This window comes from Neolamprologus multifasciatus, chromosome 3 (assembly GCF_963576455.1).
Source record: "Neolamprologus multifasciatus chromosome 3, fNeoMul1.2, whole genome shotgun sequence".
Taxonomy (NCBI): domain Eukaryota; kingdom Metazoa; phylum Chordata; class Actinopteri; order Cichliformes; family Cichlidae; genus Neolamprologus; species Neolamprologus multifasciatus.
Window position 1 is genome coordinate 15,195,676 of NC_140441.1, and position 71,062 is coordinate 15,266,737.

Sequence of the window (71,062 nt, forward strand, 5' to 3'; positions counted from 1 at the left end):
CTGCAGAATATAATGGTGAGATTTTAGTGCTGGTTAGATTGCATACAGACTGCACATTATCAGGTTTTACACTTTTGGATCTGTGACCATTCAAACACCAGACAGTACTGAATGTTTCTTCTTTCTTTGTGCAACTTTACAATCATAATGTCTGTTTTGGGGGTTTTAGGGAAAGAAGGGAAGTTTTATTTTTAATGATCAGTGTCAGGGATTAATCACTACAGTGACACAAATAAACTTGAATTATATCCATAATCCTGATTATCAGTCAACACAAAACACATTCAGAAGTCATGTTTTCACAGATTTATTTTGACACTACATCATATTTTTAAGAGGAACATTCATTAGGCTTAAACAAAATCATACAAAAGAATTGTAACGCTTGCATATTGTTAACCTAGAATCACTTTTAGTCTTTGTTAGGTTTATCTAAAAGAATTTGGCAAACACCCTTTTTTGAATGTCATGCTCTTGCAGGCTGCAGTAACATTTGAGTTTTGTAAGTGCAAAGGTCCATTCAAACAGGTGGTGACATTACAATCCTTGGTTTATGTACATTTGGAGCTTGTCAACATTCAGCATTTCCAAAAGCAGAATAAAAATTTGAAAAAAAATTCAGTAAGCTTGAAGATATATTTACATGTACATTTATTTTCCTTCCTTGTGGTCATACAAATTTGGCCTCTGATGCTTCTGACTTCAGATCTTAGTAGAAAAAATATTGTTAATTGGGAAAAACTGTTTTTTTAAACATATCAGGAAGTTTATTTTCCCTGACATCATCTAAATACAGGTCAAACAAAAGACCCCAGTGTTGATAAGGCAAGGTACTGTATGTTACCACAGGGTATGAGGATACAGGTAGGTGGCAAAATCATTCAATCCATCATCAGTCACCACAAATCAGAATAAATTTGTTACGTTCATTCAGGTCCTGATGTATTTTTAGCTGCATAAAACTACTGAGAGAAAGATATTAAACAAAAAAAAAAGAGAAATCCAAATAGATTCAATTAAAGGTCTCTTTTTTTAACCCGTCATGAACTTCAGTGGTATTTTTAAGAGAATAGAAGTAGTTATGAAAGGGTAGTAGTTCAGAAAGTCTGAGGATCCATGTCACGATACATCTTGACCCCGCTCTACTTTGTGAGTGAAAACTATGAAGGTGTGGATATTTAACAGTTTATAAGGTCCTTTCTCTTTTGTTTCCTTCTTGAATTTGTCTTTCAAGTGGAAGACATTTGATTTCAGAAGGGACAATAAGGCACAGCCCCTCACAAGCTCAGGTCGATGATGATGTGCTCAAAGATCTGCGTGTTTCAAATCAAATCAAATCACTTTTATTGTAACATCACATGTGCAGGTACACTGGTAGAGTACTTGTGAGTGAGCTTCACAAGCAACAGAGTTGTGCAAAAATACAATAACATAAAACAATCAAAATATAAGAATGGCTAAATCTGAGACTAATAAATATATGTACAATATATAATAGTATATGCATTACTGGATGTGTATCCGGTCGTTAAGTGATGACGTGAGTGAATCCTACTTCCGGGCCTAAAGTAGCCTGCGTTTAATATGGCTTTTGTGTTGTTAACATGTTTAATGGTTTGTATTTTCTTCTATTTAATCTCAAAAAGCTCCTAAAACAGTCAGTGATCACTGTTGACCTCCCTCGGCTTTTATTACCGCTAATCATTTATTTAAGCTCAGTTTTTAAAACTTTAGGATGTAACTACAGCCCAGCCCATGCAGCAGTATATGAATGACTAACCTCGTATTGTGGATGGATTATCTCAGTCGGTCTCCTGTTGGTCCTTTTACAGCATCCTGCCATGCGATTACATTTGTTCCTGACCACCGAGAACACTCACGTTAACTTTTATCGAGTGGAAAAAAAGTTAGCTTGTTTATATTATGCTAACATAGCCTTGTCGCTAGCGGTCACGTAGCACATCATTATATACCAGCTAGCCAAACTTCAGTAACCCTACAAACGTCACTGCTGTTTAGTTTTCTGTCTTCATTTATGTTGGAAGTGATAACAGAGCTGTACGTTTTAATTTGTTTCCAAAACCCCGCAGTCAGGACATGCTATATTGTATTTAGATAAAAGCTAGCGAGCTAACTTCCTGCTAACTTCTAACTCCGTTAAATGTCATAAATTCCGTTTTCATGGATGCCTGGATTTTAAACTCAATTGTTACACCTGGTAGAGCAGAACGCTGATCATTTTATTAAAGATGAAAGACTTTAGACAGTTTTTCAACTCTCAGTAATGCCATAGTGATCGTTTGATATATGAACCTGCAGCGGAGTTTAGGCCCAGACACGGCTAGTGACGTCAGACTTAACGACCGGATACTAAATATGTTTTTCTACGTGTGTGTGTGTGTATACATATTTTACAAATTAGATAGAGTAAACAATAAAATAAAATTTATAAAAATATACAGAGTTGGTTGAGACATGTGCAAAACAGTGGCATTAATGTACAGTATGTAGTGCATAATGTTGAAGTTCCAGTAATAAGGGTGAGGTGTCTATGACGTGTTCAGCAGTCTGATGGCCTGATGGAAAAAGCTTCTCTCAGTCTGCTGGTTCGGGACCGGATACTGCAGAACCTCCTTCCTGATGGAAGTAATCTGAACAGTTTATGGCTGGGGTGACTGGAGTCCTTGATGATCCTCCCCGCTTTCCTCAGGCACCGCTTCCTGTAGATGTCTTGGAGGGAGGGAAGCTCACCTCCAATTATCCGTTCAGAACATCGCACTACTCTCTGGAGAGCTTTGCGGTTGTAAGCGGTGCTGTTGCCATACCAGGTGGTGATGCATCCAGTGAGGATGCTCTCAAGGCACAGCGATAGAAGGTCCTGAGGATGCGGGGGCTCATGCCAAATCTTTTCAGTCTCCTGAGAAAGAAGAGGCGCTGCTGCGCCTTCTTCACTGTTTTGTTTATGTGTACTGACCACGTCAGCAAACTGTTTGGTGCCCCAACACAGAACTTTGGAATCACCGATATACACAGCATTTCAGTCAGGTTGAGGTCTGGACGTCCATGCTGTAGATTTGCTGCTGAGCTTGGGGTCATTATCCTGTTGCATGGCCTAATTTAGAAGAAGCTTTATCTGTCGGACAGACAGCCTCACATTTGACTCTAAAAAACTTTGGCATACAGAGGAGTTCGTTGACTGCAAGGTGCTTTATTGCTTGTGTCTGCAGAAGAAGCTAAAATCACCACACTTGAACCAGCATATTTGACAGTGGGTTTGAGGTGTTTAAGTGTTTGAGTGTCTGAAATACTGACATGTGAACGGCAGAATATAATGGTGAGATTTTAGTGCTGGTTAGATTGCATACAGACTGCACATTATCAGGTTTTACACTTTTGGATCTGTGACCATTCAAACACCAGACAGTACTGAATGTTTCTTCTTTCTTTGTGCAACTTTACAATCATAATGTCTGTTTTGGGGGTTTTAGGGAAAGAAGGGAAGTTTTATTTTTAATGATCAGTGTCAGGGATTAATCACTACAATGACACAAATAAACTTGAATTATAACCATAATCCTGATTATCAGTCAACACAAAACACATTCAGAAGTCGTGTTTTCACAGATTTATTTTAACATTACATCTTATTTCTAAGAGGAACATTCATTAGGCTTAAAGCAAAATCATACAAAAGAATTGTAACGCTTGCATATTGTTAACCTAGAAGCACTTTTAGTCTTTGTTAGGTTTATCGAAAAAGAATTTGGCAAACACCCTTTTTTGAATGTCATGCTCTTGCAGGCTGCAGTAACATTTGAGTTTTGTAAGTGCAAAGGTCCATTCAAATAGGTGGTGACATTACAATCCTTGGTTTATGTACATTTGGAGCTTGTCAACATTCAGCATTTCCAAAAGCAGAATAAAAATTTGAAAAAAAATTCAGTAAGCTTGAAGATATATTTACATGTACATTTATTTTCCTTCCTTGTGGTCATACAAATTTGGCCTCTGATGCTTCTGACTTCAGATCTTAGTAGAAAAAATATTGTTAATTGGGAAAAACTGTTTTTTTAAACATATCAGGAAGTTTATTTTCCCTGACATCATCTAAATACAGGTCAAACAAAAGACCCCAGTGTTGATAAGGCAAGGTACTGTATGTTACCACAGGGTATGAGGATACAGGTAGGTGGCAAAATCATTCAATCCATCATCAGTCACCACAAATCAGAATAAATTTGTTACGTTCATTCAGGTCCTGATGTATTTTTAGCTGCATAAAACTACTGAGAGAAAGATATTAAACAAAAAAAAAAGAGAAATCCAAATAGATTCAATTAAAGGTCTCTTTTTTTAACCCTTCATGAACTTCAGTGGTATTTTTAAGAGAATAGAAGTAGTTATGAAAGGGTAGTAGTTCAGAAAGTCTGAGGATCCATGTCACGATACATCTTGACCCCGCTCTACTTTGTGAGTGAAAACTATGAAGGTGTGGATATTTAACAGTTTATAAGGTCCTTTCTCTTTTGTTTCCTTCTTGAATTTGTCTTTCAAGTGGAAGACATTTGATTTCAGAAGGGACAATAAGGCACAGCCCCTCACAAGCTCAGGTCGATGATGATGTGCTCAAAGATCTGCGTGTTTCAAATCAAATCAAATCACTTTTATTGTAACATCACATGTGCAGGTACACTGGTAGAGTACTTGTGAGTGAGCTTCACAAGCAACAGAGTTGTGCAAAAATACAATAACATAAAACAATCAAAATATAAGAATGGCTAAATCTGAGACTAATAAATATATGTACAATATATAATAGTATATGCATTACTGGATGTGTATCCGGTCGTTAAGTGATGACGTGAGTGAATCCTACTTCCGGGCCTAAAGTAGCCTGCGTTTAATATGGCTTTTGTGTTGTTAACATGTTTAATGGTTTGTATTTTCTTCTATTTAATCTCAAAAAGCTCCTAAAACAGTCAGTGATCACTGTTGACCTCCCTCGGCTTTTATTACCGCTAATCATTTATTTAAGCTCAGTTTTTAAAACTTTAGGATGTAACTACAGCCCAGCCCATGCAGCAGTATATGAATGACTAACCTCGTATTGTGGATGGATTATCTCAGTCGGTCTCCTGTTGGTCCTTTTACAGCATCCTGCCATGCGATTACATTTGTTCCTGACCACCGAGAACACTCACGTTAACTTTTATCGAGTGGAAAAAAAGTTAGCTTGTTTATATTATGCTAACATAGCCTTGTCGCTAGCGGTCACGTAGCACATCATTATATACCAGCTAGCCAAACTTCAGTAACCCTACAAACGTCACTGCTGTTTAGTTTTCTGTCTTCATTTATGTTGGAAGTGATAACAGAGCTGTACGTTTTAATTTGTTTCCAAAACCCCGCAGTCAGGACATGCTATATTGTATTTAGATAAAAGCTAGCGAGCTAACTTCCTGCTAACTTCTAACTCCGTGAAATGTCATGAATTCCGTTTTCATGGATGCCTGGATTTTAAACTCAATTGTTACACCTGGTAGAGCAGAACGCTGATCATTTTATTAAAGATGAAAGACTTTAGACAGTTTTTCAACTCTCAGTAATGCCATAGTGATCGTTTGATATATGAACCTGCAGCGGAGTTTAGGCCCAGACACGGCTAGTGACGTCAGACTTAACGACCGGATACTAAATATGTTTTTCTACATGTGTGTGTGTGTATACATATTTTACAAATTAAATAGAGTAAACAATAAAATAAAATATATAAAAATATACAGAGTTGGTTGAGACATGTGCAAAACAGTGGCATTAATGTACAGTATGTAGTGCATAATGTTGAAGTTCCAGTAATAAGGGTGAGGTGTCTATGACGTGTTCAGCAGTCTGATGGCCTGATGGAAAAAGCTTCTCTCAGTCTGCTGGTTCGGGACCGGATACTGCAGAACCTCCTTCCTGATGGTAGTAATCTAAACAGTTTATGGCTGGGGTGACTGGAGTCCTTGATGATCCTCCCCGCTTTCCTCAGGCACCGCTTCCTGTAGATGTCTTGGAGGGAGGGAAGCTCACCTCCAATTATCCGTTCAGAACATCGCACTACTCTCTGGAGAGCTTTGCGGTTGTAAGCGGTGCTGTTGCCATACCAGGTGGTGATGCATCCAGTGAGGATGCTCTCAAGGCACAGCGATAGAAGGTCCTGAGGATGCGGGGGCTCATGCCAAATCTTTTCAGTCTCCTGAGAAAGAAGAGGCGCTGCTGCGCCTTCTTCACTGTTTTGTTTATGTGTACTGACCACGTCAGCAAACTGTTTGGTGCCCCAACACAGAACTTTGGAATCACCGATATACCACGTCATAGCCAGGTAGAGCTCCTCCTTGATCCGGAAGTGTTTCACAACCACTACATCCTCCATGTTGGGGATCTCACCCTGCAGGATGAACTTCTGGTTGCTCCGGCTCCACTGGTAGATCACTGGAACCTGTGAGCGGCTCGCTAAAATAAGGTGAGCTTTCCCATCCAAGTCGAGAGACTCTACATCCGTGTCGCGGTACCACTCGTGCAGTGACTGGTACGAATAAAAGCCATTATCATTCCACTTGTAGAGGGTGGAGAGGCCGGCTTTTGAGCTGTCAGCAATCACAAAGAACCAATCAGAGCCATTTGGGGCGCCTGAGGATGGATCAGATGAGTTTGCCACCTGTTGCCACCATGTACAGCATGTTGCCTCATCAGCACTGGGGTCTTCTGTTTGATGGTTCCACAGTGCCTCTCTCTGGCCATGATGAAGTATCACACCCCTCTGCTATTTCGATTACAGGGAATTTCTAGAAAGCACAAACCTTTAATAATCACAGCTGAGATCATAAACTGTAGTTATCCTTCCTTCCTTTCTTATCCTTCCTTCCTTTCCTTCTTCCTTCCTCTTAAGCACTTAAAGGTTGCTGAAGATGGCTTGAAGACTATCCCAGCTTTTACAAGGTAAAACTCAGGGTACACACTTTACAGTTCACCACTCGTGATCACATTCCCAATAGATGATTGTAATTCCCAAAAGGATCGACAATTAACCTAAAAAAGCAAGTTGTTGGACTGTGAGAGGGAGCCGGAGCACCCTCAGAGAACACAACATGAGAACAGCAGCCAGCAGATTCACATGCACGACCTTCTTGCTGTGAGGCAACAGTACCAACCACTGCACCACCGTGCTGACCTTGGAGTGCAGTCGTATGGTGGAAAATGTTACTGTGGATGCTTTAGATTATATTACATACAGAAAAAAGTACTGATTTATTATTTTAGTGGGCAAAAGAGTCACGATTGGATCTAAAGGATGTAAATGGAGAAGCACAGTGCATTTCTACTCAGTCTGAACACTCGAAACAGCCTCATTCACCCAGCTGCACACACATGATTAGGGGAAACTCAACGTTCAGTATCTTCTTTTTTTCATCAAAAGACTTTCTCTGTATCTCTGCTCTGTTTGTTTTTGACTTGAAACACTAAATAAAAGTTTTACTACACATCTGTCTCTATTGTTTAATCAGCAGCTGTAATACTAAACTGTCCAAAATTTAAAAGTCTACATTTAGTAGATTTAGAGATATTTATTTAACTATTTTTAGTTAATGATACTTTATAAACCTATTCTGCTGTTTAACAAAGACTGTTGTAACTTTATTGCAATTTATTGTTTGATAACAGCATTTTGGTTATTTTGTAAGTGATCTAAGTGTTAGTCACATGTTTAGTGAGAGCTGTTAATTATAGATTTAATTTTCTGCTAAAGGGGAGCATTTAACAGGTATTTTCATCAGAAAACTGCGTTTCCCAGAATCCTTTGTGGTAGACGAAAGTTACTCTGGGGGTTTTAGCTAGCAAAGAAAGTTTCGGGAAGCCATTATATGTTGCTCTGATGTCGAGCAGTTTATTTGTTGTACATTCCCCTTTTTGAAGCCTTATATAAAGACTATCGTTTCTACAACTGATGTCCGATCCATTTTTTGGCTAAGTGGATTCGCCACAACAAAGACAGTATCATCATGTTTAAAGCACTTTTAAATCTGACAGCAGCACTCAGTTCTCCTGCACATGTGTGATCTTGGAGTGAACTGAAGGTTTAGATGCATCTCTCAGGTCCTGTGTGGCGACTTTGCTGGACTTTGTCTGGCTGTTAAAGATGTGATTTTCAGATGCTATTCAGCTGGTGTAGATAGTGGGGGGTTTAGGTCTGAAACATCTTCTTTTGTCCTCCATTCATCCAGTTTCATGAGATAACTTTTTGGTACAAAGACTGGACTGAAAAAGACTGAAAAGAGAAACTTTGAAAGAGTTTTAGAAAGCCTGGAGGAAAAGCAGTGCTTGTTTAATCAAATGTAATAATACAAATTGCTTAAATGTCCCAAAGTAAAGAGATCTCTCTGTGAACCTTTAATTCGTCACCCTCTTGTGGCAGCAGCTGGCTACTGTTATTTGCACATGTGCATTGTGGTTTTTTATTCCGTTATAATTTAATACAAAACCCTTTAATTAAATTAGTGAGTTGAAGTAATATATGAAATATTAGTGTTAGGTAAGTCCCAGAGTTCAGTTTATTGGACATTAGCTACATTTAATGAGAAGATATGAGATCCAAATATATGCTTATGTCAACACGTGTTCATTTGATAAAGTTTACTGAACAAATTTGAATCATCACAACAACCAAACTGTTAGCAACACATCACAAGTCATGTGGGGAGGGGGGGGGGAGGGGGTTGTCATGTGACAACCTCTTTGGCTTCCATAATCGTGACATCACACCCATTTAGAATCTTACCACCACTTTGATCCTTTGATCCTAAAACCCTTAAGTAGAGGTGAGAAGCAACAACTTTTAGTTCGTTGTTCGCAGCATTTATGTTCGCAGCATTGAAACGTTCGAGAGAGAAACCTTTCAAAACAATTGGATCCTTTTCAGAGCGACTTTTTACACTTTCCAACATGTCTCTGAAAAAACACACAAGAAAAGAAAAAGTAAAGCCCAGCTCTTCTCTTCTGGCTCAAGAAGACAATATTCAAGTTCAGAAGATGTGCTTGGAAGAAATGCATGAGGAAAATCTCATGAACAAGCACAACAAGCAACACCCGGCCCAGGCAGAGAGTTTTTTAAAACAACAAAAGGAGATTATCTTCCTCAGAGAAGAAAATGAGAGAAAGACTGCTGAAGTAGATAAATTGTTCAGACAGCTTCTTGAAAAGGAAGATATTCAGAAGGAGAAAGAAATGGAACTCCTAGACGTGCGTGGAAGGAACTTTGAGCTCAAAGCAAAGCTTGATAAAGCAATAGAAAAACTCAAAGAAATCCTCCAGCAGAAGAAAAATGAGAAAGACAAGGACAAAAAGGATCGAGAGCTGCAATTAAAGCTTGATGAAGCTCTGCAAAAAAATACAGAAATCCTCCAAGAGAACAAACGACAGGAAATAGAACTCCAAAACTTGGGGATAAAATACAAAGCATTGCTTCAAGAGAGAAAGCAACAACCGATCAAACAGAAAGAAAGCAAGCTTGAAAGCGAGCTGAAAACAAAGCTTGATGAAGCACTGCAAAGAAATGTCCAGATTCTTCAAGAAAAAGAACAACTGGAAATAAACCAGAGAGACATGCGGTGCCAACTCCAAAGCATGGAGGAAAAATGCAGAGTCCTGGAAGTAAAACTTGATAAAACTGCAGTGCACAAGCAGAAATATCAAGAGCTACTTCAAGAGAAAGAACAACAGGACATAAAGCAGAAAGAAGACAAACGTTTACTCCTGGACTTTGAGAGAGAAAACCAAAAGCTGCAAGAACTTTACAAGAAAATGAACAACAAAGCAACTGAGATGGAAGGAGAGAAGGAGAAACTGCAAAAACAGTGCTCAGTGATGCAGAGTCAGCTCAATGACATGCTGACAAAAAACACCGAACTCGAGGAACTTTCAAACACCTTGAAGTGCAAAAACACTGAGGTGCAGCTGCTAAAGCAGCAACTCAAGATAACAAATGAAGACCTGCAGTGCAAACTTCAAGAAACCAAGAGGAAAAGTCAGCAGTTAGAAGACACTCACAACAAATTACAAGAGCGTTATACAGAGATGCAGGAGGCAAAGATAATGCAGGACGAAACATCTAAAGAGTTGAAAGGAAAGCTTGAAGACAAACAAGCCGAATTAGAAGAAGTGAAGAAAACATGCAGGAGACTTGAGAAGGAGAATACCGAAACAATCGATCAGCTGAGAACCCTGATCCTAGAGAAAAAGGTTCTCGTGGAAAAGCTCCTGGAAAAGAAGAAGAAACGCTTCCGCTTCTTCTGGAGGAAGGACACTCCTGCTTTTTCTTCTCTTTCTACTTTTTCCACTGCTGATGTCACCTCGTCTTCCTCCACCTCTGTTCCATCGTAATTTTGACCTCCCCTCTCCTGCCCTCTCCCTCTCTCCTGACACCTTGACACCTCTCCCTCCCCTAGCTCCCATGAACTCGTAACACCTGTCCCATCTCCCTCCCCCCTCTCCCTCTCCCTCTCTTTTCACCCTCACCCCCCAACCAGTCCCAACAGTTGACTGCCCCCTCTAGAGCCTGGTTCTGTCATAGGTTTCTTCCTTTAAAGGGAGTTTTTCCTATCCACTGTCGCACCTGGTGCTTGCTCAGAGGGGATTGTTGGGGTTTTCTCTCCTCTATCTCTTTCCTCCTTTCTATCCCTTTCTTTTACCCTCTACTTTACCCCCCCTCCCCCCCTTCTATTTCCCCAAAAATGTAATAATAAACCCAATTGGCTGCATTTTAAATGTGTCTGATCAATGTCTTCATTCAAGAATGAATTGTCTTTGTCACAGAGTCATGCGTATTTGGTGTTTTCCTCGGGCTGGTGATCCTCACGGTCGTTCAGCCCAGGAGTCCAGATTAGCAGCAATAACTTCAAATCAATGACATTTGCAAGCATTCCTTTATACACAGCATTTCTGTCAGGTTGAGGTCTGGCCTTTCCAAACAAGCCATACTTGTTTGGTCTTTTTCTAATTAAACTGTCATGAACGTTAACATTTAACATGCTGTCTGAGGCCTGTAGAGGCTCATTGCCTCATTGGCTAATGCACAAGTTTAATTCAAGGTAAGCAGAGTTTTATTGTCAACCCAACGACATGCACTCAAGTATACAGTGCGACGAAATATCATCGTCCTGGATCAAAGGTGCAAACTGTAAAAATAAAATGGGAAAATTCAAATATACATACATACTTACAACTATACAGAAATAAGATAATCTAAGAGTAAGTACAACAGTATTGTACTTGAATACAGAGAGAGTAAGAATAGAAAACAATGACAATAAATAAATACAATAGTACACAGAATAAATACAATAGACAGAGTCGACACCAGTTGAATGTTTCATTGTATAACAATGTTTGTAATCAGAGTATGTTTCTGACCTCACTTTCACATCTTTAGGTTTTCAATGAAATATTCAAAGCAGTCAATAATACAAGCACATCTGCAAAGAACATCTCAATAACAAACAGGAAAGAAAGGGAAATACAGCAAAAATACTAAATTCTAAATTCATTGAACTAAGATTAAGTGATAGATAGATAGATAGATAGCTCTTCTCTATACAGTGATATTTGTTCCTGTGTAAGGGACACTCCAAGCTTTGACCTGCCAGCATCTTTGCTTTAGTGAGAAAAAGAACCCATGTTGTTCATCAAAGGGAGTGAAGCAGCCAGCACATTTGATTTCTAGTAATTAGACGTTGTAAACTAAAACTTGAGAGAACAACAGAAGCTCATATAACCCATCGTAAATAAGTAAAAATTCCAAAAGTTAATGAGCTCCTAATTACTGACATTGTTTACATGTATGTGCAAATAATCCTATTGTTATTATTATATAAAGAGATTTTATCAAAGATGAATTCACCAGCTGTCCAGCTTGTAATGTAAATAAGGAACAGGAAAGATAAGATGAACAGAACAAGCTCGCTCTCTTGTTCTGGGAGCTGCTTCTGTCATCACTGTTAGAATTAAAACAATCTATCAAGTTTAAACAACAACATGTCAGGGAAATAAATAAGGAACTCACACATACACACACACACACACACACACACACAATTTTTAATCTTTACAACCATCATACTTTACTCGTCTTACCTGTTTTGTTTACAGAGGAAGAACCGTTGTGCTGTACTGATGAAGAATGACAACATGATGAGGTGGTGTGTTTGAAATGCTCTCTATACTCTGTTGTCCTTTCACTTTCTTTCAGCTTTCATTTTCACTAAAGTCTTTTTCTAGATCACTTTATAGGAATAGGGGCCCACTGGTTACTTTTGTGAGTGAAAGCACTCAATAAACCACAAAAAATCATATTGTAAGGTTTCTTAATATCACTTTAGTAAGACTTCCCAATAACCATCATAAATTAATTGTAAATTATAGCACACTGTTGAAAAGAAATAGGAACACCTAATTGTTGCTCCGGGGATATGAATCTGAGGAGCACTGCTTACAAAAGTACCACCAGTGAGCATGTTTGATGTTCACGTCTCTGACAAAACTATAAGAAAAGTATTCTATGAGGATGACATGAAGTCCATCAGTGTGTTCACAGACCAGTGACCAGCTCATTTGGCATTTGTGTGAGAACACCTGAACCTGCTGTTATCTTTGAAGAGAATGGCACAAAAAGCAGGTCTGACAAGTTTTGGATCCCATCTTTGATGCAACCATCTGTTTGGTATCATATTTGTGAAAGTAATTAGGAGGAACTGAGTGATTGCGCTACAAAAATTTGCACGCTACTCTTATCTGAATCTTATTCTACTAACTTCTTCAAGTATGTTTTAAAACAAACAAAGATAACAAAATGAATGTGTACAAACATAGTACTATTGTATTGTGCACATTAAATTATGCATCTAATGTCAGTGTCACTTATTATTTATATAATATGAAAGGGAGCAAATAATATACACAGTGTTTTTATAGCATGTCATGCAGAATTACACATTATTTTTTTACTCTTTGTAGTTTTGCCTCACTGCACCACAACAGTTAACTTTAAACTAAACAATCAAGATCTGAAGTGCAGAATATTACTTTAATTCAGCTCAAGTATTGCAGTAACTGTTAATTACAGCAGTCTTTACACACAGTCAACCAGTTTCAGCAGCTCACTAACAATAAGTTTTGTTGACTCTTAGTTGAAGTACATAATGTTTGTGCATTATTGTATATTTTATGTCTACTTATATGAGTTTTTGTAGCAGCAAAATTAATCATTTTTACATCATATATATTTATAATGGTAAATGGCCTGTATTTGTATAGCGTTTTACTTAGTCCCTAAGGACCCCAATGTGCTTTAAACTACATCCAGTCATCCACCCATTCACACACTGGTGATGGCAAGCTACATTGTAGCCACAGCCAGCCTGGGGCGTACGGACAGAGGCGAGACTGCCGGACACTGGCACCACCGGGCCCTCTGACCACCACCAGTAGGCAACAGGTGAAGTGTCTTGCCCAAGGACACAACGACCGAGACTGTCGGAGCCCGGGCTCGAACCAGCAACCTTCCGATTACAAGAAAGAAACTGCCAACTCTTGAGCCACGATCGCCCCGTAATAACAGAGCAGCTAATAGAACTATAACAATTATTATTATAATCATATGAAATTTTATGTATTGGTAAATATTTGTTTATGAATTTTTCTAGTTCTCTTTTCCAGGATTTTCCAGGATTTACAAGTCAAATACGATGTGGTGTTTTTTTGTGGTCTGTAATGTGATTGAGTATAACACTGCACTAAACTCACCTTTTAACACCAGTTTAAAGCATCCACACACAAACACAAACGCACACACACACACACACACACACACTAGAGAACAATCAGCAACTGCTTCTGTCTTTAATTACAAATGTCACAATTTGTAGAAACACCCAATAATGCCAGTTTTCTCATTAACAACTGTCAGATTTAATATGATTTCTAAATAGGCAAAAATCTCAGTTTAGTGTTTTGTGCTTGCATTAAACCTGATATAACAAACACAATGAAAAAGTGTGACAAAACGATTCTTGTCAGAGTTTACAAGTCAAGTGTTCAGTTAGCTTTGATTTAGAAGCAGCACAGTATGAAAGAGAAGTTTTACACATACAGAACATTTAATACCAGAGACAGACGCTGACTAACATGCTACAGTTCATCTTTATTATTTTCTAGTTGTGTTAGTGTTGCCATCACACTGCGTAGTTTCTCTTCATTGTCATTGATTTCTGCAGCTGTTGTCTCAAAGTACTTATTCATGTACTCCTTGCTGGCTCCCACGAAAGTCTTTAGGTCATCCATTAAATCTAGCAATGGTGCAAGCAGTGATGGAGAAAATTTCATTGACTTCATAAGTTCGAACATAGGATCCATGAGATGTTTAACATCATCAAGAATAACTGGAACATAGGCTCTGTCTAAATTATTTTCAGCCTGGAAGACAAAAATAAACCAAATTAATGTAACAAAATATACAAAAATAAGTAACTATGTGCAAAAAGACGTATAATGGAAAATTATGTTTGGTTTTAGTTGTTATAGCAATACATATTTTTCTGTTAGCACTCTGTCAATATCCATGTCCACAACATCATTGACAGACTCACCTTCCTTCTCGCTGTTTCCTTTTGTAATGTTTCAACTTTTCCCTTCAGCTCCTCCTGCAAAACCAGAAAGAACATCAACAAACACGCGCGTGAAACATGTAACTGTGACAAAATGAGCATTTTAAAAGTAAAGAGGAAAGCTTAACCATTAATCGGTCTGTAAAAGTGTTTAATTAGAAATTAAATTCTCTATTAAAACAACAACAAAAAAAGAAAATTAATAACCAGTTTACCAGTTCATCCTTGTTTATCAGTGCACTTGAAAGATGGAGCACACACAGCAGAGTCAAAATCATAACTAAGCCTTTGGTAGTTGTAACACCACTCATGGTCAACTGTGCTGCTGCCATCAAAGTTTCTGAAACACATTAAAAAGTATCAATAAAGTTTTAAGGAAATAAAGATTTCCTAAGAAATGTACAAAGAGAACTTTCTAAGTTTACGTAGAAATGTTGCATGAAAATCTGCCTGCAATATTTTTTCATGGTCCAATGTTGCTGTTCTTACCTGCCAGTGACAAACGAACTGATGAATGCTGACGTGAAGGACTGACACACACAAACACACACAGAGTGGCCCCTCCTCTATGACACGGCTCAGCTGTGGGTGGGTCAAAATACTTCTTTCGTTTCAATTCCAAAAAGTCACGTTCTGCTGTTGTGCATTACATGAAAATATCAACTTCATTTACAGGAACTACTGAGATCTTCACAGACATTCCACAGAGAACGAAACGAAACAGAAACCTGCAGAAATATTCAGAATATGCATGTTGGGTTGATGGGTTCATACTAGCTGTCTGTCATCCTGTAACAGATAGCTTGTATTGTCATAGTCATAGTTACGCACATAATTCCTTCATTTTCTGTTTCATCACTGTGAAAAGGCCTCAAACACCTTGTTAAAAATGTTATAAATTAAAAATTGGTCTAATACAGACAACTTCTATTTCAGTATAAACTGACACGTCAGTGGTTTAACATTTGTATCTGTGAGTGTATGTTCAGACGTTCGGACTGCAGACATTACAGCATGTTTTGATCTCATTAAAAGATGTGTCTTAAAATGATTGGTGCAAATACTTCAAATTGTTTTAGGGACAAACAGCTACAATAAATACAGTTTGAATACTCACCAATACTAATGGGCCTTTGCATTGAGAATTGGACACAACTGTTTTCCACAGGGAGAGTATCGGATATAAGGAAGGATAACTCTTTATTGTCATCGCACAGTCATATTTTGTACAATTGTACAACAAAATTGGCACTAAGCACAACTAAACTAAACACAACACAACACAGTAAAGTAGATTTTTAAAAATTCCCAAGAAAGCTATGAGCAAAAAAGGTATTGGCTTAATAAATGAAACAATGCACAATATTGCCCCAAAAAGTCCAAGGAGGTAGCCAATCAGGTCAACTGTTAGTATTGATTAGGGCTATTGCTCTTGTTGTAAAATCTGTACTTGAGTTTGTTTGTCCGCGACCTCAGCAGCCTGAATCTCCTGCCAGAGTGCAGCAGCTTAACCACTCAGTGTCCTGGGTGTGAGAAATCCTGTAGCCCTCTTGAGACAGCGAGTGCTGTACAGGTCCTTCACGGAGGGAAGAGGATGTCTGATGATTTTTTTAGCCATATTAATGACCCTTTGAAGTGGCTTTTTGTGTGCCATGCTGCAGCTGGAGAACCACACAGAGTTGCAGGATGTCAGCATGCGTTTAATGGAGCAACGGTAGAAGATGATCAGTCTGTAAATCTGTAAAATATGAAAATTATGTGTCAGATTTGAGGTCGTTTCGGGAGTACATCCAGGATTCATTTTCCTTCTTAAATGTGAAAATAAACAAATATTCAATCTGTTGGTGAAGCATGAAAGAAATAAAGTGATTCTTTACATGTGGAGTCATGTGACTTCAGACACAGTAAATTTGGGCAAATATAAATGTAAACATCCAATCTAACATATAATTCTGGTGGTTACATATTCAAATAACTTCTACTTACATATAGTTGTTTGAACTGATGCTCTCTGAATCTGCAGATTCTGCAGACAGAAATGGGGAGACTTACCCAACTTTTGTAAATCTAAAATTCTCCTTACATCTTTACTGGGTTTCTTTGACTTTATGATTGTTATAAGCACTGTTCAATCCGATTACTGTTGTCAAACAAAGTTTCTTTATGCTGGTGAGGAGAAACTACTACATGAGGTCAATCATGACCACTAACAAGAAATTATAAGACCTTGGCTTCGTCAAGTTAAACCCCATCACAGCGTAATGGAATCTCAACAGTGATAAGAATTTGGACAGGAACCCCCAGATGAAGGTGGAGGTTTGGATGGACTCTGAACGACCAGCGTATGGTGAAGTTGGGGAGGAGGTGGGTTACATAAATGGGAGTCTAAAAGGCAGAATAACACAGAGAGATTTAAAGTTCCCAGAGTGGAGGCTGGTTGCTTTGGAGAAGTTGAGCAAGAAGCTGATTAGAACAGAGCAATGACGTCAGCATTGAGTTTGACAACTATGATATAACATGTGGACAGCAACAGAAACAATGTAATATTATATCAAAACTCATCCAGTTAGTGCATCTACCTTTATATTCAAATTTAGCTGTAATGTTTAGACAGAAGTGCTAACCAGTTTTAAAATTATTGAAATGCAAAAGAAGTTATTTTACACACTAGAAGCAGAACGCAGACTCAGTGTTATGTGTGGGCTGTGTGCAGGCTGGAGTGGTGGTAAGGAGGACCCAAAAGTACAGACTCAAAACAAAGATTTATTGCTAATAAACAAAAACAGAAAAGTGGCTTAACTGGGAATACAGAAACTAAACTGGCAGGAAGCTGGACAGAACGGACAGAACGGACAGATCACACAGATCACAACATAGACAAAGGAGAACGAACTCAGGGCTTAAATACACAGAGGGAGCAATCAGGGAATAGGAAACAGGAGGGAAACACAGCTGGGACAAATCAGGGCTAACGAGACAAGGGAAGCAAACGCAGATACATTAACATGAGACACGGACTTTCAAAGTAAAACAGGAAACATAACACAGAGACGTGGACGTGACAAGGGGACACAGCAGACGGGAAAAGAGCAACTACACAGAACAGAAACCAGAAGGCAGAACTCTGACAAAGAAACCAAAAGACTAGAAATGATAAATAATATCAAAATCAAAGTTCAATAATAATGTAAACTCAAAACTCTGGGTTGATGACCAAAGTCTAACACTCAGCTCTCATATGTGAGTTTGTGTATCTGAATAAGACCCCAGCTTACAAATCCAAGAACTTCTTAAAGTTGCACTTTATATGTTTAAAACTAAAACGTAACTCTGAAGTAAAACAAAATGTAAAGTTAATGCTACTTTTTAATCAAATGTACAAATGAAACTGAAAAGTTAGATTTTGTTGTACACAAAGAAAATGATGACACGGTGGAGAAGTTTCCTTGAATCTTATCTGGATTGTTTGATTTAAAACAGTGTAACAAAATTACACTGTGGGGCTGTACAAAGGTAACATAGCAGGGAAGTGAGTAAATAAATAGATAAAAATAAAACGAAGAAATACATTAATTATCCAAATACTTAGAAAAAACATTATGACTGCCATCATCTCTGTTGTAAGTGGGCAGGATGGTACAGTTTATACAAGCAGCATCAGATCCGATTTCTTTTTTTTTTACTTTAGGGTTTGACAAAGAAAACTCAAGAACATTTTTTCACATGATACATTTATTTAGATAACATACAAATGTATAATGTTTAAACATATAATTGATTAACAGTAATGAATCACTGGTCAATATCAGGAAAGCAAAAGACATTCTCTGTTTACTACAACATTGTGCCAAATTAATTTAATAAAGTTACATATGTATAACTTCATGGGGACATAGCTCCTCATCGCCAGTTTCTTTTCGGAGTTCTCTATTTTTGCAGCAAACTCATCTTCTTGTATATGTAAGTTCTCACATTCTTCAACATGTGCGAACAGATGTTAATGCTTGGGCTATCAGGCCATAATATCTTCACCATTTCCAGCTGATGAGTCATTTTGTCATACATTTCCTCAAAACCTGATGTTGCTATTCTGTACATGTATTTTGCCTGAATGAGAAAAATAAAGGTTTTAGCAGAATTGCTAAATCAAATCACTAATTATCAGATCACTAAAGGTATGCTGATGTTATTGGAGTCTTTTGTTAGTAATGTGATGAATTAAACACTTTCTCAGCCAAAGTGTGAGTAACTTGGAGACTGACTAACTCACCTTTAGCCTTTGTTCTTCTTTTATTGCTTTGTGCAGGGTTTCCTTGAATAGTTTCTGAAAGTTTCCCAGAAAGAAGGAGAGCATAGTGAGTGTGACAGCCGCTTGAAGAACACATTGAAAACCACAAAGGTTAAGGAAACATTAGCATTTACCAGTTGCTCCTTGTCATTCAGTGAACTTGACAGATCAAACAGTTTTATGATTGTTTCCTTTCTATATTTGTCTTCTGCCTGATGGGGAAAAATAGCACATTTAAATTTACTAGATTATTCTGCATCCTGTACACTGCAGTTACTATACTTTCAGTTTATCTCTATAGACAGTTCAATGTAAAATGCAGTCATTAAGTAAATACACACAGCAGATTTTAAAAACTAATTTGGAGCCTGAGTGACCCACCTTCCAACTTTCTGCGTCTTTTATCGCTGTTTTCATCTGCTCAAGCATCTATAGTCCATTTCAAATAAAGAAAAAAATAACAGCAGTTAATGAGCTTGTAATTGTACATGTACACAGAAGTGTGTAATTGTTGTATCATAAAAGGGAAATCGGAAAGAATGAGTTCACCAGTTGGCCCTGAGGATACAGGGAACTTGCGACTGAAACGAGACACAGCAGAGAGAAGATGAGAAATAAGCCTCTGGCACCAGCTGGTCCCCTGGTTCTGGAAAAATCTGCTGCTGCCATCACTTGTAAAAGTGGAACAAGTGCTCAGCTTGAGAAAAGGCTGAGAAAACAGAGAAATTTGGAGTAAATAAGGAACAATTGATGTTTGTGCTAATTAAATATATATATATATATATATATATATATATATATATATATATATATATATATATATATATATATATATATATATATATATCTTCTTACCTGCTGTGTGAATTTAGGAAGAGCTGCTGTACCGTACAGGTGAAGAATGAAAACATGATGACATAACATGCTGCAAATGCTTTGTATGCCATGACACTTAACTCAGCCCACCTCTCACACGTGTGAGCAGCCCTTTCACTTTTGTTTTCGTCTTTTGTTTTTGTCTAGTCTGCTTTATAGGAATAGAAGCCCATTATTTATTGTTAGGACATAACATGACAGAACACGTTTTTCCACTTCAAGCTCTTCCCTTGAGTGTTTAATAAGTACCAGTAAAGTTTGGATTATATTACTTATTTGAGCCATTTCCTTTAATTAAAAATTACAATTAAAATCCAAGCAGATAAAAAGCCATAATGAATATATTCTGATGGCACTTGGATCAGACAATATTACTTAGTTTTTAATGATTAACAAATATCAATCTTATTTTTGTAATAGAGGTGTCAGTACTGATAACTGAGTCTGTTCTCTGGTGAAGTGATAACTAGTTCAGTCAGTTTAAAATTGTGAATTCATATATTTTAGCAACTAAACAGGGGAGTGCAGATCTGCAAAAATTTCTTTATCAGCTGGTCATTTTCCACTGTTACTTTTAGACAAATGGGTTTGATGCACATAACAGACCTTTATCAAATCACCATTAGAAACCAACATCTTTGTATCCATGAATATATGGGTTAATCAGTAGTACATAACAAATGCCGAGTATGATACACATAAAAACAATTGCACAGTTATAGCAATAATACATAGAAAAAGCAGATCTGACAAGTTATGGAATGTTTCAATGATTATTATCTTGTTAGTATCATGTTTCTGTAAGCAGACAGGGAGAACTGTGTGGTGCCTGCTTATATTTGTTTTCTTTTGGTACGACTGAGTAACTCTCAACTTGCTATACTAGTTACATACTTCTAATTCTTTCAGTTTAAGGGAAGAAAGAAAATAGTATATAGTATGCTTTTATAAAGCATGTCTGCTATATGCATTCAAATGATAGAAGATGAGGAAAGAGTAAAAAAAAAAGTACACACAGAGCAATTAGTATGATAGAATTTATTTCAACTAGGACAATTATTTAGGGCTAGCCCTCATTGTTGTTGTTCAGAATTCAAAGTTAAATAGAAGGGGGAAAATAACAGACGATCCAAGACACAAATAAAAGGCAACACAGTAAGATAACAATATCTGAATACAAGTTTTTATTTTGTTTTTTTAACACAAGTTAATAAAAAGTACTTTTTTCTAAGTTTGAGTTTAATACCACCTAGATTACCAGTCTAATATGCAAACTGCAAAAATGGCTGCTTCCCAATGAGAATGGTATAGATAACATATGGCTGTCATTTCTCTTACAGAAAACCACTCAGTCCTTTCATATTTAATAATTCTTATTCTTATTATTTGTTTCATATTATTATTTATTTTAAAGACATTATACAGAAAGTTTTTAAGTTTATTCCATTGACTTTTAAGATGATTTTCATGTTTTCCACTTTTGTTTCCCCATTTTCACCATTATTATTCTTCCTCTCTGCCTATTGGGATGCTGGCTCTCCCAATAAAGCGTCTCAAACTATTTACTAAGTCCATCATTGCAGGAAAATCCTCAAAAAATGACGATGTCTTTATTAGTTCTTCCAAAGATTGAAGAAACTGTAGTTCTTCATCAAGTTCACTTGCTTGTTTCTTCTTGTATTCTGCCTGAAGAAGAAAACAACATTTATTTTTAGAAAAAGTCTAATTTACCTCTACAGTCAGACTGAGTCACAGTTCTCTTAGTGTGCACTGTATCACATCACTGCAAATGCACTGAACAGTTGTTGTTTCCTGCATCACCAAATTTGACTGATAACATGCAATAGACATGAAACTGACCAAACGAACTTCCGTCCGGCTGCTTTTGCTTTTTCTGATTTCCTAAGTTGATCCAAGAAACGCTTCTGAATTTTTTGAAATTTGCAAAAACAGGATGCGTCAGTTCAAACTGTGATATGCTTGTAATGACTTAAATAGTGTCTGTAGTTTTACATTTGCAAATAAATGTTTCATAGAAGTACCTTCAGCAACAATTAATTCAGCAGTGACTTTGTTCTTACTTTCGTCAGTGAATTTGTGACATAAACCAGGGACAGCAGAAAGATGAGGATTAAAACGTTGCTGTTTCTGACACCAGCCAGTCCTCTGCTTCTGGACGCTGCTGCTGCCATCACCGTTGAAATAAAAACAGCTTTTGAGCTTGAGAGAAAATGAAAGAAAATAAAAGAAATGAACAAATAAAGAATCAAATCTGTTTCCTCTTGTTATGTTATTAATATATTATAGAAAATCTCTTAAGTATAAACCATCATATGGTGTCGTTTTGTTGATCTTACCTGTCTGCTTAAAGGACAAAGAGCTGTTTCACTGTACAGGTGTAGACTGAAAACACAAGGGAATCACACGCTACATACTTATTGTTGTCCTGGTGTGATTTCCCTCTGGTCTGTGAGCTGCTCTTTCACTTTCATTTCACAGGTGTGATATGATCTACTTTACAGGAACTGAGGCCCATCCCTGTGACTTTAAACAGTCCAAGAACATTCCACATATTTAAGCTTTATCAAGATCTGCAGGTGGCAGAAAAAGAATGTGAATGTGGTTAAGGACTGCAACCCAGTGTCATTTCAAGACAAACTCTTGACCATTTGTGTATATGAACAGGATAAAATAGATAGCTTTAATAAATAGCTTTTCTGGGACTATTTCACAAACTGCCCCGAGACTGGGCTTGGTCAACACATTAACTATGTTTAAAGACAGTTTCTAAAAACTCTGTTTTAGGACACTGGAATAGGATATAGAAATGAAGCAGAAGTCAATTCAATGTTAGAGCCAGCACCAAGTTTGTTAAACATGACACCAGTCCATAGTCCAGTTTTGTAATAATTCAAATTTTAGATTTTTAATTTGATATTCATTTAATATTTTTCAGATAATAAGTAGTATATCTTAACAATAAAATGGACATTACAGAGGACTGAGCAATATACGCATGAACTAATGTACTAATAACACTGGTAGCTATTTATGGAGATAAAGTCTTGATAATTTGATGCAAACACTGAAAACTAAAAGTATTAGAGTTCCACGTCAGACCTTGTAAGACCAAGACTGAGACATAGACATGTGGTTTATGTTTACATACAAATCACAGATTCAGAGAAGAATAAGCCTCTGCTTTTATTCCAGCATCTGTATAGCAGCTTTAATATAAGGAGAAAACAACTTCCAGATTGTGTGAGTAAAATCAGTTTTTTTTTTCTTTGTCAGTTTAACAGTTTCTGTTGTGCCTGTCACTGTTCCCTGTCTGTTTTCTTACCTGGTTCTTCCTGACCTTGTACTTTCTCCTCACATTCCCCTCTTTCCTCTCTCCCTCTTTGGACTGACAATCATACACAAATAGATTAAATTCAATTAGATGAAAAATTACATTAATGTGAAAAAAATTCTATTAAGATCACTAACAAAAAGTCCTCTCTCAGTGTACTTTCAACCAAAAGGCAAATAACCAAACCACATAAAATATATAAATACTGAAACACTGATCCAACATTATTCTTGATTGACGGATCATTTGATTTTACACTTTTACCTGAATGTGGCTCCTTTTTTTGGAAAAAAACTTCCTTATATCCATTATGAACCTGGCTGTCTCTCTGTACACAAACACACACACACACACACACGCACAACAGGAGTTATAAGGTTAATGGGCATCCAGTCAGCTAGCTAGTAAGTATCCATTTAAAACAGGACAGTGGCAACAACAGCAGGCTACGGACAATTTTATGTTTTAGATTTTTTTTAAATAGGCTGTATACATTTCAATTGGAGCAGCAGGACGGTGCTGATTTTACTACAGAGCAGGACGGATTGTAGAGTAGCAAACATCGTCGGAAAACACGTTTTCAACACTGCAGGTTACCTGGTGTAATGTTTTTCAGCTAAAAAGAAACATGGTCTGACTCCTACCTAACTATATAAAGAGTAACTGAAGGTTAAATGCAGCTAATATATCCTGTTTTAACCCTGAAGAAACCATGGGGTCGGCTCTGACCCATGGGTTCTCCAGGGTTAAGCCAGGCACTTACACCTCTGCTCCGCTGCGTCTCAGCCACTATAACTCTGGCAGCAAGTGCGCTAGAGCCAGAGCAGGTGAGAGGCGAGCTGGAACAAACCATTATGGGGGGGGGGGGATTATCTATACTTTTGCTGTTAAAATGTTACGTCTCAACCAAGTACTGTATGCTTTTTATATTTTTAGTAGTGTGTCACACAAACAGCAAATATTGTCAAAAAAAAAGTAAGAAATCTTTGAGGGTGCTTTGATTCATTTTGATTCATTTTGCTTTGATTCATGGGCTAAAATCGCCCCTGCACCAGGACGAGGTGCATCCATGATCCCGACGAGAATGCTTCCGTGGAAGGCTTCCACACTGTGCGGGCGGACAGTGACAGCATCGGTAGCGGTAAGCGGAAAGGAGGTGGGCTTGCCGTTTTAGTTAACAACCGGTGGTGTAACCCTGCCAACATAATAATCAAAGAAAGGATTTGTTGCCCGGACATTGAACTATGTGCTGTAGGACTCAGGCCGTATTATTTACCCAGGGAATTCTCTCATGTCATCTTGGTGGCTGTTTATGTTCCTCCCTCTGCTAACCCCACAGCTGCATGTGACACTATCCACTCTGCCATTGCACGGTTACAGACTCAGCACCTGAGTGCCTTTATTGTGATCTCGGGTGACTTCAACCATGTATCACTGGACAATACACTACCAACATTCAGACAATATGTGGACTGTCCGACCAGGGGAGAAAAAATTCTAGACCTACTGTATGCTAATGTCAAGGATGCATACAGCTCCTCCTCCCTCCCTCCACTTGGTAGGTCAGATCACAACCTGATTCACCCCCCCCCCCCCCCCCCCCCGCTATGTGCCAATTGTGAGGAGGGAACCTGTGACCACGAGGAGCATTAGGAGGTAGTCAGAGGAGGCCTTAGCGGAACTACAGGGCTGTTTCGAGGTGACTGACTGGGAAACACTCTGTGAGCCTCACGCCGAGGACATCAATGGGCTTACTGAGTGTATCACAGACTACATAACTTTCTGCACCGACTCCATTGTTCCAGCTCAGACTGTTCATTGTTACCCAAATAACAAGCCGTGGGTGACTAAGGACATCAAAGCCCTCCTCAGCAACAAGAAGAGGGCTTTCAGAGGGGGCAATAAAGAGGAGGTGAGGAAAGTCCAGGTGTTACTAAAGGACAAGATCAGAGAGGCTAAGGACAATTACAAGAGGAAGCTGGAGTGGAAACTCCAGCAGAACCACATGAGAGAGGTGTGGAGGGGCATGAAGACCATCACTGGATTCAGGCCAACCAACAGCAGGGGAGCTGAGAGAGGAGAGAATAGAGCTAACGAGTTGAATCTGTTTTTCAACAGATTCGACACCACAGTGTCTGCTCACAACCTCACCTGTAGTCAGCCTGGAATCCAGAGCCACACCACTGTGCCAGCCTCTCTCTTCACATGGTGCTGTTGCCTCCTGTGAGATTCCTGACACCGTCTGCTGGACCAGACGGAGTGAGTCCCCGTGTCCTCAAGGCCTGTGCCCCCCAGCTGTGTGGAGTTTTTCATAAACTGTATATGCTGAGTCTGAGTCTGCAGAGGGTACCAGTGATGTGGAAGACATCATGCCTCGTCCCTATTCCAAAGACGCCACGTCCCAGTGGCCCCCAGGATTACAGGCCCGTGGCACTGACCTCCCACCTCATGAAGACCCTGGAAAGGCTCATCCTGGACCAGCTGTGACCCATTGTCAGACCACATCTGGATCCCCTTCAATTTACTTATTAGCCTCGTCTCGGAACAGAGGACGCCATCATCTACCTGCTAAATCGTGTCTACACCCATCTGGACCAGCCGGCGAGCACTGTGAGGGTCATGTTTTTTTACTTTTCCAGTGCTTTCAACACCATCAGGCCGACCCTCCCGGGTGATAAGTTAACAGCGATGCAGGTGGATGCTTCTCTGGTGTCCTGGATTGTTGATTACCTGACAGGAAGACCACAATATGTACGTCTCCCACAATGTGTGTCTGACAAGGTAATCAGCAACACAGGGGCACCACAGGGGTCTGTCCTCTCCCCTTTCCTCTTCACCCTCTACACCACAGACCTGCCATCTTCAGAAGTTTTCTGATGACTCTGCGGTGGTTGGATGTATCAGCAGGGATGATGAGACAGAGTACCGGGCTGTGGTCGACTCCTTTGTCACGTGGTGTGAGCAGAATCATCTGCAGCTCAACGTGGCAAAGACCAAGGAACTGATCGTGGACTTCAGGAAGACCAGGAAACACTTGACCCCTGTTTCAATCCAGGGTGTCAGTGTTGACATTGTGGAGGACTATAAATACCTTGGAGTACACATTGACAATAAACTGGACTGGGCTAAGAAAACCACAGCACTTTACAGAAAGGGCCCAGAGTCGTCTCTATTTTTTGAGGCGACTGAGGTCCTTCAACATCTGCCAGAAAATGCTCAGGATTTTCTACGAGTCTGTTGTGGCCAGTGCGATCCTCTATGCTGTTGCATGCTGGGGGAGCAGGCCGAGAGTCGCAGATGCCAACAATAAATGGCGATCGTGGCTTAAGAGTTGGGAGTTCGCCTTGTAATCGGAAGGTTGCCGGTTCGAGCCCCGGCTTGGACAGTCTTGGTCGTTGTGTCCTTGGGCAAGACACTTCACCCGTTGCCTACTGGTGGTGGTCAGAGGGCCCGGTGGCGCCAGTGTCCGGCAGCCTTGCCTCTGTCAGTGCGCCCCAGGGTGGCTGTGGCTACAATGTAGCTTGCCATCACCAGTGTGTGAATGTGTGCGTGAATGGGTGGATGACTGGATATGTAAAGCGCTTTGGGGTCCTTAGGGACTAGTAAAGCCAGTACAGGCCATTTACCATTTACCATAAACAGATTCGTAAGGCCAGTAATGTTGTGGGGATGGAGCTGGACTCCCTCAAGGTGGTGTCGGAGAGGCGGATGCTGTCCAAGATAAAGACAATGTTGGATAACACTTCCCACCCACTCCATGACATGCTGGTTAGTCACAGGAGCACGTTCAGTGAAAGACTGAGATTACCGAAAAGCACCACTGAACGACACAGGAAATCATTCCTGCCTGTGGCCATCTCCCTGTACAACTCATCCACTTAACACACTGTTTACTGCAACAGCTACACCCTTCTTGCACATGTTCTTTTTCAGCTATTTATTTATAAGTGACTTTTATGTATATTATGTATATTGTCTGAGTGACTGACAGGGTTTAACGGCAGTACACAATAGCAATTTGGAAAAGGTGTTGGTGGGTCAAATTTCATCCTGCAAACCAAAAATGAAGTTCTACAGAAGCGAATGATAAATTTTACTTCAAGGGGTCTTGTATTAACAGAATGAAACTCAATAGATAATGGCAACATAGTTACACCAGTTTCAAAAAATGACGTGCCCAATCAGACATTTAGATATTTATCTACCATATCTACAATTTGGAACAATATTATTTATGAACAGCAACTGTGCCATGTGTTTGTTTCCAGAGCCACCAGGATCAGGACTTTCAATGACAAATCAGGTGAGTTGAACACTACTTGAAGTTTGGAAAATTGTGCATCAGTGTTTGAGTATAACTGTTGTTTTGGGTTTGTCCTTTGTTTGTTTTTTAATAGATACAATGTGACACATGTAAAAGGTGGTGCCACGAACAGAGCCTTGACATGAACAACAATGACTTTATAAAAACAAAGGAAGAAGTATGGAAGTGTGTCCTGTGCTGTTAAACCTCAATCATGTATGAAGTTTGAAGATGTGCTCTTTTGTATCCTCCAACAAACGACTTTAAACAGCATGGCACATTCTAGGGCCTTAACTGTACTGCACATTTACATGACATTTGTGTGGCACCCCGGTGAGGGAATGACCACATTAATATTATTTTGTGTAAAACACTCATGTAACGGGACATTTTTCATTACTATATGTATTTATTTTCAGTTTCTTTAAAAGTCCATGTAACAGAGATTCACTTTATGTTCGAAAGCAGTGAGGGCGGAACTTTGGTGGTTGCTCCGGAGTTTCGGGGTGCAGTAAGTGGAGCCCACCTTCCGCTGCTTCCTTACTTACTCTGCTCTTCACCTGCTTTTACAGGTCGGTAAATGGTGCTCGCACCGAAAATGTTGTTTATTGTTACCATGGTTACCCACGTTAATGTGAATAAGAGAGTTACGGCGGTCCGCCCGAGTTATTTATATGTAAACATGGGACAAACCGGAGGGGTATCCCGCGCAACTGCACCGCGAGCCCGCTCGTTAGGTGGGGCTCTCGTGAAGCAGAGTCAGTGCGCTCCTATGCTCTGTGTAAACGTGTTGTAATGCTCCAATCAAATCAGTTCTGTGAGATGTGAATGTTAATAGTTATGCTAAAGTGACTGAGTAGATTAGCTAGTGTAACACAAGCACTCTGAGCAACTCTGTGTAGCTAACAGAGGCATTCACAGGTTAATTAAACAAGCTGTGTTTCATGATGCACTAAATAGTGATTTTGCCAGTAAATTACTGAAGGCAACAAATGTGATGTATTTACCAATGCTGTTATTGAATATAACTGTTTAACCAGTAAGACACTGCAGAAGACAATGTGATGTGTTTATTGATATGATAAAGGAATGTAAATGTTATGGAAAGAAGTGTGAATTTGAGAAACTGAACCAGTTAAAGAGAGTATATTTCGCTGAGGTTGTGAAATAAGTAAATTGATTGATAAGTAATTGATGTAAAGGAGGAACCAGCTGAACAGTATATTGAAAGCTCATGTTTAGTGTTTATATAGCATTTATTTGTGTGAAATAAATCAGACTCAGACACGTTCTGGAGGAAAGCAGAGACGCATCGTGTCTTCCTTACTCTGCTCTTCACCTGCTTTTACAGGTAACATATTTGTCATTGTGGTCTTCATCCTTGGGACCCGTAACATTTGCATTTAGCCTTTGTGTACCTTTATTGTTTTCAATACTGTCCTTTTGGGACAAAATAAGATAAATAGATGGTGAAGGCTGGCAAAACTACTTCTTGAAATTTCAGGAGTACTAATTCACCATAAGAAGTGTTTCTGAACTAAAAATCTGGAACGAGGGATACTGTTTGTTCATTATTTGGACAAATGCTAACTGTCATGAGGTGCCACAGAATTCAGTTTCCTCAGAAGTAAACTAAAGGCCTAATCAGAACAACAGACACACATCTTAGCAGGGGCGGATCTAGAGAAATTTTCTTAGGGTGGCATGAGGTTGGCAAAGAAATCAAATGGGGTGGCAAAATCAAAGCCTTTTTTTCATGCAGGTGGTTAAATATGGTTAAAATAATTCAAATGCAGTAAGTATACATGTTTTTCATATAAATAAAGTCTATAACTTAATTATTGTCTGTAGCCCACATAATTACACACTTTAGTTACATAAAACATGTGAGTTTTGATCTTATGTACTGTATAGCCTGTATAATAAATAAATATGTAGCCCAATAAGTATAAAATCCAGAAAGCTACACAACACGGGGCGGTTCATTTACAAACACAAGTCTAACTTAAGTTTCACACTGTTTTTTGTTAGAAAACAATCACATTGTTACATGCTTAAATTACACAAAATGTCAGAAATCTGCACTGTCATGAACATAAATGTAAAACTAATTTTTCATGATTTGTTGGATTAACCCACTGAGGTCTGAAATACAACCGGCCATTTTTGACTCCTTTTGAGTTTACATTTGTATCTCACCCTCAAATTGTTTCATTTTATTTTTCCCCCTTGCCTTGTTTGGTATCTTTTCAGCTAAACTGAATTTAGTTGTTTTTTTTCACTGACATACTGCATTAGTATTACTATTAATAGTACTATTACTGATCTGAAAACACAAAAAGAACTTAAAATCCTAGCAGTATTTTTTTTACTGTAAAAAAAAAACAACCACAGACATGTTGAGTACATTTTTATAACTTGAAATGCAAATATAAAATGTGCATTTTGGAAACATATACAACTATTTATCTAAAAATGCAGCCAACACACTTGCCGTTTCTGTCATTTTGTACAACCATTTAAAAATATTACTAAAACTAAAATGAGAGAACAATCAGGTGTTGCAATAAGATGCCCCACAAATTATATGTGCCAGTAAAAAATAAGTTTGTCCACCAAAAGACAGAACAGCACAGGGATAAACCTGTAGGCCTGACAACAGGAGGTGTATCACTCCGCTGGTTTTCTACTTAGTGACGTGTTTACGTTGCAAATGTGCCTTTGTGACATTCATTGGTGCCCTCAGTGACACACAAAACAAAACAACGACTACACAACAGAACAACTACACAAAACAACATAACACACTAAGTAAACACTCCACACTAAACGCCAGAAATCTCCCACATCTAAAAACTCTCTCTCTCTCTCTCCCTCTCAGTCGCTCACTCTGTCTCGCTGTCGTTACCGTCACTCCCAAAACTTTTCCCTCTTCCTAAACAACTAAATCCCACGTGTTGACTTTTTTTTTTTAATTGGTCGACATTTTTCCACTGATAGGAAAGAGGTGGCTTTTTTAACCTTTCTTTACTGTTTTTGCGCTTTCCTTAGAAAATGCTTAAAACACACACACACAAAAACGTGACGACAGTATTTAGAAAAAAGCGTGGCTTATATATATTATCATAACTCTGGATTTACTGGGCTGTAATTAAAATGTAAAAACTTTAAAGTCCGAACTTTCAACTTACATCAGTCATGTGATTTGGAGGTGCAGCGTGTCTGTGGACCACGGACCAACCACCTGTGTAAAAAGCGAAATTCCCATGGTGTTGGGTTAGGGTTAGGGTTAGGGTTAGGGGTTAGGGTTAGGGGGTTAGGGTTAGGGGTTAGGGTTAGGGTTAGGGTTAGGGGTTAGGGTTAGGGTAGGGTTAGGGTTAGGGTTAGGGGTTAGGGTTAGGGTTAGGGTTAGGGGGTTAGGGTTAGGGGTTAGGGTTAGGGTTAGGGGTTAGGGTTAGGGTTAGGGGGTTAGGGTTAGGGTTAGGGGGTTAGGGTTAGGGTTAGGGGGTTAGGGTTAGGATGGGGAAAATAATCCCTTCTCCGGGAGGAAAAGGAGCGTGCACGGTCCATCCCTCCCTGCGGTCCTCCGTACCCGTCCCAGAAGACTTGGCGGTCACGTTGGCGGCGGCGGCCATAACGCACCACCGTCCAGCCGTCTTCCATGGCATCCAGTCTTTGTTTGTTTTCTCCTTTTTATCAAAAAATAAAATGTGCTTCAAAAAATATCTATTTAATTTTAATATGAACAAAAAACACTTTCCAAAATGTGGAAAGGAAAAAGTCACGAAAAAATAATAAACAACAAAAGAAGGTGTGCCAAAAAAAACTGTTTATTTACAAATAAACACAAAAAACACGACGTTTCGACCGTACACGGTCTTCCTCAGGTGTGGCACACAGAAAACTGTAAGCTAGGTTAGCTGGCAACAGTTGGACTGGCAAGGATGTGCTCTCATCGAGTGCCGAGTGGAAAATGAGCTCCTGTGTGAGCTCCGCCTTTTATATTCTCCCCTCGGCTGTGTAAAATCCCATTCGTCTTTTTTTAACTTTTGTTCGGTAAAAATGAATTCGGTCTTTATTTTGTAATCTGCATTACATTTTAACTGTTTTTTAGCCAAAAATAACATATTTGCACTCTATGAAATTACTTTTAATGAATTTCAAAGCAAAATTAATTTAATCACTGTTTTTCTCCCCAATTTGTTTTTAATCCATTTTTAACTGTAAATAGTCTTGCCAACCCTATGAATTGTGCTGATAAATTTATGAACCCTGTTTTTTAGAATTTTTAAGCCAATTATTCAAATTCTTACTAATTTAATTCCCCATTATTAAATAATATATATGCAACCCTCATATTAAATATTAAAATTCAAAGGGGTTGGGTTTGGGATTAAGATTAAGGATGAATTTAGGGTCAACATGTGGGGATAAAATGGTTAGGGTTAGGGCTAACATACAGGGCTGGGGTTAGGGTTAGGATAAGACAAAGGACTGGGGTTAGACTGACATAGGGCTAACATTGAGGTTAGGTTTAGGGATAGGACTTGGGTTGGGGTTAGGGTTAGGGTTAGGGGTTAGGGTTAGGGGTTAGGGTTAGGGGTTAGGGTTAGGGTTAGGGGGTTAGGGTTAGGGTTAGGGGGGTTAGGGTTAGGGGTTAGGGGTTAGGTTTAGGGTTAGGGGTTAGGGTTAGGGTTAGGGGTTAGGGTTAGGGTTAGGGGGTTAGGGTTAGGGTTAGGGTAGGGTTAGGGTTAGGGGGTTAGGGTTAGGGTTAGGGGTTAGGGTTAGGGGGTTAGGGTTAGGGTTAGGGGTTAGGGTTAGAGGGTTAGGGTTAGGGTTAGGGTAGGGTTAGGGTTAGGGGGTTAGGGTTAGGGGTTAGGGTTAGGGGTTAGGGTTAGGGTTAGGGTAGGGTTAGGGGTTAGGGGTTAGGGTTAGGGGTTAGGGTCAGGGTCAGGGTTAGGGTTAGGGTAGGGTTAGGGTTAGGGGTTAGGGTTAGGGTTAGGGGGTAACTAATGTGCTCTGGCACAATCATAAGCATCAGTTGCTACTGAAAACAAAAAAACAGCCAGTTCTGCTATGGGCTGAACCATTTGTTAATGATGGGGGGGGGGGGGACGACACACCATGCAATATATTCAGTTTTAGCATTTATATTCACTGTTGACTGTAACTATGCTCAAACTGTTAATGCTATCTTATTTTAATAAACAACACTGTCATATGCAAAACTGGGGTGGCACTTGGGGTGGCAAGGGATCATTTTAGGGTGGCACCCCAGGCCACCCTTCTAGATCCGCCCCTGCATCTTAGAAAATGTAAGTAAATTTTCTGACAATCCGCCATCAGTTATCTTAAAACTTCATCGCAAAATAATCTTTTTGCTTTCTTTATAAAAATGACCCATGTAAAGGCGTGCGCTTTGAGCCCTCCTCGGAATATTTTCAACTCTGTGGTCACACCCAATGATCATGGGTGTTGAGGGCTGTGTTTTGTTGCGGAGATAAGTATCTTCATGTCAGCCATAATATTAGCTGATCAGAGTTACTCAGGAAAAGAGCTTTACTGCTGCCTTTCCTTCTCCACAGTGCGGAGAAGGAAAGGCAGCCTTCACCACTTCGAACCTGATAATAAAAAATAAAATAAAATAAAAGTCTTCAAAATCTGATTTCCTTCTCCGCAGAGCAAAGTTACAGAGGTTAAATTAGCAAGGCAAGTATGGCCACAACACCTCACTTTTTTACCACATGTATCGCAAACCACATTTCAGCTGTTTGTGGAGGTAAAATACGTCTGCACAATCAGCCATTGTTGTGAGTGCGCAAGCCAAGGGCTGCGAGACATTTATACAGCCGTATTTCGCACATGACTATGAAAGGCGGAAGAGGAAGTAGTTCCTTTGAATGTAGACAACCCGAATGTTGTAGTATCTTTATAAACAGACGCACTTCGGATGGACTGGCAGTATACACGGTTGAAATGGTAGCAATTTTGGTAGCGTTGAATGTGTGTTCATGAGTGTTCAATGAGTGTTCAAAAATCAGGCAGGTGGTAGTGTGTTCTGACTCGGCAGCTGTTCTTTCAAGTCTACAATCATTTTGTTCGAAGACAAGGCAGGGCGTGCTGTATGCTATTCTGGAGACTATAAGCAGAATAAGGTGTTGTGGTGGCAATATTCACTTTCTTTGGGTGCCAGCTCATGTAGGAATCAGTGGAAATGAAAAGGTGGATAGGCTGGCAAAAAGAATGTTGACTAAAAATAGGACTGAGATGGAAATTAAAAGCAGCGGATCTGAAGCAAAAGGTATTGTTTGGAGGCAGGTTGTTCAGGAGTGGCAGAAGCGGTGGTATTCAGGGAGTAAGGGCAGGCAATTGTATCATCTTAAGAAGGAGGTGGCAGAGTGTAGGTTGTATAGGGGTAATAGGAGAGAAGAGGTGGTCATTACCAGGCTTAGACTGGGACATTGTGCATTAAATAAAACACTACAGATGATAGGAGAACATGAGACGGGGCTTTGTGGAGTGTGCCAGGAGGAGGAGGAGATGGTAGAGCATGTAATACTGCGGTGCAAGGGTTATGATGTGGAGAGGAAAGTTCTGCAGAATAGATTGAAAGAGCGGGGAATTGGGGAATTTAATCTGGTGAGGGAACTGGTTTCTGAAGGATATAGGTGTTTATGAAAGAGTGTAGGGTTGTTGTTGGGTTTTTTTTTGGTTTGTTTGGTTGGTTGGTTTGGTTTTTGGATACAAATTGTAAACTCACGGTCTGACCCAATGACTGTTTTATACAGTCATTGGTCTGACCCATGCTCCGGAACAGGAGGAGGCGGTAATGCTCCTTTACGTTGGTTGCCAACCGCCGTTAAACACAAAGAAGAAGAAAAAGTTTCAGTAGCTTTCCACTGTGTTCCTGTGAGGAGGAGCGGAGGCACGTAGTGAGTTTAGATAATCCGTTAAATTCATCACCTTTTGCTAGTGATGGTGAGATGAAGCCTCATGATGAACTGAAGCTTTCCACCCAATTGGTCGACTCATGGTTCGAAGCATTGTGATGATTCATTTGCTCTACTGCGCCATCAAGTGGACAATTCAAGTGAAGGCTCTGTGATTATAATGATGTGTAAACCTCTAAACTGAATAAATAAATTGTTTTCTTGGTTATTTATCCTGAATATTGTCTCAGTATGTGTGATACAAAAGAGAAAGTGGAAACTATCAGGACAGAGTTTTGGTATGTTTGTGTAACTGTTAGCCTCAGATAGTCAGTCAATAGTATAATTCAGATCATAGATCAGTACATTTGCATATTTTTATAACTATAAAAAGAAAGCTGACACTTTCGAGACTTTATCTAATGTGTAAGCATCACAGCAGATGCCTTAGATTAGAATCAGTGAGCTGTCGGCTTTCAGCCCTGACCGTGTCCGCGCTGTCTGGAGAGAAAGGCAACATTTCACTGATTCTGACGCGTCAGCGCTTTGTGTTTTTGCACGTCTGCACGTTTTTGTGCAGAATTGGTGTACCTGCTCTCATTTACTGTTTTAGCTGTTTGGTGGTGGTTGAAATGTAGTAATATTTATATTAAAAATCAATTCAGGATTTTAATGAATCGATATCACGTTATCCAAGCTAGAATAGATTTTAATCGATAATCAAAACCCGCTCCTAGTACCTGTGTAATCATGCTTATGTACATCTGGATAATGACACAAACTAGTATTTGGCTCTTCACTTTTTAATAAACTAAAAGACAGAAATCAGATTATAGGATCTGTAGTGTTGTTTATTTATATTATGGTGCTTATCATTTGTGATATTTATTACTGTGTGCATACTTTATTAGGAGAGATAAAATAAAATAAAAAATCTCTTCCTTCCTGGTTCCATCGAAGAAGAAATGCTCAAGTAACTATGTAACACTTACGTAATCCAATTCCACAACACAGCGTGATGGGAAATCAGCTGTGTTTTTCTGCCCATTTTATTTCGAATCTGGCGCGAACCGGTGAACCAGTCCCTGAATCAGTCACGTGGTACGGACTGCCCGCGAGGCCTCGAACGTCACTGCATACGTAATCAAAGCAAGCCTCGATACGCGCTTCACAGACATGCCCCCGAGATTACCCGACACACGATTCGACGCTTCGACACACAGGACACATCACTACCTTTTGCACGGTACGTTTTGCAAAATAATCCCTATGTTCGCGTAAAAACTGCACACGTTGTAGACCTGTTTTTGCTCACCGTCACAGGATTTCAAGTTTACTTAAGACGAGGATAAGTCTGAACAAAGTGCACGTGTTGTCGAAGTTTGATCGCCTTTAGTGTTCTTGGCCTCCTCCCGTTGCGCATCCTCCTGAGATTTAAAGTTAGGATTCTTATTCAGTCATATTAAGCCGGATATTTTTACAAGTGCGTATATGTTTAGTGTATAATCTTACACATATTTGCGTTTTCATAAAAAAAAAAAAAACTTACAACAAACCTTAAACAGGAAATGTGAAGGGGGAGTAACGTCTCTAAATCGCAACAGCATTTCGCTGGTCTCATTCTGTTTTGAGACATCATTACTTTTTCGACTTTTTCTGGTGTTAATAGAGAGTTATGACGACATATCGCTGTCAACGAGCAGCGATATGTTGCTCGCTGACCGTGACCTTGAGTCCGTGACTCAAGGTCAGGGCTATGTCCATTTTGTTTGTTAATGGTTAAAAACTTAAACTGTTTTACTGTTTACTTTACAAATTCTTTTTACACATACAAATCCTGATTTAAAAGTACAAAACTGATTTACTATACAAAATATTTATGACCACAATTTGAGCCCATATAAAACTACTTAAAATGATATATACACACACACACACAAAGTAACTCTGCCAGACTGCCTATTTTGGGTCACTTTTGCCGCTGTTCTGACAAAACGTCCTACTTTGTCAAAACATCCTACCATAGCGTGAATTTATAGTCTTGTCTATCAGTCCGTGCTACCTTATCAGAATATGCTACCTTATGTGGTTTATGCCTCCATCGTACATATCTGTAGGTAGGACTTTCTAATGGCCAAATCACACTTAAAAACATGCCTCCAGCACACATTCATCTAATGTTAACACAGAATACAAGGAGAAATAGAGGGGAAAAGACAGGTGTTTTTTATTAGAACTTGTTACATGTTTTCCTCACATTTTTTTTTCATTTATATTCTAGGTTGCTCTCCTTATATTTTGCACATTCAAAATGTGCCCATCTTTGGCAAGAATCACACTGCACCTGGAAAGGAGAAATAAATAGCTCATATTCTTTTTGGTAAATACTATTAGATAACATTTTAAACATGATTAGCAAGTAATGATACTAAGACTTACGTGTTTTTTTTGTTTGTTTGTTTGTTTGTTTGTTTGTTTACCATTTCAATCATGCTGCGGTCACCGTCAGCATCTAACATAGAGCAAACAATGCAGTAGTCCTCAGTGTTCCCCGAAACACATTCATGGCCATTTGCTTTTAATCAAACATTATTTCTTGAATAATTAAAAAATAATAGTACAGTTTTTCCAAAAATACTTCATGGCAAATTAGTCTCCTGATTTTTTTTTTTTTAATTAGACTTTAAGAAAGGTCTTATCAGAAAGTGTTTGAAAAGTATTATTTGTACTGTGCTAAGTGATAAGTATATTACTGGACAATAAAACGATTATCACTCAATGAACAAGTATGTGGTGCAATATTACTTTTTTTGACATAACAACGGAGCGTGGTGTCTACTAATTGCAGGAGGACTAAAATTAATTGAGAAGGTTTATGCTGTACGCAAGTTTACAGAAGTTTAGAACCACTAAATCAAGACTTGGAATATGACTTCAATTGAGACGCAAAATTGGAGTATTTGTGCACAAAATACAAAACACATGTTAGCTTGAAAAGTTAACAAATTCATAACAGCTTAAGGAAAACAATTATTAACTGTAATAAAGAAGTAAACTTTTTTTTCGCACCCAGAAGATCGGCACGAGATTGGGGTAGGATCAAATAATAGTCGTGTACTATTAACACCGGAAACATGGCCGTTTTGGGTTGTACACATGCACAGTAACCACAAGTAGCACAGCTTGATAGGTAGGGTGTTTTGTCAGAACACTGGTCCCAAGCCCAGATAAAGTTGGAGGGTTAGAATTGTGACATTAAAAAAACAATAATTGCTAAAAGAAATTTAATTTGTACTTCTAAATATATTCTAAATTGTTTCAGGGCGTTTTTTACTCACTTTATGTCTCTTCCGCAATGTTGTTTCTCTCTCCTACAGCGTCTGTTACAATTGCATAGGTATGACCAATTAAACAAATTAGGCAATGATGTCACTTAGCGAATTCTAGCGAGTTTTAGGACAGCAAATAGTCATTTTCCTTACTGAGGAATTGGCAACACTGGTTCTTGTTCCTTATTGCTGAGAAACACATGGTAAGGGCAGCATGGGAATGTAATCAGATGCTATTCACTCTGAATTATCAGGCTGGAATGCTGTAAGTTTCTTTATACGACAGTTTATACAGATAGGTTTGGATATTAATGTATATTTTGTTGAAATTAATGTTTTAGTGAGAGCAATGCACTTTATTGATGTAAACATGCTTCTATCTGTTGAGATGGTGTTTATTTTCTGTCATTTCAGTTTTCACCACATGTTCATGAAGACAGTTAAACAAGCTGCAACTAAACTCCAAGGTCTTCATTTGTGGTTTAACTCTGTGTCACCAACATCCTTGTTGAAAACACTACGGCTACAGTTCCACAAGTACTGAAAGTGCTTTGCTTAAAAGAGAGACCTGGCATCTGTGCATCAGTGCTACAAACACTGTATGTGATAACACAGAAAACAAAAGGCACAAAGGACTGGCACGTCAACTTTTTAGAGAACTTATGCAGAACAGTTGCCCCTTTTGCAAGTGAGCAGCACTCCACTGAGATCAGGGTCTACACGTACGGTATATTTGCAAACCTTCTGTCAGTTGAACAGGTAGCTAATATTTTCAAATCAGTGATAACTTCAGTGCCTGAGGACATACTGACATCTGTAGAAATGATAATTATTGAAGCGCTGAAAAAGGTGGTGAGAAATGTGAAAGAATATCTAACCAAACCAAACTCAGAATGTAAGGGAAACGCAGTCTCAACTTTAGGCAAGAAGAAGAAAAAGAAGAAGAAGAAAAAGACAGAAAAGCAAGAAGACCTAAATGATAAAGTTTCCACTGCAACAACTGATCCAACAGCAAAGGTTCCTGTTTTAGAATCAACTTCAAATCGAAAGCCTTTTGACTACAACACCAATAAAAAGTCAGAAAAACAAAACTGGCTTTCAATCAGCAACAGGTGGAAGGAGGAAATGGAGAAACTCGCTGGCACAGATGACAGTAAAATATCCAGAATCAGAAGCATTCTTTATGTGAATAATGCAGACTTCAGAATAGCGAAGGGAAGTGATGGTACTGAAGTCTTCTTGGGGCTGAGAGAGGACGGCACAGAAGTTGCTATTAAGAGAATGTCTAAAAGCAACTATGAAGTGCTGAAGAACGAAGAAGGAATCCTACGACTTCCTGAACTCGATCATCCTTATATCGTACGATATGTTGATGCTGCAGAGGATGAGAACTTTGGATATCTTTGTCTGCAACTTTGTGAATACACCCTGGAAGAATATATCAAGAATGAACGTGACCCACTGATATTAAAGAAACTTGTCAAACAAGTTCTTGAAAGTCTAAAGGTGCTTCACTGCGGAAATCCTAAAATTCTTCACCGAGATCTCAAACCCCAGAACGTTTTGATTGGTAAGACATGTTTGAAATTCAGAGAAAAACTAAACAAAACATATGTCTGGTAAATATAAATTAATGATTTGGTTTCATGAGTTTTGAATGTCATTCCTCCTGCAGATGTTACTGGGAGGGCAAGATTAGCTGATTTCAGCATAAGCAGACGCTTACCCGAAGACCAAACAACTCTACGTACACGCAGGGCAGGAACCAGATGCTGGATGGCCCGAGAGACTTTAGCAGAAGAATCTGTGATATCATACAAGTCAAGCATTGACATCCAGGTAATACAGGTCCATAAAAACTTGATTGACTGAAAGATGCCTTGGTAAAAATACCTAAACTGATGTGTTACTGTTAAGGTGGCAGGCATGCTGATCTATTATATCCTCTCTGGAGGGAACCATCCATTTGCTGACTTGGACTTCAAATCCTTTAAATGTGAGTCAAACATTTATGATGGGAAGTACAGTTTGGATCATGTTCAAGATATGGTGGCAAAGGATCTCATTGAGCGGATGATCAACAAAGAACCGAAGGACAGACCCAAAGTAGAAGAATGCTTAAACCATCCCTTCTTCTGGACTCCGAAAGAGTAAGGAAGTCATGCTGTAACATAATCTGTGATTTCTAGTTTCACTTTATTAAATTAGGAATAGATTTGCTAATGAGAGCCTAAACTGAAGGGTTTTCAATCATTTTCCAAGACAAAGAGGAAAAAGTTTTCAGTCTATTGCTAGGCTTAATCCATATGTTGGGAAAATAAGGTCAAACTGTCTTGTACTCAGACAGGCATGTTAACATTGGGAGCAAATACTAAATTCTTTTCCTACACTTCTGTTCTTGTATTTCTAAGCAAGACTCTTTTGTGCTGCTCCTGTTTTTTTTTGTTGTTGTTGTACTTATAAAGCATAATTTCAACTTTATTTCCAGGAAGTTTGAATATTTGAGAGAGACCGGCAACAGAGAGGAGGTGGAAAACTGTCGAAAGGCTGATGAAAAGCTGATTGCTTCACTAGAAGCATGTGCTAATGGATCCTTCAAACTGTGGAAAGAAAAGGTGATTTACAGATGATGGGTCAAACTTATGTATTTCTAAGGCTACGTTCACACTGCAGGTCTTAATGCTCAGTTCCGATTTTTTGATCAAATCTGATTTTTTTGTGTGCTCGTTCACACTACAAATAAAATGCGACAGCAAACGCGCTCTAGTGTGAACGCTCAAAGCAGCCCACATGCGCAAAAGAAGACTTCACACACAACGCGCTCTGTTTAGACCCAGAGCAAACAATATTGTTTGACTGATGGCCTTAATATAAAGACTTCGGACTTCACGTTTCCCAATTTTTGCTTTAAGTTATTTTGTTATTTACATAATAATATAGATAACCTAATAATTATCCTTATTGCTGTTTTAGAGGAACGGTGCTTCAAAGGATAGTTGCAGATTTCTGTCAGAATCTGCAGATTGTACAGTACAAATAAAATGTTCACGTTTCTCCAACGTCGTCTTCCCAGCAGTTTCACCGGATGGCTAGGGAGCGTTCGCGATGTCTTCTCGGGCGCTTCTCCGGCGCTGATAATTGGCGTCTGTCTTGTGTCAGTGACGTAAAAGACGGATTTAATGCGACTTGACCATTCACACAGAGGTCGCTTTCTAAAACATCGGATATGTATCGGATTCAGTACCACATATGAAAGTGACCCAGATCGGATTTGAAAATATCGGATTTGTGCCGTTCACACTGTCATACCATGATCGGATATGGGTCGCATAGGGTCAAAAAAATCGGATTTGATGCGCTTTCGCCTGCAGTGTGAACGTAGCCTTAGTTCCAGTTCATGACCGCTATGTTTTGTTGTTGCAGTTTCCCCGGAAGCTGGTTAAGGAGATGGATGGCAGAAAGCCGTACCCTGAAACCACACTGGGATTACTGCGCTTTGTACGCAATTTCAATGAGCATAAGTAAGTTAAACTAAGTTAAAAGTGATTAATTAATGAACACACATCTTTGTATGGGTATATATTAATTTCTTGGAATTACATGAACAAATCAGAAATATTTCTGATACTATGATAAATTTGGAAGCTTACTACTCATTAATAAAACTTTCCTTTTTCACAGGCGCAAGAAATTTCCTCACATTGATGTATTGGAGTTATTTCCTGATCTCTTTGGGTGTGTTTACAAGTTTACCAAGATACACGGCTGGAATATAGAGACACCCTTGAAGTAAATGTTGCAAAAAGAAGATTTGGTAAAAGGACTAGAGGTTGTCGTCCCTGATAATGCCTTGCTTTAAATGGCGAGAATATTGATGGATGGCTGATATGAGGAAAGGCAGCCCAGAAACTTTACCGACAGCACATTGCTGTGTGCCTCAACTTTCAGTCTTTTACCCAAGCTAATCTCCCTTTTTTCGGGGGGGGATTATAGATTAGTGGATTATAGATGGCAGACAGTTGGTTTCGTAAACCACCGCCTCTGTTCAAAGATGGTCACAGTGGACATAGATGGCTTCTTTCACTCCTCTTTCAAACCATCTGTCCTCTCTGTCCAAAATGTGAACGTTTGCATCCTTGAAAGAGTGACCTTTGTCCTTTAGATGCAGATGGACCGCTGAGTCTTGTCCTGTGGAGGTGGCTCTTCTATGTTGTGCCATTCACTTGTGAAATGGCTGTTTGGTCTCTCCAATGTAGAGGTCTGGGCATTCCTTGCTACACTGTACAGTATACACCACATTGTTAAGTTTGTGTTTTGGGGTTTTGTCTTTCGGGTGAACCAGTTTCTGTCTGAGTGTGTTGCTGGGTCTGAAGTGCCCTGGGATGTCGTGCTTGGAGAAAACTCTCCTTTCTCTGATACACCGGCTACATAGGGGATGACCAGGGGCGTTTTTAGCCCATTTTTGGGTTAGCACCCCCAAAGATTTACTTTTTTTTTGACAATATTTGCTGTTTGTGTGACACACTACTAAAATTATAAAAAGCATACAGTACTTGGTTGAGATGTAATATTTTAACAACAAAAGTATAGATACCCATACACACACACAAATGGTTTGTTCCAGCTCGCCTCTCCCCTGGCTGTAGCGCCCTTGCCTTTCTGACCCAATTATAGATGCAGCACACCTGAGAAGGCCAGTCCCAGTGTATATAAAGACACCTTGACTGAACCAGCGGTCTCTCTGGCTCTCGCTGTCTCTCTCCGTCTGGCACCCATCATATTCATTTGAGGCTTCAGTTATGGCTGCTATATCATTTCAATTGTGTTTAAGTTTCTTTACCTTATTTTCATTAAAAATATCTTACAGCCTTTAAAAGCCTGTGTGTGGTCTCCCACTTGCTTGTAGGGAGGGGTATTGTTTAGGTTTTATCCGATACCAGTACCAAACCGATACTTTTGAAACGGTGCCGGTGCTTAAACGGTGCTCAAACTGGTGCTTATAGAATGAAGAACACAAAATTGGTCCAAAAACCTCTCATGTTCAGCTGTCTCCACATGGAAAACAGGAGTGACACACCTGCTGTCAGACCTGCAGGATTTATCCCTGTGCTGTTCTCATCTGTGTTATAGTGAACACAAACTATTTTTTGGAGTTGCATCAATAATTTGTGTGCCTTCTTATTTGATGCAGAACACCTGATTGTTCTGTAAATAGTTTTAAATGGTTATATAAAGAACGTCTGAGCCTTGGCTGCATTTTTAGGTAAATAGTACCATAACTTTGTTGTTTGCAAAACGTGTACATATTTTTAAAAAATGTACAATTTCAATTTGCATTACAAGTTATGAAAATGATTCGTTAAGCATGCTTGTGGTTTTTACAGTCAACAATATCACTTTCTGCTCTTCGCGATTGCGATCGACTCATTAGCAGTTTCCATTCGTACTAGTGCCTCCATATTTGTATCAAGTTTGGCTTAATACTTAATACTCTTGAGCCTGGGGCGAGAGTTGGGCGTTCATCTTCTAATCGGAAGGTTGCCGGTTCGAGCCCCGGCTTGGACAGTCTTAGTCGTTGTGTCCTTGGGCAAGACACTTCACCCGTTGCCTACTGGTGGTGGTCAGAGGGCCCGGTGGCGCCAGCCACCCCCAGGGTGGCTGTGGCTACAATGTAGCTTGCCATCACCAGTGTGTGAATGTGTGTGTGTGAATGGGTGGATGACTGGTTGTGTAAAGCGCTTTGAGGTCCTTAGGGTAAAGTGCTATACAAACAATACAGGCCATTTACCATTTTACCATTCAGAGATGGATGGATTTTCCATTATCTCTCATAGGGAGAATTAATGTTATTAATTTTTATGTAGTATTAATGTAGTAATGAACACTTTGCCTAAGTTTATTTACTTATTTCAATGTCTCCCTACAAATGTTCCTAAAAGTTTCTTCAAAGAGCTTAATAAACTTATAACTTCTTTCATATGGCAAAAGAAAAATCCAAGAGTCAAACTCTCCTCACTACGGGCCCCATATTCAAGGGGAGGACTTAATTTACCAAACTTTAGGAACTATTATCTTGCCTCCCAGTACCGATCAATTTGGATCTGGCTACATGCAGAGGAGGTTAGATGGGTTCCAATAGAACAACATGAGGTGAACCCCATACTATTAAAAGATGTTCTATTTTTAGGTACAAAAAAATGTCTATCCAAGCTCACAAACAATTTGATAATATTAAACACCTTCTGCGCCTGGCAGGAATCCCACTCACTTCTGAAAATAAATATCTCTTTTCTTAGAAGGACACCCCCATGGGGCAACCTTGATCTCTCTCATCATATTGCTGACCCAATATTGCGGGGATGGAAGGACAGAAATATTCGAACTGTTGCTGACTTATACAATAATGATACATTTATTGACTTTCAACAACTAAAGGAAAAATTCAAACTCCCAGGACAAAGTTTCTTCAAATTCCTACAAATAAGAGATTGGGTCAAAGAGAAATCCAAAGGGTTATTCCCCGAGATACCAAAAGAAACTCCTCTTGAAACGCATCTTTGCACCAAACCATGGAAGTCAATAAAAGGAAAAGCATCTATATATGCTATTATCAATGAAAAGTTACCTGACCATAACAAAGCGTCTATAAAAAGAAAATGGGAGACAGACCTGGGCCATGTCTATGAAGAGGTAGAATGGCACCACTTATTGGAACAGGCACAGACCATGTTAATTACTACAAAACACAGGCAAATGCAATTTAATATATACACCACTTATAGGTTACATAAAATTGATAATAATTATTCCCCCAAATGTTTGAGATGTAAGGTGACAGATGGTGATCTCCTGCACATGCTGTGGAATTGCCCAGTGATAGAAGAGTTCTGGAGACGGGCCATTGAAATAATCTCAAGGGTAATGGGGATCCAAATCGAACTGGACCCAAAACTATGGATTCTAGGTGACACAGGTTCTATTAATGTGAATTATCATAAGAAATATTTTATTTTACTTGCGATTACTGCAGTGAAAAAAAATGTATTCTGCTACATTGGAAATCTGAAAATTCTCCAACATTGAGACACTGGATTAATGAGCTAGCGTGTAAAGGGGAAATATGGAACCTTTGAAAAAATTTGGGGCCCCTTCCTGGCAGTACTACCGTCTTTGGACCTAATAGATCATAGGGATGACGCAAATCCCCCTGGTTCTGCCTTGAGTTGATCCCCGGTTAGACCCTCCTGACTTGATTTCCTGAATGCTGCAGTTTTATTGTGGGGGATGTTGATTCCTGTGCATGAGAGTTTCTATAGATAGGTGTAAATATGGGCTGTCTGGATACACGAATGTGATGAGGTTGCGTGCCATACAGGGGTAAAGGGGTGGGGGGATGGGGAGAGGGGTTCACATGATGTGTTTTCTGTTTTGCTCACTTTTTTTTTTTTTTTTTTTTTTTTTTTTTTTTGAGTTCTTTGTTTTTTTTGTTTTTTAAAAAAAATCTGTAATTGTCAATGTTGTTATGTTATTATTATTATTATTATTATTATGCTTGTGTTTTCTGTGTTTGGTTTTCGGATGTCTGAGGTTATACTTGAAAGGCATAGATACAAGAGTGTGCACCTGGGAGTGCTTCTGTGGTCACAACGGCCTGCCATGTTGTGGTTATTTGTTGATACTTGCTCTGTCCGATAGTTGTGAGTTTTCTGTTTGTTTGTTTTTTTTGCTTTGTTTGTTTGTTTTTGTTTGTTTTCCAATTTAAAAATGAAAATAAAGCTTAGGGGGGGGAAAAAGAAAAAAAAGCAATATCACTTTCTATGCGTAGTTTTGTTGTTTGGAAAAAAAAAACATTTCAATTTTTGAAAATTTATATGTAACATGTCAACTGTATACTAGTATTATGTACTTTGGCAACTTTTTTGTACATGTATTTTGAATTAAAGTGAATTTCATTTCAAATTTACCAGATTTATTAGAGCTTGTATGTTTTATTAAAGATTTTATCTCATTTTATTATTGTAAAAAACTGCAAATTTACTGTTTAGTTGCTAAATAATTGTTTTTGGTTTTTTAAATGGAAAGATCTGCTCTTTCAGTCAGTCCGGATAGTCAAAATCAGGCTTCGGCCTACTGTACATGCTGAATTTCATTTAATTTAATTCAATTCAAAACATAGTAGCTGGCAAATCTGAAAAGTGAAACCAAAAGTGAAGTGTCTTGTACCTGCTTTCTTTCTCAAGGCCAGGGGTGAGTAACTTGACTGGCTTTAAAATGACGTCTAGCTGTACAGGGGCAAAATAACCCCTCAGCACTCTTTCGCGTGACCTCAAAAATATTTTCATGAGTTCATGACCTGCAGTCACTAGTTTTAAGTACAACTGAATAATATATGATATTAATCTGTAATGTGCCAATACATTCCATTTACATTAGAATCAAACAGAGAGAGATGGTGGTGACCTTCTCCAGTAGGCAGAGGGATCTGGCTGCTTCAGTCACCACCACCATCCACAGGAAGTCAGTGGAGGTAGTTGAGGAGTACAAATACCTGGGAACCATCTTTGACAACCTCTTGAAATTCTCTGCCATCACAGAGGAGATTCTCGGGAGGTGCCACCAATGGCTATACCTCCTTAGGAAACTCAACTCGTTTGGAGTCAGCACACCCATCATGATGACTTTTTACTTTGCCTTCCTGAAAAGCATCATGACCTTCTCTATTACCTGCTGGTTCCACTCCCTCAGCCTTCAGAACAGGAACAGACTGCAGCACACTGCATCAGTGTGCTCTAAAATAATTGGCCTGTCTGTCAGAACTCTGGGACAGGTTTTTAGCCAACAGGCCCTTAAGCTACGTCCACACTAATGCGTTTTCGTTTGAAAAGCACTGATTGTATCTCTTGTACTTTATCAATGCAGTGTCTAAAAACTTTGCACTGTAGTGGTTAAAATCTCATTCTAATAAGAGTTAAAAGCGCATTTGGTTATTAGGTTTATAGGGTTATTGAATTATGGTTAACGGTTGGTAGACTTTTTTTTTAACATTATCTGCCAATTACATCTGCCACCCCTCTCCAAAACTGTGCCCCAAATATTTTCTAGACACGCCACTGGATGGATGGATGGATGGATGGGCATATCCTCTACCTTTTATAGTGAAAACGCCTGGCTTCAGGGTTCACAGCAAGATTTCCATAACAAATTACCTCTCAACAAGCTCCTGCCTTGATAAGATAGAATGAGAGCTGAAATCTGGTGTTCGCAAGGGGTATCTGATCAGTATGAAGTTGGTTGGGGGGGCAAGCACCTTAATCAATCTGTATCAAATTTACTATATAAACTGCCTAGGATACTTGGATTAGCAACAGCTTCTGAAAATGGTTTCTATAACGCTCAATTTCTTACAAATTATACACATTACGTGTCCTCCCCTGGAAATAACCACTATAAACCCTTATACTAATACCCCTAATACTGCCTTCGTCATCAATGTTTACAAACTGCACAAAGATCTATAGATATAAAGTAAATAGTGCATTTTACCAATATAATTTGTATTAGTTAATTGTTTTGTTAATTTTTCTCCAAAAGTGCTAAAACGAACATTTTTAGTGGCAGACTTTCTGCTTTTATTATGAAGGAAACCATTTCCGTTTTGTTATTGTAAGCTTCACCGGTGCCTCAGTACTTATCTGCAAAATCTTCATATATAAATCGAATCGTACATATAAAATATTTAAAATTTTCAATGTATATAATTGTTTAAAACTGAAATTCTTCAAATATAATATTATTTTCACAGACATACCGGAAGTCGTTTTCCCTCTTTTCTCTTTCTGCGTAACTTAACGGAGGCTAAGAAAGTGACGTTGCAGGATAAACAAACCGATGAGGAGAGGGGGGCTGGTGTGTCGTGACATTTTTGCAAAATATTACGAATAATGCAGTCTTCCAAGAGGAGTGAGAGTGACTGGCAGGGGCTAGTCAGCGAGGTAAGTGAGGGGGAGAGACCGTAAACAGCTGCAGACACGGACCGGTTTTATAGATGTTTCCCGGTGTCCATATGGAAACGAGCCTCGGTCTCTTAGCTTTCGTACACCTGGACGTTCATTAACAGACGCACGAGCTCAACGTTTTTTGACACCGGTGGGCTCTTCATTGATGGCGTCTGCTAGCTATTCCGTTAAGCTGATAGCATACGACTGGTGCAAATTCACCTACCCACCCCTATATGATGATGCTACTGTGTACTGATAGGGTAGACCCACCTGTGGGCTCGCAATTTACATGTTAAGAGTATTACCGAGTAAGCTATGAATGTAAGCGTGTATGTATTTTGGCGCTAACGCAGTAATTTAAGCTTGTACGCTAATTTAATTAGCAGTATATGCTGCAAATATCGAATAACCTACACCTTTATAACATTTGAAAGACCATAGAAGCAGTAATGAAAAAAAAGACATTTTCTTATGTTTGTTTATTTTGTTTTTGTTTTTTTACTGCAACTGAAAGACAAGACAAGCACTGAACTTAACAAAACTACTACAGCACACCGTGCTGCATGATAGGAGCTGCTATTTGGTTATAAGCTGGTCTGACTGCTATCGGTCTCCACTGTTCATTATTGTGGGCCTTATCTGTACGTCAAACACTTCACTCCAGTGTGTTTTTCCACCTGTGGGAAACAGGTTAGGGTTGGTTTTGTTTGCACAATTAATGTAACCGTTCCCATCACAGAATAAGATAAACATAATTCTTGATAAAACCAAGAACAAGCTTGATACAGATGTTACATGTCCAGCTGTGGTCCCTGAAATAAACATGACTGCCAATTCAGTCAACAGTAATATATCTCATAGCACCATGGCTCTCGTGCATTGTTTGCTTAAGTTCTTGGTGTGTAAGCGGAAGTTGGAGAGTAAGAAGGAAGCCCTCCTCATCCTGTCCAAAGAGCTGGACACCTGTCAGCAGGAAAGAGACCAGTACAAGCTGATGGCCAACCAGCTGAGAGAACGCCACCAGGGACTCAAGAAGAAGTACAGGGAACTCATTGTGAGTGGTTCAGCCTTCAAGGTGGTACTTTTTTGTGACCACCCTTTAGCATGAAGTATTTTAAAGCCATGAGCAAAATTAATCGACAGTCCGCTCCAAGATGTTGAAATTAATTTTCACACTCGTGGTATTTTTTGTCATGTTAACAGGATCATTACTTTGCTTAATGTTGCAGATCCCGATCTGATTTTGTCTTTATGTATTTTCTAGATTTCTTGAAGGAATATCCATTTTTTTGTGTAATTCTGATAGTTTCTCTATTCAAGCCCACCCCAAAAAAAGAAAATATTTTACATTTTTTTGGCAGCAGCTAAACGTAGATATTCAGTTTTCCATTTGCACGCTGCTACAGTTTATAGTATTTGCTGTATTATTGCAGCTGATGATAGAAGTCTTTTTTACATGTTTCAGGATGGTGACCCCTCTTTGCCACCTGAAAAACGCAATCAAGTAAGTTTTAATTTTATTAATACATATGCTAATAGGTACAGTTAAATGAGGTAATGTGTATTAAAAAAATCATAAACAGTTAATCCAAAACTTATGTTAAATTCACAGCTTGGTTGTTTATTTGAAATTCTTCGTGCTGGCATACAGAGGCAATTTCTTTTGTGCTGCAGGAAAAATATCAGGGTGTAGGTTAATCAGACTCCTCTCTCTCTCTCCTTATTGAATGTACTTAAGTAGGTGAGAATCCCAGACTTTTGTTGTTCTAGGGTGGGTGTGTCTTCTACAAGTCCTGAGGCCTGCACTATGAAGCAGGATTTTGTCTTTTCCAGGTAACTTCCTGGTTAAACCTGACTTTTCTGTACTGCAAAGGTGGCTCACTCCTTATCAGTGTACATCGCCATCGTAATATATGCTGTGAACCTAACCTGTTATGGAGCAGGATGTTTCCCAGATTAGAGATCAGCAGGCATGAAATCCTCACCTACTGACCACTCAGTTTTCTGGAAAATAGTGGCACTATCCATGGGACCTCTGTGCACGGGACAGAAGGACAGAATAGGAGCATCTAAAGTTTTTTAATGGCATCTGGAGTCTTTGTCTATCCTTGATCAACATCAGTGATAAATCTGGATTCTTAGATGCAACTTTGTTCCATGATTTGTTTTCTGTTAGCTTCACTTCCACCACCACCACTAGATCTGTAGCTGAGAAAATAAAAAGTGAAACTGCCCTCTAAACTTAATGATAGAGTCGTAATATTGACAAGTTTGTTAATATAGAGTTTGCATCTTCAAATAGCCTAAACTTTATTAATATTGTAAGCCTATTCCCGTCTTACTGCCCAGAGCTCTGAAAGTGCTCACACATTCATTCAACACTAAACTGCTGTACAGTGCTTTTCCTGTCATGCTGCTGTGTTATCTGAGGAACTTGTGTTGGTTTTAGTCTGTATTGTGTTTTTAACCTCTTCGTATTTTTCCAACAGTATAGTTTTATTTTCCTATGCAAGATGACCTACTCTGATGCCAGTAAACCTATCGATAATTGCTATTTCTAAATGTTGCCAATGCCAACCCTTTCATGTGAACGCGCAGGGGAAACCTTGGATTAACTTAGCGCCTTGATAGCCAGCTTTGTGTGACTGCTTATCCTGACTGCCAGTGTTAGGTTAAGTGAATCCAGATAACAGAAAGATGTTCTGCTGAACTTGCTTTGTAACATAGGGCCCTGTATGACTCTATCTTATTGTGCTTTCAGGGACACCGTGACACTGAACAGTTGCTGGTTGAATAGCACTATAAAATACAATGAAATAGTAACAAAACACCCATGAAATGAAAAATGAAAATACTAATGTGTACACTAGATGGCACTAAATAATTGTCTTTCATTAGAACAGGATTGTGGACTGACTTTGTTTTTATCTCTGAAATTTTGTGGATGTTAAGATAGGCTTTTTTTTTTTTTTCTTGAGTTGAAGAAGGAAAATGTTTGATGCTGATTAAATGTGATTTCCTGGGGTATTTGAACCTTGTCTGGCCTGGCACAAGCTGTTGTGCATTCACTCTTCTCCTCCTCTTGCTCCGCAGGTGAACCTGGCTCAGCTGCTGAGGGACTCAAGGGAACAAACAAAACAGCTTGCCGAGGAGGTGAAGGAGCTCACTCAGAGGCTTGCAGAGGCCCAGGGGGATAACAAGGTGAAGTAACCGGGGGTACTCGCACAAACCTACATGGAGATTAACTCTTACAATGAAGCAACTATTTAAGAGAAGCAAAACGTTGAACTTCTCTTTTCTGCAGCTCCTGAGGATGACCATTACTCGACAGAGGCTGGGGGATGAAGAGGTCGGGGTGCGTCACTTCCCCGCCCATGAGCGTGAGGATCTGGTTTGCAAGCTTGAGAGAGCTGGGCTACAGGTGGATGTATTTCTTACCTTATAGCACTTTGATACGGTTGGCAATTAATCCTCCATTTTCAGGTCCATTTCTTCTTTTGTGGAATATTCATTAGGATGTTGCTACAGGATTAAGGAAAAGGAGGGAACTCCGTCCAGGGACATGTCATGTACAAATTTAATCCAAAAGAAAGAGTGTTTTAAAAAAAAAAAAAAAAAAGTCTAAATCACTACCTAGGACGTTACTTACTTACTTACTTACTTGAGGTGGCTGTAGCTCAGGAGGTAGAGCAGGTCACTTACTGATCGGAAGGTTGGTGGTTCGATCCTTGGCTCCTCCAGTCTGCATGTCAAGTATCCTTGGGCAAGATACTAACCCCAAGTTGCTCTCCGATGCATCCATCGGAGTATGAATGTGTGTGAATGTAGTTAGATAGCACTAAGTATAGATAAAGTGCTTGTGAGAATGGGTGTGATTGGGTGAATGTGGCATGTTGTATAGAGCGCTTTGAGTGCTCCGAGAGAGTAGAAAAGCGCTATATAAGAATCAGTCCATTTACTTATTGTTAAAGTCCTAAGATCGCTTTGTAACATATTAGCAGTTGCACAGTACTGTCAAATAATACAAATAAAAGCATTTTCTATGTGGGGTGGTGGAGCTTGGTTTGAGCTGTTTAACCAGATGCTTAAAGTCCTGTTTCCTGACATATAACAAGATCAGTAATTTCCATCCACTGTTCACTTTTCCTGTCATAGGGAGTGCTCCAGTGACACTGACGATTGATGGAATAGTGAAACATGTTTGTAGTTTCCACATTTAGCAGGAACTTTTTTGTTGCATATCTTACAAAGCCTTGTGCTTAGTTGGAGATTATTGAAGTAGCTCCCTTTTTAGGTACTAAATCGCCCAACATATACTTGGTCTTATGTCATTTTTTTGTCACATGAAACTTTATGCCGGTGCTTTTGCAGATGACATGATATGGCACAGCTCTAGTTATCCCTGTCACTTCACAACAATGATCTAGGTTTGAATCTTTTGTCCATTCAGGGTTTGAAAATGTGTGTGTCATTAGGTAAATGGATGTAGGATGAACAGGCTGAGTGTAAATGGCAATTGAGTCCAGTAGTAAGTGATTCAGTAGTGACAATTTCTATTGAAAACCAGTAATTGGTGCAGATTGTAACTACTTTAGAGGCTTTAGAGTGTTCTTTTCTGCTTTTCATAGTCTTGGTTGATTGGGTATTGTCGTAACCCTGATGGGCGGGCGGTCGATGTAGACATGCAAGTTATTGAATTTGATAACTTGAGGATGAAGCAGTGTAGGAATTTTAAATCTATGCCATCGGTGTATGTACTCCATGACCTCGGCTCAAGGTCAGGAGTCAAAGGTCAAGTGTTCATTACACTCATTCAAAGGTTAAGTTGTCCTACAGTTTATGTAGAGAACAATGTAGTGACCTGTATCATTTTTAACTACATATTAATAAGACTGATTATCTAATTATTAAGTTTCTAAAGAAACCTGATGTTTCTGGAACTGTTCGTTTCTAGTCAGGGTCTCATGACAGACATTTATTATAGATTTCCTCAGTAGACGTAAGCTCAGTAATTCATTCAGTTTGTTCAAAACTTTCCATAGTGAATCACACTTTTTGCTTGGAAATACACTCGGCGCATTACTGTCCATGTGCTTTGAATTTAATTTCAGAGTAGAACATTTTATTATTGGCAAAATCCTCTCTGCACATTAAACACAGTAAATGTATTAAATTGATAAACAATACTTCCTCCTCTTTGAAACTCGCAGTGGAGCCACTTAACTGTTATCTACTAGAGTGGAAGCTGCTCACTTTAAAACAGCAGGGGAGATCCTGAGTTGCTGAATGCTAAAAACAGTGTATGCAGCCTCAGCAAACTCTACTTTAATGAGCAAAAGCTTTGAAATATCCATCACGTGAACGTTTCCGTGGCTTCCCTCACAAACAGTTCTGCCTGTATGCCTTTTTCTAGATGGAGGAGATGGAGAACAACATGAAAGCACTGACAGACGAGCTCCAGGACGTGAAGGCAGAACGCACTGTGTTCAGAGAGAAGGCGGTGCGACTAAATATGGAGCTGAATCATATTTTGGGGAACCATGAGGCTCGCATCATTGATGTGGACGCCCTGTGCATGGAAAACAAGTGAGTTAGAGATGTGCCAGACAGAAGTGTCATCATTTGACACTTTTTAAAATACATTTTTCAGTCTCAATACTATCTTCTAAAACATCATTAGAAGATATTAGTGTAAACCAACTAAAAGGTATGTTAAATCTTGAAAGTAGACATCTTTGACTTCAGTATTAACTTCATAAACTCCTGGCATTTTCTCAGCTACCTTTCATCATCACCTTTTTCAGCAGTCTTGAAGGAGTTCTCACACGCTGAGCACCTCCTGGCTGTTCTTCCTTACTCTGTGGTGCATCTCATCCAAAAACCTTTTCAACAATGGTTAGGTTTGGATGTCCGTAGATGCCAGGTGTTCCTGATTCTGAACACTATCCTTTTTTTGAGAGGGGGCTTTAATGTTCCCCTATTGTGCAATAATTATAATTCTGAGTAAATCATCATCAGTGTCACTAGCAGATGTCCTCACTAGGGATGCAACGATACCAATTTTTTCAAACCGATACGATACCGATACTTGGATCTGAGTACTTGCCGATACAGAGTACAAAAACCGATACTTCTACCACACACACACACACACACACACACACACACACACACACACACACACACACACACACACACACACAAATGCAATGAATTGGAAGACAGGTTTTATTTTATTCTCTGCCGATAAAAAATTAAATCTTAATAAAAATGACCACAAAAAAATTTCAAGTGAAAAATGAGCACTTCTGTTAAATTATTGCAGAGTCTCCACATTGTAATTTAACAAAATATCACTGAACTATTGGCACTGTCTCGAGCTTTCAGAATAATAAATAAACACTTCTGTTTGGAATAAAATTAATACAAATTAGGTTTGAGAATAAAATAAACTTTTAAATTACAAACAAACAAAATAACAAAAGTATTTGGCATTGACGAACAAACTCCTCATCAGTCCACTGTGCCGTTAAACCGAGGCCTGACATCGCGCACACACTGCTTGTCTTTACCTCTTCAGAAAGTTTTGGCACCATTATCTCTCTAATGTATGGGCGGTTGGGAATTTCATATCGCAGCTCGAGTATGCTGAGAAGACGATGCAATCCTATGTTTTCCACGACCGGCATTGGCTGGTCATCCAGAGCAATAAAATGAGTCAGAGCCTCTGCTATTTTAACTGCCAGTGGATTTTCTCTTGACATTTTTCATTGCTTTTCCAAAACCCGAGTTAAAGTTGGCTGTTCCGGTCCACACTGCTGACATTTTGTTTAGCCTAGCTACAGCAGCCTCCAGTTTCTCTTTTTTATCTGGAGCCGCCCGTCTCACTCGTCTAACCCTGTGCCTGTTTAGCGCGGGATGTCCCCCTAGTGGCCAATCTAAAAAACTACAACAGAAATGACAAGCCACCCTCTGATTAATGAAATAAGTTGGTATCGGTTCACGGTATCGGTTAACTTTTATGAGTATGAGTACACACATATTTTACAGTATCGGCCCCGATACCCGATACCAGTATCGGTATCGGTGCATCCCTAGTCCTCACAGTATCACACCATCTTCGCCATAACTAACAATGAGAGACACGTGCATGTCCATTTCTTGTTTCTTAGATGATAAAGGTGTGATGTGTCCTCCAAACAGCTACTGCTGAGATGTGTTTGGTCCTATGAAACTTGAGGGCTCTAATCTGAAGTGCCAATGATTGACTTCTGAGGCTGTAATCCTAATAAACTTCTCTCTTGGTCTTCCTGTCTGGAGGCAATTGTCATGAAAGACAGTTGATAGATTTTGAGATGGCACCTGGGGAAACTGAATGAACTGACTGACCTCCTCTTTTTGAAATAATATAAACTTGTTTCTCTCTTTATTTAGATGGCCATTTCTCGTTGCTTAACTAAGCAGTACTGGACATGTTCTTCCTTACTGTACATGCGCTTCAGTGTTTTTACCCACGTCTTATGTGGTAGTCATGTTTAATCGGGGTGTACATTAGCTAACGAAAGATCAAAAAGCATGGATGAAGAGAATGCTTGGTTTCATTTCCATATGAATGCATTTTTTATGTAGTTGTGACTTCTGTGTTCTACATGGCAGAGGGTGAGCTAAATGACAAACAGCAAGACAAACATAAACAAGAGTCATTCACGTTACCAAATGCTCTTTTTGACACTGCCTCCTGCTCACAGTGCACAGCGATTATACATGTAATGTGGAATTCCTCTGTCTGTCATGTGTGTTTTGACTTTGCTGGGTGTCTTTCTAACCATTGTTCCCGTAGGTATTTACATGACCGTTTAAATCAACTGCAAGAGGAGGTGAACCTGCTGAAGTCAAACATCATGAAGTACAAGGTACAGATTGAATGCTGCAGTTAAAAATGTGACACAGACATTGCCTGACTCAGTGTATGTTATTTCTTTACATGTGTATGGTTTTGTAAACGTTCTTAATGCAAAGGAAGTGGCTTTTTACTAAAATGTTCATGTGAATCAGCAGGGTGAGCTTCATTCTCTTGTTTTCCTGTCCCTGCAGACAGCCCTGGAGAGGAGGAAAAACTCCAGCACATATGGGAAATCAAATAACAGTCCTCTTACTGGAGTCCTCTCAGCCAAACAAGGTGAAAACACAACCTGTTCGTCTCACTTTGAGTTCTTTAAACTCAGACATAAATAGATGTAGTATTAGCTGATCTGGAAACTACAGAAAGGCACTAATGCGAATGTTCTCAGGCCAAATAAACTCTACAACCACTTCCTTTGTTTCTACCCGTGTCTCAATGGATTATTTAATAACTTCTTTTTTTGCCGATCCTCCGAGCCACTGCCGGACACCAGCTGGGTTACTAATTGTATTCTGAGTGGTAAAGAGCACCACTGGCAGGGAAATGAGCCTGCCATGATGACTGACAGTTGCTGGCAGAAGCAGCACAGTGGGCTCTGGAGTTAAAGTTAGGAGAGTGTCACCTAGAAGACATCTGTTTCTAACTCTCCATCTCTGTCTTACTCTTATCATGCTGTGTTCTCTGTCTCTTGTTATATCACCCTGCTTTCTTTGTTACCTATTTTTAACTTTTGTGTAAGCTTTATTGGGGGATTATTGGCATTTCTCTTCCCTCCATTTTTGGCTCTCTGTCCCTTTCTCTTACCATCCTGATTTTTTTCCCCCCCTTTCCCTCTCCTCTTTAGTTCAAGAGATGCTTCTGGAAGAGCAGGGCTGCAGTCTACCAGCCACGCCTCAGTCCATCTCCGACCTCAAGTCTCTCGCCACTGCTCTTCTGGAGACGATCCATGAGAAGAATTTGGTCATCCAGCACCAGAGACACAGCAACAGGTATTAAGAGTTCCTGCTTTGCCGCTGATGGCATCATAATGGTAACATTTTACCTTTAACCCTCTAACACAGTTACATTGTTTGTCTAGCTGTTACAAGAATTCTCCTCCTATAAAGCAAACACTGGATTATGACATAAGGGTCCACACACACACACACACACACACACACACACACACACACACACACTGACCCTTCTTCTTATCTGGCCTGCAGGATCTTGGGAAATAGAGTTGCAGATTTGGAAAGGAAGCTGAAGACCTTGGAGGTTTCAGGATTATGGAGTCTTCCAGGTGGGTCTTTGAACACCTAAGCTGTTCCACCATCAAACCTTTTATTAATCCATTAAAAACTAAAAGTAGTTTGGCAGTGTTTATTTTGAGACACTTTTGTGCTTTTGGAAAAATGATCACATATGATGAGTAAAATTAATGAATCAGTCTCATTTCAGTTTGTAACCACCTGTAAAATGACCTGTTCATATTAATGTATCGTTTGAAGACTACCGCTGAGAACATGTAATCTTTCCCACATCATTAGAAAACATAAATGTGTGTGTGTGTAGCCAATAAAACATTAAGATAAGCAAAAGATCAGACGTTGGCTGGTGTCAGATAGCTTTGTCTTTGCTCTGCTCTGCCTTGAAGACCGGCATCGCCTTTTCACTCTTGACAATGAGACTGGTGTTATGCTTGTAACATTTAATGAAGCTGCCAGCTGAGGACCTGCGAGGCGTCTGTTTCTCAAACTCGAGACTGTGAGTCTTCTTGCTCAGTTGTGCACTGGGCGTCCCACTTCTCTTTCTGCTCTGGTTAGAGCCAGTTTGCTCTGTTCTTTGAAGAGAAGTGCACACTGTTGTACTTCATTTTTATTTAATTTTTTGGGGGATTTTTCCTCATGGAATATCTTTCACGTCTAAGAACAAGAAAACTGAAAAACTGGAAAGTTGACTTGTTTTTTCTGTCTGTTTAAATCCACACAGACTGAAGCTCCAGACACGCGACTACTTAAACTTATGGATGCTTTAATCAGCTAAAACAGCTTTTAATAATCTTCTGTTACTATCATACTACAGTAATACGACAAAAGACAGGAGCAATATTTGATATTCCTACATATATTTCATTAAAAACAAGAAAAAGATAACGATGACTTTAAAGTTATTTTGATTTAAACAAATTAGGACCTCTTTTATTTTAAGTCTATGTAAAATCTCCTAAAATCATGGATACAGTATTGGAGTGCATCCATATAATAAATATGATTTTCAATTTAAGTTAAAATCATTTAATAATTGTCTCATCTGATGCATTTAAAGGTTGTTATTTTGTCACGTCTTTCTAAGTCAAACGTCTGACCCGGAGATCTTTGCTGGGATCGTTCTAGCTGGCCTGCTGGTTTAAATTCATTTCCTCTCCTGTCTTTTTCATTAATGAGCTTTTCTGTTCATAACACTGTGCCTTTCTCTCCTCTCTGGCTGCGTCTCAGGCTTGACCTACCACGTATCTGTGGGAATTGGGAGTATGTATTCCTTCTGCCCCACTTAGTTCATCCATGCCCTCCACTATGTTATGCCAGGACAAATCTGGGCAGACGCCCAGAAAACATGTCACCTCATGCCCACCGTTTACAATGTGTTGACTCCATTGACCACCAGCTCATGTGTCTGTTCATGATACCGCTGACTGAATCAGGCCAACGGAGTGCCACACACTGATGCTCTCGGTCCAGTGGACCTGTCTTAAATTTTACTCACAAGAGAAACCAAAAAAAAAAGCGCTTTCTTTGAGTGATGCAGTTGGGCTTCTTTTAAGGGCAGCACAGTACTGTTGAGTAGTAGTAGTAGTAGAAGGATTCGAGGCTCTCATAATACAGATGAGAGCCTTGTTGAAGACAGTTTGTCATATACAGTTTTGGTATATGAGGGTGTAAAGTCAAAGTTCTTATTATTTTATCAGAAAGTGAATTTTTGCACCACTTTTTAACCCTTGATCCTATATTTGTATTTAAAATTGAAGTATAAAAAATGCTGTATCGGCTGTCAGATTTTTCTCAAAGACACAGCTGGTGACCTTTCCTGTCCTGTAAAGACGTCCGACTCTCAGAAGAGCAAAACCAGTCCAAAAATATAAAACTATTTACCAAACGTAATCGAAAAACATTTGCGGCCTGAAACAAGGGGACCGTGCTTGCTGACTTAGAAAGCAGTTCCCCTTCATCTCCACTGGAGGGAGATGTTGTGCCGTCTATGAAGCAGACTGAACGGTGGAGGGGCTGCGGCTGGATGGAGGTGCCCTGTCATGAGACCGTCATTCTCTCCGCCATAAAACTGACAAGCATCCATTACTGAAAATGATTGCCCACATTACAAACACATTTAGGGGAATGTGCCGTTATTAGGGAATTTGTAGACGAGGGCCCAGAGTGCCTGACGACCACGCTGTCCACCACAGTTAGGGAGACAGAGATATAGAGAGAGATGTGAGCGTCTGTGGCCTTGATGCGAGATGAAGTTGGGCTGATTGATATTAAAGGCAAACGGGATAGGATGGAGGGCCTTGGCTGCCTACCTGAGTCCCGGAAAACACTAGAGGTGACTACATTGTCTACGGATGAGAGAGAGCCAAAAACAATAACAGTGACATCGATGCGGTGAGTCAGATAAAGTTGTGATTGATAGCTTCCCCCACCCCAGTCCTCCAGTTCAGCGCCCCCACCTCCTGTGCTGAATGAGTGTGAGCTGAAATGTAACACTGCGAGTGAAAACCTGTCAGAGTGCATCAGAGATTGAAAAGACAGAGGTGGATACAGAATGCACCCTGTTTTGGTCAACTGACAGACTTTTTCCAGTTAAGAGGAAGGCATTTCCTGTCAATGTCGAGCTAGACAGCACTGCATAGTGTAAGCTCCTGTGACTAGCTGACAGCTATGTACACTTCTCCTCTTTGTGTCTTTAATATCCAGTATGATCTGGTGTCACATAATATGGAATAGTCCTTTTTTATGCGCATAAAAACACATATATATTTGCGTGTATGTTAGATGTGTTTCAAAGAGGTGTAGAGGTGGTTAGATGACGATACAGGCAGCTGTCAGTAAGGATTCAAAGCAAACCACTGGTGCCTCCTATCTCTGAGTTCTGCACGCCTCATGGAGACACAGCTGCTATGCTCAGTCTGGGTCTTCGTCTGCATATCCAGTAACCAGCATCGCTTTATTACTGGCTTCAAAAGGCAGTCTGGTGAAGTCTTCCTCGACTGTTCTCCTAAAAACTGTCCTAACACAATTGCAAGTTTAGATGCAGTTTCACACACTACTGGCCAGTCGTACCTATGTGATGTCGATATATTGATCAGCATTCTAGCGTCTTCCTAAATGGCACTTTTATGTCTGCCCAAAATGGCCCATATCTGCATATCTTTGTCCTTGAATGATGGCAGTGGCTCAGGGTTGGTCTGTTTGCTTAGACTCAGCTGCTGCACCACCTTATATGGATTTGATGTTACGTGTGGGATTAGATTTGACAACACTTGCCATAAAACATCATCAGGCTATTGATTTTTTTATGCTTTATTTAGCAGATATTTGGCTAATTGGGCTGTTTTTAGTCAAAAACTATCATAAAATTGATCTTGGTTTTGTTTTATGACAGTTTATTATTTTTAAATATTTTAATAGTGGCCCTATTGAAGTAACCAAAAGGAATGCAGTTTAACAGCCTAACAGCATATTAATGGCTAAAATAGTCTCACAGTTAAATAATTAGAGGAACTTTCTAGACAACATGACTTTTTTGTTTTTGCTTCTTTTGATTTACCCAGCTGGTATGACGAATTCTAACAGCCTCTCCCTCGCTCGCTGTTCCCATGTCAGTGTAAACACTGAGCATCCATAACAATATGGACTGTTTTCATAACAATATGGTGTCCGTTCACCATTCATGATTCTCATGCATTGTGTCTTCCAGTCATCCATTTTCTCGTTCTCCTGTTTGTTTTCTTGTCGCACACTTGAACGGTCGGAGACACACGCAGAGGTTCGCCTGTTCACAGGCTACGTGCGACGGCAGAGGCTGCTAACTTCCAGCCGAGTGTCTGTGCATATAGTTTTGTGTGTATAGTCGTGACGTCTGGTTTATAGTGCACAGTCTCTTTTGAGTAGCATATGGTGTCAGCCTAAGAGGCGTGCAGCCATCACTAATGAAGACAGATGAGAGGGAGCTGGAGCCTCTTCCTGTGAGCACTGCAATGCATACGTGCGCCTGTGTTTGCATGCACCATCGTACATGTGCTCCATCCAATCTAACACTCCTCCACCCTCCAAAAAACCCTCTACATATCACTTGTTTGTTGTTCTCATTTGGACCAGAGAGTAACTGGGAGCGTTTTCTCCTTGGCGCTGATGTTACAGGGACAAGAGACAGTATCACACTAAATGAGAACCTTCAGCCAGAGCTCCGTCCTACACGTGTCACGTCTCAGCCAAACATGCAGCCTAGAGTGCATCCACCCAAAGGTGAGTGTGTAATTGCGAGTGACTGGCTTCTCCAGTCAATGATAAGAACTCCTACCGCTAATGGCGTAAACACCGCAATTAGGCATTGCATGCTAAACACTCCTTTCTACCTTCCGTGTTTAACCCAAGTCCTTTCCCTTCCCGCCTCCACTTCTCCCTGCTCCTCATTGGTGCAAGATGCCCAAATGCCATGGCATTTTGGAAATGTGAGGCAAATTCTCGCCCACTGACATTCAGAAACTTCTGCCATGTTCTCTTTGAAAGAGGGTGGGGGGGGGATCAGGGTGGGAGGACTATAAATATGGATGCCACTTCAAGTAATGTTGCTTTCTTCTTGCGTGTTTTTGCGTGTCTGTGTGTGCGTGGGGGTGGGGAGTACTCTATGTGTGCAGTCTTTAACCTTTTTGCCTGCACATCCACAAATATGGGTCAGTAATCCCCAAAGTGAGAGCATATTTTGGCGAAGAAGCAGAACTAAGCTGTTGCTATTGCTGAGATGCAGGGCGTCACACTTGTCTTGCGTCCCCTTGTCTGGGGCACCGCTGCTATATTTAGCCTGTTGCCATGGAAGCACTTCAGTCACATAAGTAATTGAAATAAGTTTCTACATTGACACTGTGATCCAACTCTGAGAGAGGAAAGTTTTTCTAGCAGAATCAATACGGGCTTTTTCATTTGTGGCTGCTGTTTTGTTTCTTTCATGCATTTTAAACTCTTGTCTAATGCAATTTTTGTTATCTCGTTTTGTGTGTGTGGTTTTTGGGTTGTTGTTTTTTTTACTGTTATCAGTTATGACAATAATTATTGTCTCTAGCTACTCATTAGAAAGTTTTCCTTTTTTCTTTTTCTTTAAAACACTTTTTTGGCTTTAGCTTCAAATCAAGTGAGCAATTAAAATGACCAGTCATCTCATCTTCCTTTTCCCAGTTCTTTTAGACGACAGAGGTTCACATGAATCATCTTGGGAGTGCCACACCGCTGGCGCTGACCTTGGCACAGATGGTGTCAGCAGGGAAGACGCACCTGCACTGCTCAGCAGCCTGGAGACTCTTGACAGGGTGGAGACGAATGGGATTGACAGAAGGGGGGGGGAGCTGGTGACCCTTACGGAAGATGCAGGCGTAGAGCTGGAGGAGGGGCGGAGCCCTGTGGAAGAGGCAGGGCATGAGATAGAAGGAGTTGATGATGATGAAGAGCTGGGTTCCACGGTGGAGGAAGGAGAGGAAGCAGCTCTGGCGCTGGATGTCCCACAAACTGAATCTGACCTTCAGTGGCTTTCAATTAAACAAGCTTCTGTCAGTCATTCGGAGGTGGGTCAGCGGCCCTGTGAATCCCAGAACAGTGAGTCCGATAATGTACCTGAACACGAAGAAGCCTCTGTGTCAGCTCCAGAGAGCCAGGCTGCAGAGGCGTCGAGTACAGGAGAGTGGGACGTTCAGTGTCCCTCTGCACAGAGTGACTCCTGTCATAGTGACAACTTGGCATGATCCAACCGAGAAGCTTATTTAAATCCTCGTCCTTGTCGTCGTTATTGATGATTGCATTAATCATCCACTGTTGCATTCCCACAACACAGCCAGTGCTCACGAGCTGTCTTCTCCACCGCTTTAGTCAATAAAAGAGAGAGAAAGCACTTTTTCAGCCACCACTGACAAAGCTCGAAGTGCACTTTGTATCCAGACAAGCTTGTTGCTGCACAGGAACAGAAAATCTTCAAATCGATGGAGTTGCAAACTTCATGCCCTGCAGGAAGAATTTAGCTAGGAAAATAACAAATATGGCAACATGCGTTCCTATGCCCCATATTTCCTTCTTCCTTTTCCCTGCGATAAGATAATCCCACTTGTTTGCTTTCTTCTTCCTAAGGGATGTTAATAAACTGAATGCTGCATTTTATGTCACTCTTAGATGGAGTTCGAATTGGCATACCAAAACTTGTAATGAATGTGTACATAATTGTGAATTATTTAATCTTAATACTGGAGATTCTATTGATGTCTGTTCAGCATTATGGGTGAATCTTATTAATGAGTCCATTTTTATTTTTCCATATTTAACAGTTGATTTTTGAACTACACTAGATGTGCCTTATATGTGCAACTCACTGATATTTATAAATGTATAAACCTGCAGCATTGTTGGTTGTCACTTTTCTTTTCACAGATTAAGTTAATACAGACTTTCAGTCATGTGAAAAAGGTTTTCATAGGAATCTGTGCACTCTTATAAATACGTACACCTCATAATTGAGTAGATTCTAGAGCAATATTTAGCAGTAATAACTTTACATAATTATTTTTTATATGATTTTATGAGTGTCTCACAGTCTCATCATTTATTCTGTTGTAGACTTTCATGCACAGCAGAAATTCAGACCAAGCTTTAGCTTTCATACAGATTGCCTCATATTTGACTGAGAATATTTTGGTATACGGAGGAGTTCATGGTTGACTCAATGACTCAAAGGTCTCCAGGTCCTGTGGCTCCAAAACAATGCTAAATCGTCGTCCCGCCACCGCCATGCTTGAAAGTTAGTATGAGGTGTTTGTGCTGATATACTGTTTGGGTTCCACTGAATGTGTTGCAGTGCAATATAGAAATATGGAAATCTCTACTTTGGTTTCATTTGTCCAAAGGAAATTGTTCCAAAAGTCTTGTCGTTTGTTGTCATGCAACTTTACAAACCTAAGCCCTGCTGCGATTCTCTTCTGAGAGAGAAGCTTTCTCCAGGGACTTCTTACAAACAAGCCATACTTCAGCTTTTTGTAATTGTATTGTTCTGAACTTTAACATTTAACCTTCTAACTGAGGCCCGTAGAGTCTACGTTGTAGATCTTAGGTTTTTGCAGCTTTTCTGAGAATTGCCAGTTTGCCTTTCAACTGAATTTGCTGGGATGTTCATTCCTGGGACGATGGTGCCATTATGTCAACACACGACTACGCCAGAGCAGCAAACTATCCAAACTTCTCCTTTTATAGAGGTGCTCACACCTGCTCATGATCAGCTATTCAAGTGCATTTAATTAGCAGCACCTGGCTGCTATTTCCCTGACAATGCCAGTGGAAGTAGCAAGGGTGTACTTGGTTTTTCCACATGACTGTATCTTTATTGGTCCTTTATATCCTGCAGACACAGACACACATCAAAAGTAGAACTTATTATTTTAAAAAGAAAGAAAAATGTTTATTTTAAGTGGGTGGTAAACAGAGAGACCCAAACCATTAAAACATAAGTTAGCCTAAAGTCATAAATGCAGGCTTTCTGCAAACAATACCAAGCCTTCTAGCTCTACAGAATGAAAATAGTAGGTGGTGAAAAGTAAATTTTTGTGCCGTGATTGATGAACATCCAGCTTCTACCAAGTGTTAGTAGCACAAACACAAAGTAGACCCAACCAGCTCCTGTACAAGAACATGACTACTACAATATTCACTTATTTTGTTAAGACTTAAAAAGAACATCTGGCTTACCATCAATTGAAATGTTTGGAACGTGATGGGCTGTGTCAAAGGAGTACTTCAGCTTATCTGACAGGGCTTTTGATATATAAGCGAAAGGTTGCGAACCAGTGGTCTTGTGGGATTTAAAGTTGGATATTTGTAGCAGCTCTTAAGCTAGAAACCACCCAGGCAGAAATTTTATCTGATCAAAACTTCAGCCGACGGAGGCTGACTTTGTGAACCTGGTGTAATAGCTGTTTGAGCTTACACACACACACACACACACATTAAGGTTTGATAGTGATGTTCTGGACCAGAAAATGAAATTTGTTCCAACGAAATGTTCACAAGGTTGGTGTCTCATTAATTCTAAATGGAGCAGCTTCAGTCCTTTACTGAGTGACAGATTTGAAGTGCTTAACTTGATTCTCTATTTAGAGCCTTACGTGTTCAAAGACAGTGTGATGAAGAAACATTTAGCAATTATTTATAATGATAATTTCACAGTTTCTCTGGATAAAAGCGAGAAAACGTATGAAAAATATCAATTAAACTAAAAATATTGATACTGGCATTAGCTATGGGTCAAAAGTGGATGCTTGTATGTCAGTAATTTATTTGCTCCATGCCTTTCTAAAATCAACATCATCAACCACATGCACAATTTGCTCAGTGTGATTGTTTATCTTCAACATAAACAAAGTTATAAACACCAGAAGTTGTCCTGCGATATAAAGTAGATGCGCAAACACACCCGTTTTGTCTTACAGCCAAAGTCCAGAGCCCAGTGTCTATAGAGAATCAGTGGCGAGGCCTACTCTGCCTGCATGCAGGTGACAGCTGGCCTCTCCAGGCAAATGCAGCGTCAAAGCCAGAATCTATGAACTGCTTATTCTGCAGAAGGCCACTTGCTATTTTTAATCTCTGACACAAAATAGAGGCGAGGAGAGGGAAAGAATTCAAGCTAGGAAGCCGTGGTGCGCACCCAGCGTCGGCCCCATGCCAGGCAGCTGATTTGGCACACTGCAGCAGGTTTAAGTTTATAAACCAGATGGAAACTGAACTAATCAGTTTGCAAGATGATACCAGCTTGCGATTCCTTTCCTCATAAAGTCATTGACCAGTTTTTGATTGTGTGCAAGCGTGTGAATCGCTTAAGGAAATCAGTCAGCTTTGCATATGTTAGAGTAGAAGTAATGTGTTGGGAGAGGCGGGAGACTGTGGAAGAATGAGCCGCATCGGGGGCTCTTGTGGGCTGACTCCATGTTGCATGTTTTTTTTGTTTTTTGTTTTGTTTTTTTTTTGGGGGGGGGGGGGTTGTCATATTTCTAACCATGAACTTAAAACAAGATTCTGAAGTATTATCAGAAACCAGGCCCATACATCTGCCATACATTTGTTTACTATATGTCTATACTGGTATAAATTATGGGCCACTAATCAAAAATAAGGTCCATTAGAGAATTAAAAGAATATCCACCTCTCCAACACAACCTTTAGAGAGTCCAACTCCATTCCCATGACATTACTGGCCTTGCACATAAGTTTACTGAATCTGTTGGCATCTGCGACCCTCAACCTGCTGCCCCAGCATGCAACAGACTCATAGAAAATCACGAGCACTCACAGATGTTAAAAGACCTGAGCCGCCTCAGAAAATACAGACGACTTTGGCCCTTCCTGTAGAGTGCAGTGGTGTTTTTAACCCAGTCCACTTTATTGTCAGTGTGTACTCTGAGGTATTTATAGTCCTCCACTATGTCCACATCGACCCCTTGGATTAAAGCAGGGGTCGCTGGTTTCCTGGTCCTCCTAAAGTCCACAATCAATTCCTTGGTCTTTGTCACGCTGAGCTGCTGATGATTCTGCTCGCACCATGAGACAAAGGAGTCCACCACAGCCCGCTACTCCATCTCATCACCCTAGTTGGTGCATTCAACCATCGCATCATCAGAGTCATCAGAAAACATCTGAAGATGGCAGGTCTCTGTGTTGAGGGTGAAGTGGAAAGGGGAGAGAACGGTCAAACAACAAAGAACCAATTTTGAATTGTATGTTCAAGCATTTTGTGACTAGCACCTGCCATTCGTTCCCCTTTCTTTAGCTGAATCTGTGAAAAATACCAAAGGTGTTGGAGGTCTTGTCAAAATGGATTATGAGTGCAGAAAAGGAGCATAGGTCGCAGCAGATGGCCGCCCCTCCTTGAGCCTGGTTCTGCCGGAGGTTTCTTCCTGTTAAAAGGGAGTTTTTCCTTCCCACTGTCGCCAAAGTGCTTGCTCATAGGGGGTCATATGATTGTTGGGTTTTTCTCTGTATCTATGAAGCGCCTTGAGGCGACTTTTGTTGTGATTTGGCGCTATATAAATAAAATTGAATTGAATTGAATTGAATTAGGTTTTTTTGATTCACCACGCCATAAAATCTGGAAAGCATTTTTCAGCATGACAAACATGTTGCTAAGTCCAGTAGAAGCATAACTGGATAGTAAAAACACACAATTGAACACTTTCAGTCATGGATTGGCCTCCCCAGAGTTCCTACCTCAACATTATTGGAGCGGTGTGGGATCATCTTCACAGAGAACAGAACAAAACGTAGCCAACGTCCAAAGAAGAGCTTTGAATGTCCTCCAGGAACCCTCAGGAACTATTCCTGAAGATCACTAAAAGACGTGACAAGAAAGCTTGTCTCAGAGAGTTCAGGCTGTGTTGAAGACTAAAGATTGTCAAAGATTGTGATTTTGAAGCTCATTAGATTCTACAAACTCTATTTATGCTTTATACACTGCATCTCTATGTATGTTTGTAAATGTTTCATCGCTGCACCTATTTCCCAAGCTTTATATAAAGAAACTGTTTAATACTTGATTTTTTTTGTTTTACAGTAATCTACCAAACACTGAGGTCAGTACATCCTCCAGAAATCCTGCATTAACCATGTTATGCGAGAAATACTCCAAAATGTTTTCTCAGTGAAGATGAGTTAAGTGTCGAGATCTGCTATTGAAGATAAAATACTTATCACTAAGATTAACCTTGTATGATGTTATAATATGAGTTTATACTTGCTTAAGATTCAGCAGAGACACTGCCTCTTTAACTGTTACCCGTCAGAATTTCATTGGTGGGTGTTTGGTCTTGTCACCAAGCTGAAAGATTAAGCCCGCCTCCCCCCCAGAGAGCAAAAGAAAATTGCTGAGAGCTGTTGTAGCCAATCATCACCACGACAGATAAAAATGAGGCTACAGAAGTAGCCCGTGCCAAAAAGTAATCTTAGCCCCTTATCTTTGACAGCGACATCCCTCACTGTATTGCGAGTAAAAAATGTGCTGAAATCACGTAGGTGTGCGTTTGCATCTGTATATTTGTGTTAAAAGATATCAAGACAAGAATAATTCCTCTGTGTGCGTATGGCCATTCTGTGATTTCTGCTTCTTTGTGCTCATCTGATACCCTTTCATGTTTAAGATGTTCAAATGCCTTGTGTAGTATTGTATATATTATATATAGGCTTGTCAGTATTAACTTGCTTTGTTCTGTTCCCTGGCTGCCCATTTATCGGACTCCGGAGCATGAAAAGTGGGAGACACTGGCCCGGTTACAGCAGTGCTCACTGGCTCTAATAAGTGTGAGCAGGGTGCCAGGTGGATGTAGGAGATTTTGACACCCCATCATCTGTGGGTCATCTGCAACTTCGAGGGATGGGGGCGTTTGAAGTCAGCAGTTTCCAGGCCAACCATTCAGCAGGGTTAATTACTATACCAACCAGGTGCCCCCTACCAGTAATGATCAGCGCCCTTACGATCCATTCACCATTCACTCACCTTGCTTTTTTACGCTTACCTGAGTTTTATATCATGTAGTCCCTTTGAGACACTAGAGTTCACAGAGCCATGCAGGTTTGCTCTCGGGGGGTGCTGCAATTTCAGGACTTTCTGCTCTGTTGCTGACAAGGCTGTTAATATCTGAGACAATAGAAGAAGAAGAAACACAAGATACATGTGTCAGTCATCTTTTCTGTACTTGTTAGGATGGAGTTTCTAAAGTATCAACGATGTACTCTGCATAATTACACTTTTTATATGCTGTTGCTGCAATCAGTGTGTTTATTTTGTATTTGTTAAAGTGGACTGTTTATTCTTTTCTTTACCATCTGTGTTATGGCTATACTGGCTGAATTCTTATTATGACGCCCACATTAAATATTGCCAAAGTTTGATATAATGATGTCAGCATATGTACATGTAATCCCTATGGGTCACAGCCCTGGTTTTTGCTACTGTTTAAGCTATATGATGTCAAAGAGAAGAGATGTAGTGCTTGAAAGATTCGTTGTAAAACAGCTGGTTGATCATCTGCAGAGGAAAGGTTTATTTGAAGACTTATAGTCGGGATTCAGAATTCATCGCAGTACAGAAACAACATTAGTGAAGGTCACAAATGATCTTCTTATGACCTCTGACAGTGGACTTATTTCCTGACATCTGGTTTGTCCTGCCAGATGTTAGTGCAGTGCACCGACATGACAAGTTTGGTGGTGGGTCAGTGATGGTCTCGGGATGCATATCCATGGAGGGATGTACAGTTTTCTACAGACTAGGCAGTAGAATGATTAAATTCTTGGAGCCATTGTCACTCTACGCTGGTGCAGTGGGTCCTGGGTTCCTCCTGGTGCACAACAGTGCAGGTGTCATGAGGTGAGAGTATGCAGGCAGCTCCCAGAGGATGAAGGAATTGATACCACTGACTGCCCCCGCACTCACCTGGCCTAAAGCCAACAGAACACCTCTGGGACAATATGCTTCAGTCCTTTTAACGTCGCCAGGTTGCACCTCAGATTATCTAGAAGCTCAGTGATGCCCTGGTCCAGATCTGGACGAGATCACCCAGGACACCATCTATCACCTCATTAGGTGCATGCTCCGATGGCGAGCATAAAAGCACGAGTGGGCGCCAAATAAACTACCTAGTACCATTCTGAGTTGCTGCAATGACATTCCAGGAAAACACTAACCTGCTGCATCATTTTTTCATTTTGATTTTTGGGCTGTCTTTGCAGGTTGATCATTTTCCATTTCCATCAAACGATGTGGCATCCCTTCATTCCTAACACATTAACCAGTCTGCATCAGTATAGATATCCAGTGTTCCTGTAATTTATCTGAGCCGTGTACGGTACTGTGCAAAAGTTTAGGTAGGTGTGGAAAAAATGCTGTAAACAAAGAATGCTTTCAGAAATATAAATGATTGTTTATTGGCTCCAAATGTATTCTGCAGCAGGACAACAACCCCAAACATACAGTCAAGTGACCATATATTAAAATAAAGTCTAAAGCTAAGCTAACTTGAGCAGGCTGGTCCCTTGTACGTATGAAGGTCATTATCACCCAGCGCTTAAGCTGCAACATAAAAAGGAGGCTAACAGAGTTTATTGAATATGTAAGATGAAATATAAAATATATAAACCTATATAACAATAAAAAATAAAGATACATCCTCGCAAGACAACTTAGGCATTCCTTCAAGCCTTATGCTGCCATTTGAACTTCTGACCTTAGAGCCCAGGCAAAGGCCAGTACCAATTACCAAAAATGGTATCAGTCATAGTAATAGAGAAGTTTCATCACAAAGTACTGTCTGCCCAACTCCTGAAAGTTCTTTGCAACCTGCAATGTATTCAGTTTCCAAATGTCTTAGTGGAAAGACTGAAACTGACAACAGTAACAACAACATGGCTCCCGGGACCCTGCTGGGAAGCAAGGAAAGCAAACTCTGAATGTTTGAGGCACGAGAACTTGTGGACAGCCGATAAGCAAAAAGGCCACACGGAGGGTCAGCACGTAGTCACACCATACAGTCAGATCTCTATTAAGATAGGAGATGGTGGGCCAGTGTGATAAGAGCTGACAGGACCTGCTGATGTGATAACAGTGATGGGGCACCAGCTGCAGATGTCACTGTCCCTAACCAACAGGGGAATTGGACTGAACTTTTTCTGGATGAGAGCGAGGTAGTCCTCAATTATGCTCCGATTTCATAGAACTTTGGTAATTACAGGATACTGCTAATGTGGAAACATTTTCATATTTAATGGTACAGTGGGTCATTTTTTTAGTATATTTAAAAGAGAGAAAAAAATAATGTATTGATTATTTTTGCCTCCTTATCTCAAGCCTCTTAACACTCAAAAGCAACATAAAAGTTAAGGATATATTAAACAACTCACCTCTGTATCGCTGTCATTGGTCAGTAGTGACTCATCGACTTCTGTTGGGTTCCTCTCACAAAGTTTTATAGCTTCCTCCACAGTAAATAGATATAGACACACATTAACAGCAGACTTAAATAGTCTTTCTCTATCAGAAACAAGGCTATAGGACTGTTTTTAAAGCTTTACACTCCCTGGAGCACAATGGCCTCATTAATCGCAAAACTGGGGAGGTT

At 39.8% G+C, this 71,062-nt stretch overlaps 4 protein-coding genes across 9 annotated transcripts; 2 read left to right on the forward strand and 2 right to left on the reverse strand.

Annotated features, from left to right (window-relative positions):
• Positions 1-13,484: 13,484 nt before the first annotated feature.
• Positions 13,485-15,356, reverse strand: LOC146521781 (uncharacterized). The gene is made up of 3 exons (XM_085155414.1): positions 14,912-15,356; positions 14,679-14,732; positions 13,485-14,505 (listed from the first exon to the last, which is right to left on the reverse strand). Exons 1-3 carry the CDS (start codon positions 15,026-15,028, stop codon positions 14,221-14,223), a joined length of 456 nt encoding a protein of 151 aa, XP_085011540.1. The 5' UTR covers positions 15,029-15,356; the 3' UTR covers positions 13,485-14,220.
• Positions 15,357-18,438: 3,082 nt separating this feature from the next.
• On the reverse strand, positions 18,439-22,823 carry LOC146521782 (uncharacterized). Its single transcript, XM_085155413.1, has 7 exons — positions 21,942-22,823; positions 19,840-21,546; positions 19,534-19,681; positions 19,366-19,413; positions 19,119-19,196; positions 18,967-19,020; positions 18,439-18,803 (listed from the first exon to the last, which is right to left on the reverse strand). The coding sequence occupies exons 3-7, from the start codon at positions 19,651-19,653 to the stop codon at positions 18,624-18,626; spliced, it is 480 nt and encodes a 159-aa protein (XP_085011539.1). The 5' UTR covers positions 19,654-19,681; positions 19,840-21,546; positions 21,942-22,823; the 3' UTR covers positions 18,439-18,623.
• Positions 22,824-28,252: 5,429 nt separating this feature from the next.
• On the forward strand, positions 28,253-45,985 carry LOC146521783 (serine/threonine-protein kinase/endoribonuclease IRE1-like). Of its 3 annotated transcripts, none has more exons than XM_085154785.1 (7): positions 28,253-28,866; positions 38,188-39,343; positions 39,449-39,612; positions 39,691-39,923; positions 40,262-40,388; positions 41,197-41,294; positions 41,455-45,985. In XM_085154785.1, exons 2-7 carry the CDS (start codon positions 38,596-38,598, stop codon positions 41,564-41,566), a joined length of 1,482 nt encoding a protein of 493 aa, XP_085010911.1. In that variant the 5' UTR covers positions 28,253-28,866; positions 38,188-38,595; the 3' UTR covers positions 41,567-45,985. The 3 variants fall into 3 exon arrangements, with proteins under 3 accessions (XP_085010911.1, XP_085010910.1, XP_085010912.1); XM_085154784.1 differs by lacking the exon at positions 28,253-28,866 and adding an exon at positions 34,325-35,690; XM_085154786.1 differs by lacking the exon at positions 28,253-28,866 and adding an exon at positions 36,219-36,824.
• A 1,579-nt stretch (positions 45,986-47,564) lies between these two features.
• ccdc149a (coiled-coil domain containing 149a) lies at positions 47,565-63,553 on the forward strand. Of its 4 annotated transcripts, XM_085154779.1 has the most exons (13): positions 47,565-47,765; positions 48,664-48,825; positions 49,237-49,275; positions 50,865-50,972; positions 51,076-51,192; positions 53,185-53,357; positions 55,612-55,684; positions 55,866-55,950; positions 56,519-56,663; positions 56,880-56,956; positions 58,152-58,184; positions 61,074-61,178; positions 62,106-63,553. In XM_085154779.1, exons 1-13 carry the CDS (start codon positions 47,715-47,717, stop codon positions 62,663-62,665), a joined length of 1,728 nt encoding a protein of 575 aa, XP_085010905.1. In that variant the 5' UTR covers positions 47,565-47,714; the 3' UTR covers positions 62,666-63,553. The 4 variants fall into 4 exon arrangements, with proteins under 4 accessions (XP_085010905.1, XP_085010904.1, XP_085010907.1 ...); XM_085154778.1 differs by lacking the exon at positions 58,152-58,184 and having other exon boundaries at positions 61,032-61,178; XM_085154780.1 differs by lacking the exon at positions 58,152-58,184 and having other exon boundaries at positions 47,568-47,765.
• Positions 63,554-71,062: the final 7,509 nt, after the last annotated feature.

Excerpts from the sequence above, each read along its gene's own strand:
- LOC146521783 (XM_085154785.1), top strand. The coding sequence starts at position 38,596 with ATGATAATTATTGAAGCGCTGAAAAAGGTGGTGAGAAATGTGAAAGAA. Across the intron at positions 39,344-39,448 it reads ACCCCAGAACGTTTTGATTG|ATGTTACTGGGAGGGCAAGA; the intron begins GTAAGACATGTT and ends TTCCTCCTGCAG. Across the intron at positions 40,389-41,196 it reads TCAAACTGTGGAAAGAAAAG|TTTCCCCGGAAGCTGGTTAA; the intron begins GTGATTTACAGA and ends TTGTTGTTGCAG.
- LOC146521782 (XM_085155413.1), bottom strand. The coding sequence starts at position 19,653 with ATGGCAGCAGCAGATTTTTCCAGAACCAGGGGACCAGCTGGTGCCAGA. Across the intron at positions 19,197-19,365 it reads AAGACGCAGAAAGTTGGAAG|GCAGAAGACAAATATAGAAA; the intron begins GTGGGTCACTCA and ends TTTCCCCATCAG. Across the intron at positions 19,021-19,118 it reads TGAATGACAAGGAGCAACTG|AAACTATTCAAGGAAACCCT; the intron begins GTAAATGCTAAT and ends GGAAACTTTCAG.
- ccdc149a (XM_085154778.1), top strand. The coding sequence starts at position 47,715 with ATGCAGTCTTCCAAGAGGAGTGAGAGTGACTGGCAGGGGCTAGTCAGC. Across the intron at positions 48,826-49,236 it reads AGAAGTACAGGGAACTCATT|GATGGTGACCCCTCTTTGCC; the intron begins GTGAGTGGTTCA and ends TACATGTTTCAG. Across the intron at positions 53,358-55,611 it reads GCCCTGTGCATGGAAAACAA|GTATTTACATGACCGTTTAA; the intron begins GTGAGTTAGAGA and ends TTGTTCCCGTAG.
- LOC146521781 (XM_085155414.1), bottom strand. The coding sequence starts at position 15,028 with ATGGCAGCAGCACAGTTGACCATGAGTGGTGTTACAACTACCAAAGGC. Across the intron at positions 14,733-14,911 it reads TGATAAACAAGGATGAACTG|GAGGAGCTGAAGGGAAAAGT; the intron begins GTAAACTGGTTA and ends CTGGTTTTGCAG. Across the intron at positions 14,506-14,678 it reads AGGAAACAGCGAGAAGGAAG|GCTGAAAATAATTTAGACAG; the intron begins GTGAGTCTGTCA and ends TTTGTCTTCCAG.